Genomic DNA, 70,148 nt, shown 5'->3' on the forward strand with positions numbered 1-70,148 from the left:
ATAGCATTTAGTAATTTAATAAATATAGTTGTTTAATGTCATTTTACTGAGTTCACTTGTATTTTTCTTTTTTCCACCTTAGACCTAGTGGTGATGAAAGTGGAGAGTCAAGAACTGTATGAAATGGAGGAAGAAGATCCATACGATAAACACCACATAGAAAAGCTTGAAAAGGAGCCCTCACAAAAAAAGCCTCGAAAGAAAAGTTTTAAAAACTGTTACATCTGCCCTCAATGTGGCAGGAATTTCACTTATGAAAAAAGCCTTAAAAAACACGAGTTAATGCACAGTGTGCAGTGCCCCTTCACCTGCCAACAGTGTGGGAACGTTTTCACTACGAACGGAAGCCTTAAAAACCACATGAGAATTCACACCGGAGAGAAGCCTTTCAAATGCGATCAGTGCGGAAAGAGTTACACTCGAAGCAAGACCTTAAAGGATCACATGAGGATTCACACGGGGGAAAGGCCTTTCAAGTGCGATCAGTGCGGAAAGAGTTACATACGAAGCAAGACCTTAAAGGATCACATGAGAATCCACACGGGGGAAAGGCCTTTCAAGTGCGATCAGTGCGGAAAGAGTTTCATACATAAAGTAACCCTTAATTTGCACAAGAGAATTCACTTAAGAGAGAGCCATTTTATCTGCCACCAGTGTGGAAAAAGTTTCAAAGACATAGAACGCCTCAACAGGCATGTGATAATTCACACCGGAGAGAAGCCCTTCAAGTGCCAGCAATGTGGAAAGGGTTTCCAGATAAAAAACAACCTAAAGGCGCACATGAGATGTCACATCGAGGAGAAGCCTTTCAAGTGCCACCAGTGTGGGAAGTGTCTAAAACACGAAACGTCCCTCAATTACCACATGAGGCTTCACACCGGAGAAAGGCCTTTCACCTGCCTTCAGTGCGGAAAGAGTTTCATTCTCGAAGGACAGCTCAGCCGCCACGTGAGGTACATTCACACCGAGGAGAAGCCTTTCGTGTGCCATTACTGTGGAAGGATTTGCGAGAGCAAATCAAACCTTAAGATTCACATACAAGTGCACACGGGGGAAAAACCGTTCTCTTGCCCGCAGTGTGGGAAGAGTTTCATACATAAAGGACTCCTGAATTATCACATGAGGCTTCACACGGGAGAGAAGCCCTTCAGCTGCCATCACTGTGGAATGAGTTTCAGATATAAAGGACTTCTTAATGGTCACATGAGAAGCGTTCACACCAATGAGAAGCCTTTTACGTGCCATCACTGTGGGAGGATTTGCGAGAGCAAATCTAAACTCCAGATTCACATGCGGATTCACACCGGAGAAAAGCCGTTCTCCTGTCCTTGTGGCAAAAGCTTCGCACTTAAAGGAAACCTTACGGCTCACATGAGGCTTCACACCGGAGACCGGCCTTACATGTGCGTTCAGTGTGAGAAGAGTTTCGCCTATCTAAGACAGCTGAAAAGTCACTTGCAGACTCATTTTGGAGAGAAATCCCAGTGTTCTGAATGTGGCAAGAAGTTCGCGAAAACGAGCAATTTCAAAAATCATCTGCGCATTCACTCGGGGCTAAGGCCGTTTGATTGTTATCGTTGTAATAAAAAATTCGCTTCGCCATCGCACTTAGAGATACACCTGAAAAGTCACGCAGACAAGAGACCTTATTTGTGTTCTCTGTGTAAAAAAAGATTTAAATGGCTGTGCAATTTAAGATCGCACAAGAGATTTCATAGCCGTAAACCTATTTCCAAAGCAGCCATATTGAAACGAAAGCAAGAAATACATACTGGAGAAAAATCTGATACTGTAAAAGGTGGTGGTCATGTGATGGCGTCTCAGTTGTGATAAGGTTACTGCTCTTGATCAGTTTTAAGTCATGTTTTGGACATGGCTAGACATTTCTGATACTGTTGTGGGGTTATGAGTGGGGATGAAGAAGATACTGTATCATTTTTTTCCAGCTTTACTCCTCTCTAGAGGCAATTCCTGGCCGAAACATTACTCCACTTGAAAACGAACCTTTTATGTAAGCATAATCAACCCTACATTTAACTCGGAAATGTATTTCAGTAGCATTTTGCAATTAATATCGTTCAAACCTTCCAGTGAGATAGATATATTAAAATCTCACATTTGACTTTTGAGTTTAGTCTGCATCAGTTTAGCAACTAGTAAACCAGCTCTTCTTTAACAGTGGGTGGGAGGCTTTAGTGAAAGTGTAAATCCTTTCGTTTAAATGTGCTTGCGTTAATAGGCTGTAAACCGTTCCGTTATGTTTTGTATTGACTTGACATGGCTTCGTTATCCTCTCGCCAATTCCCATAATTTTAAGTTAACCTTCAAACACATTTTATGCACAGGTGCACATAGCCTGTCCGTCAACATTACAGTGCCACCCTCAGGCTCAATTACACAAGGTCACTGTAGACCTCTTCCAAAAGTCTGTCTGCATGTCTTCCGTGATTGACTCGTACATTTTATAATGTAAGCTAACATTTACAACCCAGAATCTGGCCCGTGTCCGTTCATAGCTGCTATTGGTACTCACGAGTGAATTTCAAATACAAACTCTTAATATCATCCTACATTAAAACAAGTGTCCAAATTCATCTTCATGCCTTTTCCCAATTCACTGTAGCAAGCCTATAATACTCTTTTGAGTATTCTCATTTCCCACACTGTTTGTCTTCTCTATAAACACGTGTCCAGTTATTATGTGATGCATGTCGCTACAATAAATAGTGTTTGACTATAGCTAGGAAACTATATGTGAATGATGAAAAAACTGTTTCATGCATTTAATTCTGTCTAAAATAGGCCTAATAGTCTTTTACCATTCGAATGTTTTAGGTACTTTTGTATTTTTTACTATTTTATGCATACGTATGTCAGTGTTCATAATATTGTACCTTTTTTTCCAACGTGCTGCCTTTTCTACTTTACTTTGATAATTAATCAGAATATCCAAAACAGTGGGCTATGTATGGACTCATCTGACCAATCGGAAATGTCAAGTTTTAAATAAACGAGACTTGGAATCTCAGTCATAAACTTGCACAACTTTTCTACAGTGGTTAAAAATTAATCTTAATGGGAACTGCAAACGTGACCCAAGTGAGAACTGGTATTTGCGATGCGTGGTTAAAGTTAGTGACATAAAAATACATCGACCTAACTCTCAGCATGAATGGCTTTCGTGCCCCCAGCGGTCGACAGGAGTTACTAAAAGTCAGAAAAGGGGACAGTCCGAAGAGGCTCGGGAAAACACACGCTACTGTACACAAACAATAATGCTCGTTTATGTATATCTACTGTCACATTTATCAGTGGTTAGGGCAGGTAAGTCAGATTGCAGATGTCCTTTGTGCATTTGCGGATGTGTTTAACCCTTCAGTATTTTGAAAGCACGCTGCACGATATACAGGCTCCGTGGTACGTTACAGGCTAAGTGAACTCTTAAAAGTAGAAAACCTTTAGAAGCATTTAATCGCGATATTGTGCAGCTTGTGCAACGATAACTACGAGGTGTGTTTTAATCGTGGCTTCATTTTGACGTTTTATTCAGACAAAAGAGCCTCTTTGAAAGTGAAACTATAAGCAAAAGATGCTTGCCTAGTGCGTTCTCTCGTTCGTCTCAAATAATCTCGTTTATCATGTTACACGTGACACCATGTTACACTTTTCCAAAGGTGCTCACTCACTGATGGCCTTCGCCACCTATATAATCGGACAGACACCGTTTCCAGAGTTCAGTGCCGTGGTGATGCTGGACGATCTTCAAGTGATGTATTACGACTCCATCACACGGAAAGCTGTCCATCGCTCCAATGAAGACTCACAAAACTACGACGAAGAGAAAAGTGATGCTGGTGTCATATTTCGTGATATGTACAACGACATGAAAGATCGAGCCTTTCATCTTAAGGAGCAGCTAAATCACACAGACGGTGAGAGTATTAATGCATTTTGATATGAGTCACTTTTATTAATACCAGTATGCATGCTATCCTTATTAGCGTCTAAAGAACTGACTGTAGACGTCTAATAGGTGTTGTGGACTGTGTTGTCTTCCTTTTAAAGGTGTGCATGTTCACCAGAGACTTGCCGGGTGTGAATTACTGAATGATGATAAACCAGGTCCACTTCAGACGTGGGATGCTTTTGATCAAAAAAATAAAGAGGAGTTCATTTTCAACGAGGAGAAAAATCATTTCCAGATTGAACTGCCATGGATTACGTGGGACAATTTACAGTTTGCTCATATGAAATTTTTGTACAAAAATGTATATCATCCTGTTTGCATTAAAGTTTTGCAGAGTTACCTGCAAATGAAAAAGAACAACGTGATGAGAAAAGGTGAGAGAGCCTGCAAGCTGGTCTTTATGCGCAAAGCTGTAGCATAAAGCTGTGTATTTATTCTCTGCAGTTAAACCCAGAGTCAGGCTCATGAAGAAGACGCTCTCAGACTCTGGTGGTCTTCAGATCAGCTGTCTGGCCACTGGTTTTTACCCGCGTCACATTAACCTGACCCTGTTCAGAGACGGTCAGCCTGTGGATGATGATCAGATCACAGGAGGAGAGATTCTGCCCAACGGAGACGGGACTTACCAGATGAGGAAGACTTTGGTGATCGCTGAAGAAGAGCTACGTGAGGAACATAAATACAACTGTTCAATGAAGCGCCTCAGTCTGGACAACAAACTGGATATTACTTTTGGTAAAAAACTGCAAATTTAAAGTAGATGTAACAAAACTGGTTCTGTGTGCATTTTTGCTTATTTATTTATTTATAATTCACCCACAGTTTCAGATGTGGCTGAATCTGACCCAGGATCATCCACTCAGTCTGTAGTGTTCAGTGTGCTGGCGTTCATGTTTGTGGCTGTTCTCATCATAACTGCTCTCATCGTATGGAGGAAGAGACGAGCTGCTGGTAAATGATCTTTTAAGTTCACTTAATTACGTCTAATGCTCAGTTATAGGAACCTATAGGCACATTACTTATTTTACTTCATTTCAAACACCATATTCAGTTTCATGTTGTTATACTGGTTTAACTTCCTCGTTCTTATGCAGGACAAGGCTCTGAAGTGTTAAAGTGTCAATACTCCTCTCCCTCATGTGAGTATGCTGTGTTTTATCACGTCATAGATGCATCGTCATTTTAAGGTTAATTTTGCGCATTGATAACCAAAAAATGACTTGCTTTATTTCAGCTCCCATGCAAGATGAAACATGAAAATGTCGGTTATTTGCAAAACCTTAATTCACTTGGATGCCATTTAGATTTGACAAGGCCATTACATTTCAACAAGAGGAGAAGGTGTTCCTGGACACATTCACAGAGTATGAAAATATGGGCCAAATTGTTCAACATTTCATCTTTAACTAATCCTGATTTTTATGAGACTGATTGCAGCCCTGGAAGAGATGCAGACCATTTCCCAGAGACAGGGACAATGCTGGTCCAAATTACAAAGTATATTACTCACAGTATTTTGTCCTCTATAAAATTGATCACCTCATCTGAATGGAGGACTTTTATTGAAGTCTCTGGTGAGACATTTGCAAAAAGGACAAACTGTATTCTATCATGAAGAATATCTGTTGTACATTTCTATACATCAAGGTGTAGATGACTTGGAAAATAATTGTCTTGAATGTTTTTTTTTATATGATTTGCATGGTAATATGCATAACAATGTTAATGTATTTGTGTGTTAAAGCATAGATCTGCTGTGCTGCTGCTGTGAGACTTGCTATTGCCAATACATTTGTTATCCATGTAAGAAATATTGCTGTATATCGCCAAGACATATGTACTGCTGCTGCTTTTTAAGAGCATGTGACTGCATGTATTCATTTATTATACATGTGCCTATGTTACTACGCCAACCAGTATAACAGTAGAGGCCACATGACTGTGTGAGCCTGTGCTATCTCTAATCAGAGGAACAAGGTTTATAATGTTCTCAAGAAAAATACTTATTTTATTTAATTCAGTCATTCATTCATTCATTTATTTATGTTGGGGGCAGTAGAAAAGACTTTAGTCCCTGCATAGCGGTTGCTACACCCTTCCGTCTGCCCTGGTTGCATATTATATTATTTATTTGTTTGTTTTATTTTTAATGCATAAATTGATGATAGGGTATCAAATGTTGATTCTTCAAAATACACCGCGAAGGGACAGTAATTAAACGAAGCTGTTTCCTCACCGAAACCTACCTATTGAAATCTATTTAAAATAAATGTTTTCAACCTCTAAGCAGCTCTTGTTATGAACAGCACCTCTGTGGCTCTCTCCGACCACCACCGGAGGGAGCCCTCACCCGAGTACTGATCGCTCTAGGACTCCATTTCCCATAATCCCGTGCCTTGGACTGATTAGCGCTGCCAGGTGTTCCTCATTCCCTTTTCCCTTTAAAAGATCTGCCCTGCCATCACTCTGTGCGAAGTCTTGTTTGTTTGTACAACAATTCCGAGCGTTTATCCCTGTATCTGTATTCCTGTTGCCGACCTTGTTCCTGTTTGATTCTACGATTGATTTCTGCCTGCCTACCGACCCTCTGCCTGTCTTTGTTTACGTCTCTTGGATTCCCCTGTATACTGTCGTTCGCTCCTGTTTTACCCTGCCTGTCTGACCACGATTAAAGTCTGTCGCAAATGGATCCACCTGTCTTCGACCAGTCATTACAGAAGACTTCGCCGCTACCGGATCCAGCGGATATGTATCAGGTGATGTCAGAAGTCTCGTCCCAAGCCGCCATACTCGCCACGCACCAGCATCAACTGCACAAGCTCACCACTTTAACTGAGGAACTGGTGAGATCGATCCACGCTTTAACCCTCGCTACCGGGAATCCAGGCCAACACGCCGCTCAAGCCGCTCAACCCGTTCAGCCTACCGTGACTCCGCCTCAATCTAACCTCAGTCCTCGTCTCAGTCTGCCCGACAAGTTCGACGGATCATCCGCAAAATGTAAGGGTTTTTTGTTGCAATGCGCTTTGTTTATTAGCCAACAACCCAGTTTATACCCCACTGAAGATAGCAAGGTTGCTTTGATCTGTTCTCTGCTCACCGGGAGAGCGCTCGATTGGGCCACAGCCACCTGGGAAGCACGTCGCATGTCTTTTCCCTCGTACAATGATTTTTTGCAAGAATTCAGGGGAGTCTTCGAACATGTAGCCGGAGGGAAAGATCCCGGAGAGCAACTGCTTACCCTCGCTCAAGGTACCAGCACTGCAGCGGATTATACTCTCACTTTTCGCACGCTTGCTGCCCAATCAGGTTGGGGTGAATCACCCCTCAAACTAATGTATCGTAGAGGCTTGAACACGGACCTTCAAAAGGAACTGGCTTGTCGCGATGAGGGCAGATCGCTTGAGGAGTACATGGAGATCGCAATCAAGCTGGATAATATTCTCAGAGCGCGCCACGACAAGTGTGAGAGTTTCCCCGTTCAAAGCCTTGCTCGATTAACGGCACCAGAGCCCATGCAGATCAGTTCAGCCCACTTAGACTCCAAGGAGCGGGATCGAAGAGTGCGTGAGCGCCTGTGTCTCTACTGTGGTCAGGCCGGGCACTTCCGAATGTCATGCCCCACACGTCCCCAGCGCCATCAAGCAGCATCGGTAAGACATCAAACTCATTCTGATTCTTTTGAGATTCATGTCCAGCTAAAGGTGAAACGGACTTGGATTACGGCCGTTGCCCTCATTGATTCGGGGGCGGCCGGCAATTTCATCGATCAATCTTTTGCTAAGTCTAATGGAATCTCTCTTGTCCCATGTGAACCTCACGTAGCAGTGGCGGCGCTAGATGGACGCCCTCTTGGACCTGGTAATGTTTCATCGGTCACGGAAACCTTAGTACTGCAAGTAAGCCCCCTTCATTCCGAATCTATTCGCCTGTTTGTAATTCAGTCTCCCAAACATCACATCGTCCTTGGACTACCCTGGCTCGAGATTCACAACCCCACCATATCCTGGGCCGACCACCAAATAACACATTGGTCATCAAACTGTCACAAGCACTGTCTGAACAATCCCGTACACCAATCTCCTTCCAAGCCATCTCCCTCTGAAGAGAAGTCATTTCCCTCCAAAGAGAAGGTCACCACTCCACCCGAACTTCCGGGGGAGTATCAAGATCTCGCCTTAGCATTCAGTGAAAGGGGTGCAACACAACTACCACCTCACCGTTCGTATGATTGTGCCATCGACCTCATGCCTGGACGCATTCCTCAACGAGGCCGTGTTTTCCCTCTCTCACAACCAGAATCAGAGGCAATGAAATCATACATCGAGGAAGAACTCGCCAAGGGATTCATTCGCCCATCTACTTCACCAGCATCCGCGGGGTTTTTCTTCGTCAAGAAGAAGGATGGTAGTCTTCGGCCCTGTATTGATTATCGCAGTCTGAACGAGGTTACAGTTAAATATCGCTATCCGCTGCCACTAGTACCAGCCTCCCTGGAACAACTTCGCAGAGCAAAATTCTTTACAAAACTAGATCTTCGTAACGCCTATAATTTGATCCGTATCAGAGAGGGAGACGAGTGGAAGACAGCCTTTTCAACAACCTCCGGGCACTATGAATACCTCGTTATGCCGTTCGGACTTGCAAACAGTCCGTCGGTCTTCCAAGCCTTCGTCAATGAGGTGTTTAGAGATATGCTAAATCAATTTCTCATCGTTTACATGGACGACATCCTTGTTTACTCAGATAACCTCGATGCCCATGTCACTCACGTCAGGTCAGTTCTCCAACGTTTAATAGATAATCAACTTTACGCCAAGCTCCAGAAATGCGAGTTCCACAAGACCCAAGTGGCTTACTTAGGATACATTATCAGTGCGGAGGGGGTAACGATGGATGAGCACAAAGTCAAAGCAGTCGTGGAGTGGCCACGCCCCTCCACTGTCAAGGAGTTACAACGATTTCTGGGCTTCTCGAATTTCTATCGAAGATTCATCCGTAATTTTAGTCTTGTTGCAGCTCCTCTCACTTCACTAGTCAAAGGGAATTCACATCGCCTATCGTGGTCACCCGACAGCATCCAAGCATTCAACCTACTCAAGGATAAGTTCACTTCCGCTCCGATACTCCATCACCCAGACCCCAACCGGGAGTTCATAGTCGAGGTGGATGCATCGAATATAGGCATCGGAGCCATTTTGTCTCAACGTCACGGGCACCCAGCAAAACTTTACCCCTGTGCCTACTATTCTCGTAAACTCAACTCAGCGGAACGCAACTATGATGTGGGAGATAGAGAGCTCCTCGCGATGAAATCCGCTCTTGAGGAGTGGCGGCACTGGCTGGAGGGGGCCAAATTCCCATTCACTATCCTGACTGACCACAGAAACCTTGAATACATCCAGTCCGCTAAACGCCTAAATTCACGGCAAGCTAGATGGTCTCTGTTTTTTTCCCGATTTGATTTTAAGGTTACCTATCGCCCAGGCTCTAAGAACACTAAGGCAGATGCCCTATCCAGGCAGTTCGAGAGCACCCCTGCGAATTCTCTATGGACCCCATTCTACCGTCGGCTCAGATTGTGGCTCCAGTTCAGTGGGACATCATGACGGAGATCTCTGAGGCACAACTTGATGAACCTGCCCCCAGCATGCCCACCCAATCGAACCTATGTGCCTCAAGCCTTGAGATCAAGAGTTCTCCATTGGATTCATGATAGCCCCAGCTCCGGTCATCCAGGTATCACTGCCACCCTTCACTTGGTCAACAACCGCTTTTGGTGGCCAACCATACGCTCGGACACTATCCAATTTGTTCAACAGTGCCAAATATGCAACATCACTAAAACCTCTCACCAACGCCCAGCAGGACTCCTACAACCGCTACCCATACCAGAAAGACCATGGTCTCACATTGCCATCGACTTCGTGACGGATCTGCCGGTCTCCAATTCCTTCACCACGGTGCTCACGGTTGTTGACCGGTTTTCTAAGTCTTGCAGGTTCATACCTCTGCCGAAATTACCCACAGCCTGGGAAACTGCCGAGGTGCTTTTACAGCAAGTGTTCCGTTTTTACGGCTTACCAGAGGACATTGTATCAGACCGTGGCCCACAGTTCACCTCTCGAGTCTGGCAAGCCTTCTGTTCCCAACTCAATATTAATGTAAGTCTAACGTCAGGTTATCACCCCCAATCCAACGGTCAAGCTGAACGTATGAATCAGGAACTGTCTCAATTTCTACGGAATTACTGCCACGACAATCAAAACGATTGGAGCCGCTATCTTGTCTGGGCTGAGTATGCGCAGAACTCGTTGAGAAAGCAATCTACCGGGCTGACTCCCTTCCAATGTGTCCTGGGCTTTCAACCTCCACTATTTCCCTGGTCTGGAGAACCCTCAGCACTACCCGCAATCAATTCGTGGCTACAGAGGAGTGAGGAAGTGTGGAATTCGGCTCACGTTCATCTCAGAGGAGCAGTCAGGAGGTTTCAAGAACAAGCCGACCGCCATCGCCGAGAGGGGCCGGAATATTCACCTGGCGACTGGGTCTGGCTATCGACCCGGGACCTACGACTTCGGTTACCCTGCAAGAAGCTAAGCCCAAGGTACGTGGGTCCTTTCAAGGTCATTGCACAAGTCTCACCAGTTTCTTACCGTCTAGATCTCCCTGCTAATTACCGTATTGCTTCTACATTCCATGTCTCATTGCTTAAACCCGCCGGTGGCCCGGGAGGAGAGAGGGACCAGGATGAGGTTGCTGCCGAGGACGCCCCTCCCCTAATCATCGATGGCGAGGAAGCCTACCAGGTTCGAGAAATCCTGGATTCACGACGCCGAGGCAGGGAACTGCAGTACCTAATCGACTGGGAGGGCTATGGACCTGAAGAAAGGTCCTGGATACCTGCTCGAGACATTCTCGATCCTTCACTCATCGCTACCTTCCACCAGGACCACCCCGACAAACCTGCTCCCAGACCCCGTGGAAGACCTCGGCGTCGAATCACCCCTCGCTTCCGGAGCCGCTCGCAGGGGGGGGGCTCTGTTATGAACAGCACCTCTGTGGCTCTCTCCGACCACCACCGGAGGGAGCCCTCACCCGAGTACTGATCGCTCTAGGACTCCATTTCCCATAATCCCGTGCCTTGGACTGATTAGCGCTGCCAGGTGTTCCTCATTCCCTTTTCCCTTTAAAAGATCTGCCCTGCCATCACTCTGTGCGAAGTCTTGTTTGTTTGTACAACAATTCCGAGCGTTTATCCCTGTATCTGTATTCCTGTTGCCGACCTTGTTCCTGTTTGATTCTACGATTGATTTCTGCCTGCCTACCGACCCTCTGCCTGTCTTTGTTTACGTCTCTTGGATTCCCCTGTATACTGTCGTTCGCTCCTGTTTTACCCTGCCTGTCTGACCACGATTAAAGTCTGTCGCAAATGGATCCACCTGTCTTCGACCAGTCATTACAGCTCTTAAGAAATATATTGTATGTTTACTTTTTTAAATTTACTTCATACGGATGATTAGGTGAGGTTTGCTCTCTTTCCATTAATAAATTGGTAAAAAATACCAAAACAGTGATATACTTTTCTTAATCTTAGTATACTAATAGCACACTTGAATAAACGTATTTTTCGTAACTGATGTCTTACTGTATTTACCTTTAAGTAAGATGTTGAGCTTAGGCTTAACTGACCCAATGTACATTTAATTTAGAATAAGTAATTAGATAGTTTAGCCATGTTACCTGTTAAGTTCGATCTTTTGTTGGACTCAAAAGGAGACGTTCAAGTTGTTAGTATCTATACACCCAAAGTACACCGACTGGGCGCTTCCAAGCTTCTCAGTGGATAGGATGTGACCCGATCATTGGATTTGGATGTGCTTTGTTTATTAATAAATAATAAAGCAAATGTTTAATAATAATAAACAGTTAAGAGAAGTGTCTGTTCTCCTGACCGTAGATATGGCAAAGGATTGTATGGTCGGAGTAGCTCAGACATATAGATGGTGACAAATTATTTAGAGATTTGACAACATAATGAAATGTTGTCAAAACATTTTGCAGAGACAACCAATTTTCTAATAATAACAAATGAGATGCACATAGTCCAAATAAGAGGTAATACAATTATGGATAGCGATCTCCAGGGTTTACACAACAAAAAATCGTTTAAACTTTGAACTAACTTAAAGCATTCATTCATTTGTCAAAGTTTAGGTTGTGATCACAAAACACATCTAAATTAAAAGCTTTTTGTTGTTGTTTTTAGACAATGACCTTGATCTTAGATTTAATAAAAAAAGAAGTAATTAAAAACCTTTTTTTCACTTTATCTAGAAAAGCGAAGAGAGATTTCACTGTGTTTTTTAACATTTGTAGGATGTTTGCAGTTTGTCCTTTCATTTTCATTGAGCTGTTCTGCATGCTGGTCTCAGAGAACATGTGGTGGCATGGCTCATGGCTTTGGTTTCAGCTTTTTAACTCTTGCATGGCTTTTTTGCCAATCAACAATATATGAACACATAAGAGTACATTCGAATACATTCGAGTCTTTTAGTGATCCAAACCTATCGATCTCTAACTGCTGCAATAGTATTAAGTAGGCTGTGTGTAACATTATAATTATGTAAAATGGACACATTTTAACGCAGAGTACAATTGCACAATCAAGTGTGCCTAGATTGCCTAACATACATTGTTTCTATTTCGAGGTAGATTTAGGGGAACAAACATACTGGTGTGTGTGCACATCATGAGAATGTGCTTTAAAATAGTTCTATTCATCTTGACGTTACTCCTCTGTCATCCACCTCCACACCTTGTTCTCGCTCTCACTCTCAGTGTGAAAAAAAGATTACAGAGTGAATAAAAGTTTGCACAGTCTCTTCCGTGTTGAGAATGTCAAAGATACTCTTTGACCTCCATTAAAGACTGAAAAGACACCTGCACCTGTTTTCTGAAGTACCTGGATTAATCATCTTATTTGAGAATGCTCATTCTTGTGTGTATTTTGTTATTCTGGAAAGTCGTTAACGCAGGTAAGTTAGCCTGCATTAGCTTCTGCTCTTCAAACCATACGTGCAGTCAGAAATCTGTTTTGAATATCTTTTTTGGACATTTATTGTCTATTCGTGTGTACCTAGTAAATCCTGCTGCAGTAGATCAGCTTACTTTTTGCTTGTTAGTTTTCTTGGTTTAAAAATAAATTAAATAATGAATCGTACAGCACTGTCACTCACTGTATGCAGCTCAACAATGAGGTTATTGTTAAAACTTGTTTATGGTTGCGTAACCTTTAGAATCGGCTGGGGACGGAGCTTGCACATAACTATGTTCATAGGGAATATCAGGCCATTTGCCATTTACATGGCCATACTAATAAAAACTAGTTATGTTTTTTTCATTTTGAAAATTCTGTAGTTGTATGGTTATAGTCTTGTGCAATGGTAGGCTAAAACTTCAGACGACTAATATTGGATGCTTTTCCAGGTGTATCCACAGGTTCTCACTCACTGATGGCTTTTGCAACTTACATAGATGGACAAACAGCTTTTCCTGAGTTCAGTGTTGTGCTGATGTTGGATGACGTACAAATAGCGTATTATGACTCAACCACGTGGAAAGTTGTTTATCGCTCTCACGGTGATTCACAGTACTATGATGAAGAGCAAAGTGATGGTGGTGTCATATTTCAGTATATATATAACAATCTGAAACAGCAAGCATTTTATCTCAAGGATCACCTAAATCACACATACCACACAGGTTAGTTTAAGCAACAAATTGATAACAACACACAATACATATTAATTATATAATTTTTACGCACACTGTAAAAACATAAAAATGTATATAGAAGAATGTACTAGAGACAGTAATGATAAAACAAGTATTATTTTTCATGCAGTATTCATAATTTTTTTTACATTTCTTTCCTTTTATTTAGGTGTACATGTTCATCAGAGACTTGTTGGTTGTGAATTACTGAACAATGATAAACCGGGTCTACTTAAGTCATGGGATGCTTTTGATCAGTTAAATACTGAAGAGTTTGCCTTCAGTGCAGAAAAAAACGATATGCAAGTGACAAAGCCATGGATGTCATGGAGCCAACAAGAATGGCATAATAAAAAGTTCCTCCATGAATATATTTATCAACCTATTTGCATTAAAACCTTGCGGAGGTACCTGAATATGGAAAAGAACAATGTCATGAGGAAAGGTGCATCAACCTGATTAACTTCATTATTAAGATCAATATTGTTACATGGGCAGCGGTGCTGAATGAAATCTGCTTTTGAATGTTTTATAAATCACAGCTGTTGTTAAACTCTTCATTGCACACGTCTCGTCCTAATCTGTAGTGAAACCCAGAGTCAGGCTCATGAAGAAGACGCTCTCAGACTCTGGTGGGCTTCAGATCAGCTGTCTGGCCACTGGTTTTTACCCGCGTCACATTAACCTGACCCTGTTCAGAGACGGTCAGCCTGTGGATGATGATCAGATCACAGGAGGAGAGATTCTGCCCAACGGAGACGGGACTTACCAGATGAGGAAGACTTTGGTGATCGCTGAAGAAGAGCTACGTGAGGAACATAAATACAACTGTTCAATGAAGCACCTCAGTCTGGACAACAAACTGGACATTACTTTTGGTAAAGAAAGACTAGCAATTAATTAAATTTAATAAAATGCCCCTTTGTAAATCCACAAACATTATGTTTAATAACAACAACAAAACTAATCTGTCTGTAGCTTACTGATCCATTTTATTGATTTATTTTTTCTAATTTCAGATGAGACTGAATCTGGCCCAGGATCATCTACTCAGTCTGTAGTTTACAGTGTTTTGTCTGTGGCTGTTCTCATCATAACTGCACTTATCATATGGAGAAAAAGACATGCTGCTGGTAAATAATTTGTAAACTCAAAAAAAAAAAAAAAAAGTTTCAGTTTTTGTAGGGACGCTCTCTCACAGTTTACCTTATGTAGTTTTATATTTAAATAGTGCTATTGTTTATTCATCCTGGTTTTATTTTTTATTCTCATTCAGGACGAGGATCAGAGACGTCAAAGAGTGATTATTCCCTTAATCCATGTAAGTAACTGTGTTTTAAGGAGTAATATTAATCAACATTTTAATTCCAGGCTTAATTTGGGACGACAAATGATTTTTTTTCTTTCAGCTTCCGTGCAAGATGAAACATAAAAAGTGAGTCTACACGGGCTTACATTATATTCAAGATAATGCATAGCCTTACCATTTGCTTGTTGGATTTTATTTGTGTTACAATAATAGTTATAGAGGACTGAAGTTGAGAATCACTGGCGTGTAGTATGGAAAAATGGGCTGAAGTCCTAACATTTAAGAACTTTGTTTCTTGCTGTATTGTATAATACTGAATTATTTTGCTCACTTTTATTCTCTTGGATGGTTGTACCTTCGTATAGTATCATAGACATTACATGTTTTTAGAAGTAATTTGTCATGTTGAATAAAAAACTTGAGTCATTATGCATGAATGAGTCATCTGCTTTGTGTCTTTTATGGTATGAACAATGTAACGGTAGATTGTGCCCTACATGCAGGACACCTGACAAGTTTAGTGCTATATGACACTACGTTTTCACTTTCCTTTTTGAAACGACACACACCTAGCATGGAAAAGTCAAAGACGTTTGTCTTGTAAATCAGTAATGTATGAAAATAAGTTTAGATTAGTGACATTTACAGGTACAAAAAAGGTGAGCTGATTTCAAAGAAGCTGTCATCACTTTATATTTTAGATTCATTACATCTAAACTAAAACATAAAAAAAAAGTTGTAATTTGGATGATTAGAGCTCATAAAAGTCAAAGTACTGTATTTATATTTGAGTTTCATTAAGTGACCATCCCTACAATAGAAATCTCTTTGATGCCAATAGCAGGGAAGACTGCTAGTTTGACAGAAGACAATCACTGACATCCTCCACAAAGAATATTAAACTACAGAAGGTCACGACTGAAAGTGGCCGTTCAAAGAGTGCCGTATCAAAGCATATTAGATGCAAAGTTTACTGGAAGGAAGAAATTGGGTAGGAAATGGTTTTCAAGCAACAGGGATGACCACAAGCTTGAGAATACTGTCTTGCAAAGCCATTCCTCACTGACGCTGGAGTTTGTGCTAAAGGAGCCCCGACCAAGTATTGAGTGCAGAAATTAACATTGAAAAACATGAAATTCTGGTTTACAAATAATTTTTTGATTGATTTTAGGAAATATTCTAATATTTTGGAAAAATGGATTTGGACTTTTATGAGCTGTAAGCTCTAATCATCAAAATTAAAAAAAAAAACAAGTTTAGTTTTGTATAGTTTAATAGACATTTTTTTTTTTTTTTTTCTGAGTAAGTCATCAGGCATGCACAAATTACTTTGTGTCTTTCTGTTAGGAAGGATTTTCCTTTCAGTGTTATGGGAGATTCTGCCCTAGAGCAACAGGAGACTCGATGTAGTTTGATATATTGTTTAGGACTTATGCTTAGGATATTTTTGAAGTTTATTGTTCTACTTTCCTTTTGAGATGACACACATGTTATTAGAACGATACCAACAAAGACCTTTTTCCTGTTTGTCCTGTTAGTGTACTTAGTGTAGTAGTGCACAGTTACTTTATGCCATTATACAGGTATACATGGAACAAGATACTAACATAGTATCCAAATACCATCCGAATGTCGCAGCAGAAATCGAGACTCATCAGACCAGGCAACATTTTTCCAGTCTTCTATTGTCCAATTTTGGTGAGCCTGTGCGAATTGTGGCCTCATTTTCCTGTTCTTAGCCGCCCATCCGCATCAAGGTTGGACGTGTTGTGCGTTCAGAGATGCTCTTCTGCATACCTCGGTTGTAACGTGTGGTTATTTGAGTTACTGCTGCCTTTCTATCAGCTCAAACCAGTCTGGCCATTCTCCTCTGACCTCTGGCATCAACAAAGAACACAGAACTGCCGCTCACTAGATATTTTTCTCTTTTTCTAACCATTCTCTGTAAACCCTAGAGATGGTTGTGCATGAAAATACCAGGAGATCAGCAGTTTCTGATATACTCAGACCAGCCTGTCTGGCACCAACAACCAACAACCATCAACCTAAACCATCTTAAAGCCTCTACCATTGAGTAGAGTTTTGTAATCGATCATGTACGTCAACACAGCAATAACTAGCAATGAGATCCAGCCTTGGTCTGAAGCAGGGAGCAAGTCATTTGTAATTTAACCAGCGCAGTTTCTGTGCTATGATGGGGCCTGAAACATGACTGACACTTACATATGCTGGTAGGATTTTGCTGGGTTCCAGCCCATGTAAACATAGCCGGAAATGAAAACAAATATATAAATACCTGAATTACAAGGAAATGGTAGATATAGAGCAAATAAGAAATTGATGTTAAATAAACCGTCCATAACAAGGTGGCGATGTGGACACAGAATGCAATACATCCAACCTAAGTAAAAGAAAAAGAAGAAGAGTAAAAGTAAAAGTAGAAGAAGGAAGTATGGAGGATATCGGGTCCAACACAAGATTATTTATTAAAGAAACGTTTGTGCTTGTGTATTTGCTGTCATGCTTGACATTCGTCAGAGCAGGTAGGATAGTGTACTGTCTGATACCTTACACAGTTTCTGCTGTTTGAGCTTTATGGCTACAGATGGTTTTGAATGTCTTCATATTGAATCGTATTGAAAGCTTAGGCCAGCACAGATTTTCACGTATTAAGAAAAAACTTCTACAATTAAAACTCTTGCATGTATCACTGTAGAAGGTACTCAGCTATTACGCGTGAATCCAGAAATACAAGCCACAGATGCACATATCAGTCTCATTAGTCTCAATCAGTTTTTTAAATCTATACATATTTATTGTATTTCTGTTTAGCCACTTTTTTGATCAGGAATGTACGAAACTTTAATTTGAGGTCATACTAATATTGAATGCTTGTTCTTGTGTATCCACAGGTTCTCACTCTCTGATGGCTCTGGCAACGTATATAACCGGACAGACAGCACTTCCTGAGTTCAGTGTTGTGCTGATGTTGGATGACGTACAAATAGCGTATTATGACTCAGTCACGTGGAAACCTGTCTATCGCTCTCACAGTGAATCAAGATATTTTGATGAAGAGCAAAGAGATGCTGGTGTTGTATTTCAGTATATATATAATAACCTAAAAAATTGGGAATTACAATGTAAGGATCGATTAAATGGCACGGATCGCACAGGTAAGTCTGAGCAACAATTAATTAATACCACAAAAAACATTATCACTTCATTTTAAATTATGCTATGTCAGTAAAGGCCAGTATTTTCTTTCCATTAACATACAGGTGTACATGTTACTCAGAGACTTGTTGGATGTGAATTACTGAACAATGATACACCAGGTATATTTAAGTCTTGGGATGCTTTTGATGGACAAAACATCGGGGATCTCACATTTGACATGGAAAAAAATGAAATCCAGAATACAATGCGATGGGGAATAGCGTGGGAGCAAGGAAAACAGCTTCATGTAAAGTTTGTTCTTCAAAATGTTTATCAACCTATTTGCATTAAAACCTTGCGGAGGTACCTGAACATTGAAAAGAACAATGTCATGAGAAAAGGTGAGTGACTTATTAAACTCATGGACCAAATAACTTTGCCTTAGAATGGTTCATGAAACATGATAATAATGCAATAAAGCACAGTTTTACGACAGTAACACTTCTCTGTAGTGAAACCCAGAGTCAGGCTCATGAAGAAGACGCTCTCAGACTCTGGTGGGCTTCAGATCAGCTGTCTGGCCACTGGTTTTTACCCGCGTCACATTAACCTGACCCTGTTCAGAGACGGTCAGCCTGTGGATGATGATCAGATCACAGGAGGAGAGATTCTGCCCAACGGAGACGGGACTTACCAGATGAGGAAGACTTTGGTGATCGCTGAAGAAGAGCTACGTGAGGAACATAAATACAACTGTTCAATGAAGCGCCTCAGTCTGGACAACAAACTGGATATTATTTCTGGTAAAGGAAAACAATCAAAAAAAGCAATTTTTGAATGCATAAACACCAAATCAAACATTATATTTAGTAATACAAAACAATGAATAAAAACAGGTATACTCTAAATAAGGTAAAATCATCTTTATATACTATTTTATGCTCCAGTTCCATTTATCTTACCTTAATTTCAGATGTGGCTGAATCTGACCCAGGATCATCCACTCAGTCTGTAGTGTTCAGTGTGCTGGGGTTCATGTTTGTGGCTGTTCTCATCATAACTGCTCTCATCGTATGGAGGAAGAGACGAGCTGCTGGTAAATGATCTGTGTTTAAAGCATTTACAGTTAAAAGTGTACAAGTAATAAGCATTCAGCAACATGTTCAGTTTTATTTGAGAAACTTGTAACTAAAGGATTAATTAAAAAAAATGTTTAGCTTCTTCCTAAAGTATCTTAGCATTTCCTTTTGGATTCCATTTGAGTTGTATGATGATGACGATGATGACGATGAGTGAAAAGGTGGAAAATGAAGGAATGCAATAGGTACACAACAATAACAGATTGTTGAAGCTGTATTCCTTGCTGGTACAAGGTAATCCGTTTTTGTCTTTAGAAATGTCTTTATTATGTTTGTTTGTTTGTTATAAAAAATGTATCTGATATTACTTTGGAAATATGATTCAAATACCATAATGTAACCTGAATGTAATGTATATTTCACAATGTGCAGAACCACCGCACTATACTTTTGAAGCATCCGAGGATCCTCAAATGCAAACTGTGTGTCTCTTCAAGAGAGCAATGATACATTTGTGTTTGCTTTCTTTCTTTCTTTCTTTCTTTCTTTCTTTCTTTCTTTCTTTCTTTCTTTCTTTCTTTCTTTCTTTCTTTCTTTCTTTCTTTTATATTAATTTATTCTTCATTTATTTATTTATTTATTTATTAATTCATAATTATTTATGATTTGTGCATTTAATCATACAATCATTAATAATAATCTTTAGATTTTGATCATTTAATTTTAAACAAATGTTGTCCATTATTATTTATTTATATTATATTATATTATATTATATTATATTATATTATATTATATTATATTATATTGTTGCTTTTATTTTCCCTTTATTGTTTGATTGTTTGTTTCAAGGGCTGTTTGTCTTCATGAATAAGAGATAAGAGGGAATGCTCATATAAATTCAAGGTCAGATGAAATCTAAGCATTGAGAAATATGCAACTAATCATTAAACCTTTTATCTTTTGCTTCTGCTCTTCACTCAGTCAACTTCTTGTGGGTAGAACACTGTGTTTTGCTTATTTTGGGAACCAGACAAGTCTTTTGGTTATCAGACATTATTTTATTTATTTATTTTTTTTTTACGTCAATTAGTTTCCTGCCTCCTGTCTTTATTTGCTCTCTTGTCTTAGGCTGATCAAAGAAAATGTATTATCTGAATGCAAAATCTGCCTATAATAATCACATTGGCTTCACACTTGCAAAATGGCAAACCATGTGTATTAAAATGGCACAGAAGAGAAAAAGAAAGATCCACCAGTTGAGGTAAATATATACATATACTGTACATATTTATAGATATCACTGCACGCACACCGACAGATGGCAGTAACTGTCTTGTTACACACCAAAAACGAAGAAGAAAAACAACAAACTGTTGATAACGGAGAGTCACTATAACAATGTACTTTTAAGCGTGCACCTCGCCTGGACTGTTTTCTGGCCCTGAGATTTGAGAGCATGCTCACTCTTGTGTGTATGTTGTCATTTTGGCCAGTGGTGAACGCAGGTGAGTTATTATTGCCGCTATCCTCTATATTTCAACCATATGGTTAGCGCGCTTATTTGATTTTTTTTTTTTTTTTTTTGCTGGTCGGTTTTGTAATTTTTATGAAAAACTGGTTTTGGTTGTTTAATGACCACGAGCAATTATTTTCTGACATTATTTCTGAAAAAATAAATAAAAATAAAGTCACTCGAACAAGTTTTGCCTCATTATTTGAGCAGTCTGTGACTTTTAGTATATGCATTTCGTATTTTAGTATCTGTTGAAGTAAAACATGGCACGCAATGAGCACACATTTTATTGGACCGTTTACTTTATTTGTGCTTTAACTTGACAGACCGATGAAGTGCTCTTCTGCCGCTGTCAAAATAAAAGTTAGCATAATAGCTCTGACACTTAGCGCTTTACAACTATATCATGCTATATTTAGAAAATGTAGATTTGTTGTGATGTGAGAGAAAGGTTCTTCGTCTTTTTTGTACCTGCCATTGCCTAAACATGCTGTTTTTTTTTGCTTGAATCTTTTTTGTGTGTTTAGCTGCTATTTATAATTAGCGTTAATGAGAGACAATAGCCTATTTGCACTTCAGTGTATTGTAGTACATTATAAAACAGTATTAGCCTAATAACATAATCTGTGTATGATACATTTTATTAACATAATACAATTGATATTACAGTGTAGGTACCTTATTTGTCCCTATCAAAAATTTGTGAACACCCTTTGACCTACAATACACAACCTGTGGATCAGTAAAGGTATTCTTTAAGGTCCAAGAAGGGAGACATGTTTTTTTGGAGTATTCAATATGAGCTAAATGCCTTGCAGTCAATAGCATTGCAGTTCATGTAAACAGTCTTTCCATGGCCTTTGGCTTTTCTAACAAAACAAATAAAAATAACTCGAGGGTTTCTGACCTCAGTGCCCCTTTCTGTAGACTAGAGGTTTGCAGGAATGCAAACTTGCATCTACAATAATGATCTAATTTTACATTGCACTAATGCTTGTTCTTGTGTATCCACAGGTTCTCACTCACTGATGGCTCTGGCAACATATATAGTCGGACAGACTGCATTTCCTGAGTTCAGTGTTGTGCTGATGTTGGATGACGTACAAATAGCGTATTATGACTCAACCACGTGGAAACCTGTCTATCGCTCTCACAGTGAATCAAGATATTTTGATGAGGAGCAAAGTGATGCCGGTGTTGTATTTCGTGATATGTATTATGACATGAAAGATAGAGCCTTTTATCTTAAGGAGCACCAAAATCACACAGATGGTGAGAGCTGCAGTCTACATACCATTATCATCACAAAAAAATAACACGTGTAGCTTTTATTATTATTATTTCCTTAAAATCAGTAAAAAAAAATGTAATCATTGTACTCTTTAGTGCATGTAGCATTTTTGATTCTACATCAATTTTTTGTTTCCCCCACATTTTAGATTGTTCTGTTTCATTGAAGAATAATACATCTTATCTTTTTTCATTCTTTTAAAGGTGTACATGTTCATCAGAGACTTGTTGGATGTCAACTCTTGAACAGCAATAAACCAGGTCAACTTCATTACTGGGATGCTTTCGGTGGACAAAATATGGAGGAGTTTGTTTTTGATGTAGGAAAACAGGCTATCCAGATTAAAATGCCATGGGTGATAACATGGGACCATCTAAAACGGGTTCATGAAAACTTCATGTATGAAAATGTTTATCATCCTATTTGCATGAAGACTTTGAGAAGGTACCTGAATATGGAGAAGAACAGTGTGCTCAGAAAAGGTAAGAGGAACAGCCTCTATTAGCATAATTAAGAAAGAAAAGCATGATAAAAAATAATCCTGACAGTTGACAGAGAATGTGCCTTTGAATACTATGATGAACATGCTTATGAGAAATGAACTGATGCAGTGGACGTAACAGTTTATCAGCAGTAACCCTCATCTTTCTCTGCAGTGAAACCCAGAGTCAGGCTCATGAAGAAGACGCTCTCAGACTCTGGTGGTCTTCAGATCAGCTGTCTGGCCACTGGTTTTTACCCGCGTCACATTAACCTGACCCTGTTCAGAGACGGTCAGCCTGTGGATGATGATCAGATCACAGGAGGAGAGATTCTGCCCAACGGAGACGGGACTTACCAGATGAGGAAGACTTTGGTGATCGCTGAAGAAGAGCTACGTGAGGAACATAAATACAACTGTTCAATGAAGCACCTCAGTCTGGACAACAAACTGGACATTACTTTTGGTAAAGAAATACTTACAATTAAAATTCTGTCATTAATTACTCAGCTTCATGTTTTAAAATCTGTAAGGCCTTCAGAACATGTTAAGGTAATTTTGATGGCATCTGAGAGCTCTCTGACCCTCTCATAGACAGCAATGGAATTAAAACGATCAGCATCTAGAAACATAGCAAGGAGATCAGTTAAGATATTCCATGTGATATCATGTACATAAAGAAAAATCATTATATTACTACTTTAAGAAAGATACCTTTTAGAAAAAAATCTAATTTGACATTAGGTTTAATAACACTTTACGTGTAATAATGACTTTACGTGGCTGTAGCTTACTGATATCTAATTTTGTATTGGTTTTTTTTTCGTTTTTTTTAAATCACTTTAGATGTGGCTGAATCTGACCCAGGATCATCCACTCAGTCTGTAGTGTTCAGTGTTTTGTTCATGTTTGTGGCTATTCTCATCATAACTGCTCTCATCGTATGGAGGAAGATACGAGTTTCTGGTAAGTAGAAAGGCCCCAAAGATCAGTTTATCTGATGTTTAAGTAAACTGGTGAAGCAATAAAAAATACTTTGTTCGTTAGTGAAAAATTAATTAATCTGTCTTAAGTGTAGTTTAGTGATGCTTTGAACTTTATTATGGTGTGTATCTTCTTCATTCTCATTTAGGTTCAGTTCCCAAGACAACACAGAGCCATTACACCCGGACTCCAAGTAAACACTATTATTTATTTTTTAATACTTTAAAATATATCAAATTATACAAAAGTGCCTTTTTCTTTGTTCTGCTTTAGTGCAAGATGCAACATGAAAAACTAGCCTTTATGGACTCAATTTGATGAGGTAATATACACACAGTATTGGTCTCATTTGTTTCCTGTGGATGTCTGGAGCCTCTTTTTGGAGACTCTGATGAGACGCTGGAAAGTTGCAACAAGGTGAACACTCATCAGATTCTTATGAAGAATGCACCTGAGTATTACACCCTGCTTAAAAACAAGACTGATTGAACCACAATGATGCAAGTGTTTTGAAACATTATTTATTATTATGCTACAGTGTAATAAAGATACACTTTTTTCATTCTTTTTCTGTTATGTGGCAAAGACATTGATTTTAATAAAATGGTGCTACCTTGAACACCTGACACGCCTTATTGCTCAATAATGTAAGAAACGAAACCGAAAACCTGCCATGCAATAAAACTAATCTGAGAAGGGATCTCCAAAGGAACAAAAGGACTTCAAGTAGAGAGCAAACAACACTTCTCTCACTGTTGTTTTACGACATCCTCTTCACCTCTGCTCTTCATGCCTACCCTCCTTCTGAAAGACTTGGTTTAAAGTTCTACCCAATAAAATAACACCAACAGACTGAACCCAGCAACAATAGCGCAGCATTTTTCCATACTACTGAAAGCTGTTTAATATGACCCAAACAAGCAGAAAATCCCTCTGCTAATCTAAAATAACAGTCTGTAGCTTTAATGAGAAGACATTTCTTACTTGAATGCTGCTTTTAAATGCTCTAGCATGAATATAAACATAGGAATTAATATAGTGTGTGGATCACTCAGGGTGGGGGCTCAGATAATACAGCAGTGTCCGTCAATAGTTGTGGGAGAGTATGTAAAATGTGATGTCTGCTTATGTTTTCTCAAGGAGGATCAAGGAGCTAAATATTTGCCATTATTTTGTCCTTACGTGTAAAGTGTCCCTGTCGAATCATATTGCCTCAACAATTAAAAAATACAATCAGTTAAGCTGGATACATCCACTGAACTTAGACATCTAGTTGGTCCAGTTCTAAAATGGTTCCTAGAGTTTTCCTTGACAGTGAAATAAAAGCAACCACACAGAAAAACAGAAAGGGTACAGTCCACAGGCCAAAGACTGCTGTTATACAGTGATTTTTCAAAGGGCTAAGACTTTTTGTGTATGCACCTTTATATATATATATATATATTCTATTTTGTTTCTGATATTGTTCATGAATGTAGGTAGTATGTATGGTGTTTGAGAGCATTTTACTCACCATGCTGGTGCAGGATGCCCAATGCCAACACATGCATTGCAAAGCAAAGCAATAAAGTGTATGTTAAAAGAGCAGTTAACTCATTTATTGAGAAAAGGGATTCAGTGTTACATATCTGTTGTAAAAAGTATGCAAACCTTTGCTTTCAGTACTATCTAGTATGACCCCCATATTGCTGAAAACTATTATATTTTATATTATATTTTCTATCGAGCTTTACAAATTTGGAATTCTAGCAATGAGCATATTGTTTCCAACGCACTATACGTAGTAGACCCATAAAACACACTGGGCCATCTAACCAATCAGAGCAGAGAGGGCTCACAGAAACATTCATGGATCCTTGGAACGGCTGGAAGAATGAGAATAGTTTGGGAATTGGAAAACAAGGTGATATTAAATGCATATTCTGAGAAAAGGAAAAGCCTTGACCTTGATGCATGAAAACGTCTAGTGGAAGACCACCAAAAATGGAGTGATGGAGGCACTTTAAACAACATGATTTCAGGCCATATGGGCTCATTTTTACATTGCAAAGTTTTGCATTTTGTCTTGGCTTTAATGTAGGACCATAGACTCACTTAGCATGGTTAATCATTGGTGGAAGCTGAAATAAAAAAAGGTAGTTATTTCCAGAAAGTTTTCAAAATTAACCAAATAATTAACATGCCACATTGATGTTACTTTATAAAAAAGGTTACTCACATGCAGTAAGAGAATAATCACTTTGTGACTTCTTGAATGCTTGTTCTGAATAAGAAAGACAGTTAAAAAAATGAATACAGAGTAACACTGAAGAAACTTTGAAAGAGGTCTCCAAAAGAATGAACTGGTCTGTATAGTTCATTTACCAGCAGCTCGTCTCTTCCTCCATACGATGAGAGCAGTTATGATGAGAACAGCCACAAACATGAACACCATCACACTGAAAACTACAGACTGAGTGGATGATCCTGGGTCAGATTCAGCCACATCTGACAATGTGATGGATTTAAAAAGTAAGAAAAAAAAAGTCTAAGATAATGTACATTAAACCTGTTTCATTTTTGATTGCTTATTATTTTTTCTTTACCAGAAATAATATCCAGTTTGTTGTCCAGACTGAGGCGCTTCATTGAACAGTTGTATTTATGTTCCTCACGTAGCTCTTCTTCAGCGATCACCAAAGTCTTCCTCATCTGGTAAGTCCCGTCTCCGTTGGGCAGAATCTCTCCTCCTGTGATCTGATCATCATCCACAGGCTGACCGTCTCTGAACAGGGTCAGGTTAATGTGACGCGGGTAAAAACCAGTGGCCAGACAGCTGATCTGAAGACCACCAGAGTCTGAGAGCGTCTTCTTCATGAGTCTGACTCTGGGTTTAACTGTACAGATAAAAATGAGAAGTATTACTGTTTATGTATTAATTGCTGGGTTCATTGCATGAGTAAGTAATTGTACTGATGTTAATCGGGTTGATTCTCTTACCTTTTCTCATTACACTATTCTTTTTTACGTACAAGTACCTACGCAAAACTTTAATGCAAATTGGTTGATAAATATTTTCACACAGAAACCTCATATGAAGTCTTGTTAGTTGACCCCATGGCCCCCATATTATTTTTGTCTGGACATTTTTTTCTGTGTCAAAGGTGTATTCTCCGATTTCTTGTCCATTAAAGGCATCCCATCTCTGCAATGGTCCTGGCTTATCATTATCCAACAGTTCGCATCCAGCGATTCTCTGTTGAACATGTAAACCTTTAAATGAACGGAAAGAAAATGTGTTTCTTAAAAGACTTATTGTCTTCACTGACAATATTCATACAAGATGTAGACTGAAAAGTATAAATATATAAATTGTAATTTAAACGTACAAACTGCATTTCTTATCAAAGTTATGTGATATATAATCAGTGTGTTGGACAGCAGTCACCATTTGTGTGATTTATATGCTCCTTAAAATAAACTTCTCGCTCTTTCATGGTGTTATACATATTAAGAAATACTATATCAGCATCACTTTTCTCTTCATTTTGGTACTTTGAATCTCTTGGAGTGCGGTGCATAACACTCCACGTGACCGAGTCATAATATCCTATTTGTACGTCATCCAACATCAGCACAGCACTGAACTCAGGAAATGGTGTTTGTCCAACTATATACGTTGCCAAAGCCATCAGTGAGTGAGAACCTGTGAATAAAAAAAAAAAAAAAGTAATGGAGTAAATGGACATGGAATGACATACACATGGACTTTTTTACAAATGACAGGTGCACGCTTTATTATTTGATGAGAATTGTATCATGTTGGGAAAGCCATCTGATTGAATTGGGTCACCATTGACACCATTGAAAAAATACTATGGAAGTCAATGGTGAGCCAAAACTGCGTGGTTACAAGCTTTTCGAAATATCTTTCTTTGTGTTCAGCAGAACAAAGAAATTCAGACAGGTTTGGCTCTAAACGATGACCGTCAGGCTGTAGGAGCTGGAAGGAACACTCAACGAGGAATATGCTCTTTAATGATCCACAATTGAAAGCAAAGCAGGCAAACAGTAATCACACGCATACAAAGACAAGACCAGACAATCTGATGAGGCACAGACAGGAATTACTTAATTAACAAGACACACCTGAACACAATGATACAATTAACTGAGGACAGGAAGTAGGGCACACACAGAGCATGTGGGGCATGGCAAACAACAACCAGACAGTCCTAGCACATGACAATGACAGACCTTTTGGTAAAATATTTCTATAAGTAATAATGTGGAAATTTCAGCTTTGCTTCACTGGAATTTATTATATTTTAAAGTATATAAAAAAAGTGGTTATTTTAAATTCCATCACTTAGTTACATCAAGGCTCAAATATAGCACAAAGTTCAAAGTTGCAAAAAGTTATTTTTGTGTTGTGAGCATTTGCAGCACATGTTCTGTCAAAAAAATGTATTTGTTTTCTTAACTTGCTGCTGCTTTTTCTATTTGCATTTCTTTTCTGAAGTTGCTTAACATAACTTCCTAAAGAACTAACACATGTGAGATTTTTTTTCAAACTTGTTTATAATTGTTCAGAAAACAATAATCATACTAAATAATCCTACAGTTGAAATCATATTTCTTGTATTGTTCCTTAAAAAACCTTAATAATTGTATAATTATGTGATGTATATTAGATGTTCTAAAGGAAAATTATTGTAATTCTTACCTGCTTTGGTGACTGTGAAGCATGTCAACATACACACAAAAAAAGCATTCACTGAGTAAATTAATCCCTTTTTCCCATGTAAGGATTGCATATTTTCATACAGCAAGGCTTGTCTATTTTTCTAACACTTTATATTGTTTTTAAAGAAACCAAATATGCCTGCTCAGTTTCATGTTTTTTCATTGTGGTACTTCCCCAAACCATTTTATGACACCTTGCCCTGAAGTCTATCATTTATTAACTCAATGCCTCCAACTCACAACATTTAGGCTTATTATTCTCTTTAAAAGAATGTGTTGAACCACACAATTTGTGTCATATTTTGTGTCATATAATTTGTGTTTTAATTATTCATTTATGTATTTTGCTACATTTACACAAAAAGTCAAAGTCCAAAAAAGTAAACAATCAAAATACAGTAGGCTAACTTTAATATTAACAATGTTTGAGTGAAAAGTGGAGGGTTTGAATGGTTAATCAAATTTGCACTTTGAATTAAAAGTTGAATTTTTCTTGTTTTGCCATGAAAGAGGTTATTTTACTATAAAACATCCTTTACTTTTCAGAGCTCATAACTTGTTAAAACAGCTTTTATTGAAACCAAGCTCAGAAAACAAACTGATTCAGGTTTTGTCACATCAGCTCAAAGCCTTCTTCTATAACATTCATTGCAATGTCAGAGAAACATGTTTGTTTGGATTTTCTTGTCTTCTTTGCGTTGCAAAGGCAAATGTGTGTGTGTGTGTGTGTGTGTGTTTCACATTTAGTGTTATTTGACACCTTAGCGTTGAACAAAAAAACGTTTTATTGAGCCGTTTTCGCTATTCCCTTAAAATAAAGGATATCACACAAAAGTCAATTTGCAGTTCACTGGGTTTGTGAGATGCTGGAAAATCTGCAAGATGTATATCTATGTCTCATGTTAACATCAACATCAATCTGAATTTTAATTGACTGCATTCTTTAATATTTCGTCCCAACCTGATCCACTTAAATGTCTAAAAGAGATGTTTAGCTGGGCCTAATTCATTTTTGTGAATAATTTTTGTTGAAATTAGCTGAAAATGAGCATGAGAGTGATCGTGCCTTTCACGAGACTTTAAGGGAAGGGTAAACTGTGTGGAAATTAAGCAATTTTTGATGTCTTCTGGAGCAAGGCGAAGAAGAATGGTTTAAATGTATCACTCTGTAGAGTACATAAGTACATGAGTACATAGAGTACATCTTTTGTTACAGAACGTTGAAAATCAAGGGTATATTACTGTGGTGAAGCATGTTTACTGGGCAATGAAAATATTAGCCAAGTAAGTGTCATCCTTGTATTTGCTGCCAAGAACATCTGTTAAATTTGCATTTAGCAAACCAGTGTGTCCTACTGCTGGCTTTTGGTGGACTTCCGTTGAGTTATTTGATTGATATCATTTGCTTTATTTAGGTCGGATCACTGTCAACAATTTAATTAGGCTGAGCTATTGTTTGCAGAGCTTTATTGCTGAGCTTTTTATCTTATCTTGCTAGATGCTGCATTGTCTGTTCTGTCTCGCACCCTGTTGTCTGTTTTCATCAAGAAGGTGAAAAACACTCAACTTTATTCCACTATGAAAATGCGACGAATGAACTTTGAATTGCTGCTGAGGAACAATAGGCAATAGTGTTAAGAGAGAACATCTGTGCACCAGAGTTAAATAACTGAAATAATGTTTCTACTTATAGTCAAAGATTTAAAATACCACAATGAAGAGCAAAATTATGATGATGCAATATTTAAAGATAGCAAAAACAGCATAAAAAATATAGCATTTTGTCTTAAGGGACACTTTTAGAGGTTCAACCTCTATAACAACATTAACACGCAAAACATTTAATAACAGTTGTAGCTGTACAAAAACCCTGCAATATCATAAAGTTATTTTACGTATTATGAGCATGTGCGTTCTCGGGTTTCGGTCTCATATGTGCAATATCACGTCTCATTATAAAATGCAATACTCTACAAATCAAATATACGAAACAACAGTGCAGATAAAAACAGTGTAAGGGCGGCACATGCTTTCATGAGTCATATTTCAGGGATTTGTGTAAACGACCTACACGACATATTGGTTGGAGGTCACTCTAAATACACATTCAGTGATGGACGTAAAGCAGCTTCCTACAAATACAGTGGTTGCAAAAATGTGACATGCACTGTTCAGATTTGAAGTCTTTGAGATGAATGAATGTGACAAAAAACCTTGTCACATTTAAAGTGATATCCATGTCTGGATATCTCTGGAACTGTGATCAAATACTTCCAGTCAAATGCTAATTGAGATTGTTGCTGTAATAGCATAACCCACTTACAAGACCTGCACGAATGGGTCGCATTTTATAAGATTCCAATTTCGGGCTATAAATCTTTCATGTTGTTTCTTGTTCTGAAGCTAAAAAGAGAAACAATTTAAAATTCAGGTATAATTAATTTTGCTGTTAAATGCAAAAAATTACATTACATTTATATATTTCTGTTAAACGTTAAGAAACTTACTTGAAGTAGGTGAATATCCACTTTGTTGTGAAGTACTGGAGCCTGGTTCTAAAGAAGAGTTACACCATAAAGGTTAACTTTTTTAATTTATCTTATATATGATTTTTTTCTCAGATGCAATAAACTTTAACTTGTTTTATTTTCTCTAAACTCATTAAGAATGAAAACTTTCTACGGTTAATTTACCGGCAGCTCGTCTCATCCTCCAATTGATGAGTGCGATTATGACGAAAACAGCCACAAATATTAACACCAGCACACTGATAATTATAGACAGAGCAGAGGATCCGAAGTCAGATTTTTCTAGATCCTCATCTATGTAAAAAAATAAATAAAAATCAGTCAGAACACAAATGTTCTTTTAAGATTTAGATTTTGACTTAGATGCAGAAACAGCTGGAACAAAATTAGTTGCTATGGTTTAAATATAATCTGAGGACCTTGGATGATAACAACATTGAACCAAACATTTAATCATTGCTGTTAATAGTGTTCAATTAATAGCGTTTCAATGCGTGTCAGTAACTTGCTGCGTGATTTTGACTGTACATTTCTGCAATATTGACAACCAACTTAACATAGCACCAATAAGCTATAATGTAGAGACTACTATTTTCTGTGAAGTTGCTTTGCAAAACATTGTACTGTGAAAAGCACTATACAAATAAATGTGAATTGAACATGATGCTTATGTATTTAAAAATTATGTTGTAATGCTTGTTTTGCTAGTTGTCTTTACCAAAAGCAATGTCCAGTTTGTTGTCCAGGTTTAAGTAGTTTGCTGTGCATTTGTAATATGCGTCATTTAGCTCTTCTTCAGCGATCACCAAAGTCTTCCTCATCTGGTAAGTCCCGTCTCCGTTGGGCAGAATCTCTCCTCCTGTGATCTGATCCTCATCCACAGGCTGACCGTCTCTGAACAGGGTCAGGTTAATGTGACGCGGGTAAAAACCAGTGGCCAGACAGCTGATCTGAAGCCCACCAGAGTCTGAGAGCGTCTTCTTCATGAGCCTGACTCTGGGTTTCACTTTAGAAAGGGTTAGAAACAGTGAACAGCAATGTATGCTGCAAAGTAAGTGCCTTAATTATTTATGTACGGTAATTTAAGTCTTTGTAAAACATCCCAAACATTTACACTTTACTGTCAGTCATGCTTTTTGATTTACTATGTTCATATTTTTGAGTAGCCTATGTGTTAAATAGTTAAACATGTTACAGCCCTTCAAGCTCTAATAAAGACAAACAAAAGCATTCGTACAATAGGTGAATAGGTGATAGGTGAACTATTATGATTAAACTAAAGCTAACTTACATTTTCGAGTCACTGTGTTCTTCTCTTTTTCCAGGAATGCCCGTAAAGTTTTTATGCAAATGGGATGATACACATGTTCATACAGAAACTTCACATGAAGCCATTCCATCTGACCCATGCCTTTTATTCTCATCCATGGTAAATTCATTTGCATCGTTCTTTTTACCACATCAAAGGTGAACTCCTCAGTATTTTGTCCGTTAAAAGCATCCCATGAAAGAAACAACCCTGGCTGATCATTGTCAAGCAATTCACATCCAACACGTTTCTGATAAACATGCAAACCTTAAAATGGATGGAAATCATAAAAAAAAGATTGTTTTATGATTATTTAATAGCAAATTTGTGATTTAATGAGATAAATGTTACCAATTTTTATACCAAAATTTACAAGGTTGCACTTACCATCTGTGCAGTTTTGGTGGTCCTTAAGATAAAATGTTCGATCTTTCATGAGGTCATATATATCCCCGAATATACTACCTGCGACATTGTCATCACTTGAATTACTCTGACTGCGATAGACAGCTTTCAGCGATGCCGAGTCGTAGTATATCACTTCCACGTCATCTAACATCAGCACAAGAGTGAACTCAGGAAACTCTGTCTGTCCAGCAATGTATGTGGCAAAAACCATGAGCGAGTGAGAACCTGCAAGGATAACATTTTCTGACTAAGCAGAGACATTATGACTTTGCTAAATTATACATTAAAACAAATAAATACACCGGTTGATTATAACTGCTCATGTCAGTTCTTTATAGTGTGAAAAAGTGAAAAGAGGTATGGAGGCTTGCATACGAGTAAGAGTGTTGTGGTAAAGTGAAAACTACGCAGCTATGCCATTGTTGTTGAGATCTTTGCCTTATTTCTTAGAGACTTCCAATATGCATTATGCATCTTAATATCATACAACAATAATTTAAAGAGTTAAACTAAAATCAGCCTGTGTTTTTATTACGATCTTCATTCAGACGAATCCAAAGGAGGCCTTTATGTGAGAAACGCCTGATGACTGCAACGATCCAGCTTGGGATTGCAATAGTAAATTTTTATTATAACTCCGATATGATACGTCTGAAAGAAGAAATCATCACCTAGGGTGCGTAAAACACAGGTGAATTTTCATTTATGGGTAATAAATGCTGCATTATTGTATTGCTATATCTTCTCCACCAGATTTTCTCAGCGATCACCAAATTGAGTTACATGCAAACACAGGCTGATTTGTCTGCTGGATACCTGTGATGCCATTACACGTCAATATACCCATGATGCCCATCCAAAACCTGTTTGATTCCGTCTGTCTCCCTTTGCTATAAATAAATCAATAATAAAAAATACAAATCTGCTCCCACAAGAAATAATGTACAGTGGCATAATACAACATGTAATTATTTTCTAACAGTAACAGATTTTACAACACTGTAAAACGTTAAGTTCCCCCTTTTATATCCCCTTTTTGATGCATATAAAATAAAACGTTTAGCTTTTTGTCTGTAAACTGACCACATTTAGATTAAATACACGTGAAACTTGTTAAAGCAATGTATGCAATAAAGAAAACACTGAAACGTTCACTTGATTTACACGTTATTTTATAGAAACTTCCGGACAGAGATAATAAAACTAAAAAATACCCACAAGAATAGCTATAAATTAACTTACCAGCTTTAACAGCTGTCAAATACGACAAAAGACAAACAAGAGACCGCATTCTCTTAGCAAACGAATCTCAGTACTTTAGTGTACGGTCGTGTTGTTGAGTGTTACAGCCTACAAATTAAAGAAGTGACTTCAGCTAACGTTTGGAATTTTTTGCTGGTCTTACCGGTCTTTCCAGTCTCTGTTACAAAAGTGAGATAAGCTCAATATCTCACAGCAGTTCATTTGTAATCATAATTTTTATTATGATAAAAAAATGATAATCCTTTATCGTTAATCTTTTTATATATTTGTAATGCAGATTACTATTACGACTATGTATAGGGTAGTCTCAACCTCAGATACGTAAAAATACTAAAGTTTTATTTAAGCTTTACTTGTTCAGCACAAGAAAACAGCACTGTGACTGACATGAAGAAAAAAAAAGTTTAGCCATTTTTTTTCTGGCAACCATCACCTCAGGGGCATTTCCCAAAGCCATCATTAGCAAACTATGGTTTACACTTCTACACTTATTTACACTTTATTTTCATTTTTAAAGCACACTTTTTATACAAACATATATGGTTTGAATGGTTATATGAATGTGTATGTGACAAATAAAATGGAAAAACAGATTATGAAAAACAGATTATGCACAATAACAATCAAAATCAGAAAGCGTTTAATTGCCAAGTGTGCTTCTACACATGAGGAATTTACCTGTGCACAGATGGGAAAGATTTTTATTATGACAAACAAGTGAAAACAATACACAATATTGGATGTGTAGATGTGCAATATAGAAATAATGCAAAGGAATTCGGATGGATATGTTGAATAAATAAAAATAAATATAAAGTATTTACAGTGTATATAATAATTAGTCCTATAGTACAGCATTTTTATGATTATAGCCTACACAGTAAAACTTTTTGCTCTAACACACAGATATGAAGACATGATTTTGTCACACATCAAGAATCTGCAATGCAATAAATCAACTCAAAATATTTCTGCACCAGTTGTGGGAATAGGTACATTTTAATAAAACTCTATAAATGCCAGATTTGATATTAACTGCAATATTTAATGTTCAGTTATATTTTTTTTTACAATTTTTGCAACAGTTTTTATTATTTCAAATATCTGAGGCACTGGAATAATGCAAAGACAGACAACCCTTTGCATTTTAATGTTGCTTATGGTTTTAGCAGCACCATATAGTGCTTATATAGTGGTCTAAAAACAAACTTTCAAACATTTTTTTAAAGCTTTCCTGGGTCTGCTCTAAACAGAAGGACCATATCTCTCAATTCTTACTTAAGCCCACCCCTAAACAAAACCCCATCAATGTCTAACAATCTAAATCTATTTTATTAAAAAATATGCTTATTTGTAATAAAATTGATGTTAACAGTTAAGATATAAACATGAAAAATGCCAGACAAGCTACCCTTACAGCTTATATAAAACATAAAAACATAAAAAATACATTCAAAATCACGGAACTGTTGTTTCTCAGTACAAGAAAGCAAAAAAGAGAAAAAAAAAATGCATTATGGTGGCTTATATTTTCAGTTTGTGCTAGCAACTCGTTCTGTTGGCAGGTCTTTCAGTTTCAAAGACTGTGCATAACATCATATTAAAGTTCAATCTATTATAGGTTAAAATATTATATGCACATTCCTAAATATGATGGGAGAGCTGACAGTTCAAAAACAAGAATAACTTTATTAAGGCCTCATCCAGATTCTGAACACAAGACGATTACATAGGTTAACATATGTATCATGTTCTAATAACCTTTATTTAACAATTACAATTTTACAATTATAGTCTTAACTTATCTGTAACTTCAATTATAATAGCATTTGCTCCGAACAGCCATTTCTAATGTGACTGTGTGAAGAAGCGGGAAGCGTTGCTGCTGCTTGTTTTGTGATGTCACGATATATTCATCTCACCAATGACCATATTTAGACTTCCTCCTTCATCTGCGGTCACTGGGCAAAACTCCAGTATTTCCAGCCAGCAGCTCAAGTGAAACTGAAAGAAAAAAAAACACCTTGTTTATACGAAAAGGTCTATGCTCATGCCATTGTTATTAACCAAAGTGTTTATCCTTATTCATTTATTATATATCAAAAGACAGCAAAATAGGCAAGAGCATGGATATTAAGACACTTACTGGCTGCCCTGTAGGAATGGAAAGATATGTGGGACTTCGTTCAGCGTCTTCTCGTCTGAGATTACTCCCGTGAGCAATGCCAACGTCCTTATGTTTGCAAAAGCTCTCTTGTGAAAGAAGTTTGTTACACACAAACATTGTCGATGTGTCAGGAGCTGATGGCCGAGCCACCGCCTGCAGCCACAATCTAGCTCTGTCAGCATCTCGGGGGAACCAGTGCAAACCTGTCAAAATCTTACCCCGAGCCAAAAAACACCCGCAAACCATTCTGAGTCCAGAGCCAGCCTGGCACCGACGTTTTTAATAGAGAAAGGTCACATGACAGAAACACATGACATTTGCGGGGCATAAACAAATGAAAGAAATCAGATAATGAGAGAACGGAATCTGTAACCTTAAAAAAAAATAAAATAAAATAAAAAAAACCCCCCGCACATTTATTGTTTTTGTCAAACTGGTGGCTTTTCCTATTTTTTTTATACTTCACAAAAAAGCTTCAAATGCATTAAGTATCATAACCTAACAATAAAATATTGCAATATTTCTCTACTTCCTTTGCAGCAGCAGAAATAACACCAGAGACAGCAGCATAGACTAAGTACATTAACAATTTAGTACATGTTACGCCGAGCCAGCAGAGGGAGCCCTCACCTCTGGGTGAACTGTGCTGCTACTTCCTGTTTTGGGGACTATAAATAGTGAAGCAGGCCTCTCACCTGCATGTAGCATCATTGTTAACATATTCCTTGTTCATTCTTGCCTTGTTATTATTCTTTGCATTCGATCCCGCCTGTTTTGATCGTGTGCTGCCTGACCCGACCTCGGCCTGTTTTGGGGTTTTGCTGTTGCCTCGCCTCTTATATTCCCGTTTGCTGTGTTTCGACGTCTGCCTGCTTTGACCCTGCCTTTGCTAAATAAAAGCCTGCACACGAGTCCGCACGCCTCGGACCCCTCATTCGTAACAGCGCCATGCCAAATTCTCAACAGAAATACACTAGTTGAGCGGTCGCGGTTTTCTACATGGTGCAGATGATATAGCCAGTGATCTTGCTGCTTGGCATTTAGGATTTGCTACAGCGGTTGCAGCACAAATCAAACTAGGGAGTTTTGAACACGCACCCAGAGCCGTGCTGCCGGACACGCGGCTTAATGGCAGCTTAGGTGCCGCATGCGGATATGAAGAGTGCTGTACATTCAGTCCCCGACTACACAGTCTGCGTCTAAATCACCGCAGTCTTTACCTGATTTCAAGAAAACAAATGCACACAAAACAGCATTATACGCCTCAGATCATAAACTCGATGTGTATAGCTCAGCAGGTTTACTGGCAACAGGCGTGATCTTCTCATAACCCTGCAGACGATTTCAATGGTCAGTTTAAACACACAGTCGCCCGACAAGCGAATAAACAAGTTAACAAATAGAAAACAAACAAACAATACAGCTGCGGTGCATATTTCAGTTATGAATTGGTCGGAGTTTATTGAAACTCTCTGAGATTTACATTTGCATGATCAAAATAGTGTAATGATTTTTTTTTTTTATCTCGTTATACGTCCTTTGAACCTTAACGTCTGTAATTATTCTCCACGTTGATGTAGCAGGCAGGTAATTAGAGTTTTGTTGCTGGTGGTTCAACTGGAGTACCATCTAGTGGTCAACAAATGAACTAATCCAAAAGCTACCGCATTGTCTTCAACTCAGGCTCTACTTCCCGTGGAGACTATTAGGTCACAGAATGACTGCACAACCTATTGGACGAAGCAAGTGATTTTTTTTTTTTTTTTTTTTTTTTTTTAATGAAAAGCTGCTGATTCGGGCGGCATTTTCATTGACACGCGCTACTGGAATGGAAGGAGTCTTAAGAATTATTCTCATCGGTGTCTGCGTGCTTTACATTAACGCCCAAAGTAAGTAGTCTATACATTCATAAAACGATTTTTTATTCTTTACCAACAGAGTCACCTACTTACATGGAAAAAATTATAATACCTATTTTTTATTTGTTTTATGGTATGTGAAGAGAATGCATGACATGTTTTACAGACTATGTATACTAGGTTTTATACAGCATCTACATTACCATAGGCTTATAAGTGTAGTTGTTAACTGTATGTATGTTTTTTATTATTTAAATAGCTGCAGTTACTTCCTCATATACCTATTTAAAAAGTAATATGCATCTTCATTAGCCAAATAATATATTATCTATATTAAAAAAATATCTCCGTAAATGGATCCTAAATTATGTTAATATAATCATGTCTCTGTCCATGTGTGCATTGAATTATACAGTATACCCAAAACATGTTAGTAATAATAATCTTACTTGCGAAATTGTTTTAGATTATCACGAATTCGGGGTGATTGAAGCATGCAGTGACTCGGATCAGGAAGATTTCATTGTCAAATTTGATGATGAGCTCATGGCACATGTAGACTTGGAAGAGCAGAAAGAAATCATGACATTACCTGACTTTGCTGGTCAAATCCAGTTTCCTTCGCTGTACGAGGACGCTAAAAAAGCAGTATCTATTTGCAAAAACTTCATTGACATACTTAAAGAGGTGTACGCCAATTCATCTGAACCACTAGGTAAGAGATTAACGGGCATTACAAATGTTTTAGTGAAATGTTTAAAATGTCGCGTTATGATCGGTGGTTTCTATCTTTTCCAGAACCCCCCAGGAGCTCAGTTTATCCCAAAAGTGATCCACAGTTGAATGTCCAGAACAGCCTGATCTGTCATGTGACTGGTTTCTTTCCTCCACCGGTCAGAGTCTCATGGACCAAGAACAACGTGAACGTGACAGAGGAATCAACTCTCAGCAGATATTACCCCAACAAAGACGGGACAATGAATGTGTTTTCTCGGCTGAGCTTCATTCCAGAGGAAGGAGACATTTACAGCTGTTCTGTGGAGCACAGAGCCCTTCATCAACCTCAAACCAGAGTATGGGGTGGGTTTATATTGTATCTATCAATCACTTTTAATCCTTAAACAACATGATATATCTGTGATATATTGATAATATGTGTGTGTGCAGATGTGGAGATAACGGAGCCCAGCATGGGTCCATCAGTGTTCTCCGGAGTCGGTCTGGCTCTTGGGCTGCTGGGTCTCGCCACTGGAGTCTTTTTTATTTCTAAAGGAAACTGAAACAATAACGCTGACAACCCTAGATATTGTCTTCTTTTAGTTCTCATGTTCAGTTGCATATGTAAAGTTGCAACAGAATTTAATTCAGTGTAAATGTAGCTAATTTAAGCTTTCGGGAGTCAGCATTGATATATACGGTGGGGACATGTGACACCCGTCATAGTCTCATGAAGCCAGACCTTCAGACTGATGGCCTGACCTCTGAGGCTGAGACTACACCTGCCCTGATGGACAATAGCTGTTAGTCTTCATAAGACATCATATAATGTTCTAGTGCTGCATATAGTGTGGTGGCTATTTGATCCTATACAGCAGCTGCATTATGTCATGGAAAACTGCTGTTTTTTGTGTTGTAATAAATGTTTGTCGTTTAGATTACAATTTTAATATCTCAATTTGTAAAGGGACACGTGACATGTCAATCTCGTATATTTTTATATTCAAATACTATTTTATTTTCTCAAATAAAAGGAAATTGAGTTAATAATGCAAATAAAACAATTTGTATGTTTTTTCCCCGCAGTGTTGACAGATTATTAATGGGTATTAATATATTAATGGTGTCAAAATTAAAAAAAAAAAAAACATTAATATTTGGTGGGATTACTCGTGAATAATTGCTATTGATTTCAGAAAAAGTGTGATCAGTTAGTTATTTTTTTAATCAATAATTTAATTTATATTTAAAGTGAGTGAAATTGGCATTGTAACAGCACGGTAATAAAGACAAGACAAAATAATTTAAAGCAGTGTCACAATAGGTGACAGTTGAAATGAAACGTTACATAAGATCTAAGCCTTTTTATCACTGCTTGATTTACTATGCAGTGCATAAGAAGAACAGTTTAGAGGTTTCTCTGAGTAATTTGTTGTAGATCTAGTGTCTAAGGACTAGACAAACATTACATGGTACAGTACGTGGTAGATCACTTGGTGGTATTGGAAAATTAGAGAGTATCATATGCAGAGTATATTATCCTGAATGACTACATTTAAATGTAATAGAGTAATGCATATTTATTGCAATCAAAAAATAATATATTATTTTGATGTAATATGTTCGTGGTTGATGAATGGACTTCAAGAATGGAAATTTACCAGTCTTGATGATAACAAGTTTTTCAAAAAAAGAAAAGAAACTCCTCATCACTAAACAAAGGTTCTAAAGTTCTGGAGTAAGAACAGAAACATTCCACGTTTTATGGGACGAGTGTAGCCTGATAAATCCTGTGTGTCCTAAATTGGAAAATCCCAAATTACAATGATTTCTTTATAAGCGTCAATCATTTGCCACCAAATGCCCACAGACCTTTTCACTTCAGTTTTTTTCAGTTCATCTTTTGTGAAAAATGTCCCAGTGTAAGATACATAATCACATGTTGTTTCGTGGATTAGTGACCGGCTTGATTTTCCAGTTTGATGAGTTGTGATGGCAAAGTGGGCTGGCATTAGATGAGACATTTACTGTAACTACAGCCAGGCTTATTTCATCTCTGTGCCACTAAAATAACACTGAATGAACCATGCGCTATGATTGTGTGATTTACCTGGCTTTGTTATCGCCTGCTTTGTTTGAGACAGGTAAGATATAGTCTTTTTAATAACGGTGAAATAGTCCTACATTGCATTTGTAGTCACACTTTATTTTGTGATTCTTTTATTTTTCTTTTATTAAGTTCAACAGGCTGTGTCAGAACATGGTAATCATTGAACTGTTTGTTGGCTGCTTGTTTTTTCAGTTCTTGGTCATTATGGATTCGGCCTTGCTCTCTGCCGTGTGCTTGGCTCTTTAAAAAGTATTGAGATTATTTACTCAGTCCATTATGACAAAACTGAGTTGCTGAGATTTAACAGTACCGAGAACAAAGTAGTTGCTTACACTGAATATGCAATGAAATGGGCAGACGACCTGAATAAAAAACCTGAGTGGCTACATATGGAGGCAGAAAAAAACATTAGAGACTGCAAGCGGTTTGGACAGCTATTCCTCCCTATGATAGAAGAAACAGGTGAAATGCATTGAACCAAACATATCAGTGAAAACCAAACACATCAGTGAAAACACAGTATTAACCTCATTATTTCAACAGTAAAACCAGAAGTCGTTATCCGGTCAGTAAGGCAAGCCAGTGGTCAGAGTCCAGCAATGCTGATCTGCAGTGCCTATGACTTCTACCCCAAACCCATCAAACTGACGTGGATGAGAGATGATAAAGAGGTGACAGCTGATGTGACGTCCACTGAGGAGCTGGCTGATGGAGACTGGTACTATCAGATCCACTCCCACCTGGAATACTTCCCTAAACCCGGAGAGAAGATCTCTTGTGTGGTGGAGCACGCCAGCTCCAACAGACCCATGATCTATCACTGGGGTGAGAAGAGAGCTGATATTGCAAAATATATAGAGAAACCAAACTAGTTTCGACTGTCTACTTGTTCCCTTGTTTTCATATTAAAAATAGCTAAATTCACACAGAAAATGCAAAGATTTTGGAAACAAACTTTGATTCTTAAATAAAAGTTAATACAGAAGTTACACAGAATGAGATATATCATTGGTGCTTTTGAACATATATTTTTGAACATGTAATTTCTACAGATCATGATAAAACCACATAAATGCATGCATATATGTAACAACATAAATAAGTAAATACATAAAGAGTTTATTAGGCATTCCCATTTTTTATTATGTTTCCAAGTAACTCATTTAGTGAATTATGTGCACTGCATAACAAACCTTGGGATATTAAAGCACAGATTTATTTTGCAGATCCGTCTTTGTCAGAGTCTGACAGGAATAAGTTTATAACAGGTGCTGCAGGGTTGGTGTTGGGAGTGATTATGGCAGCAGGAGGATTGATCTACTATAAAATAAAACACAAAGGTTAGTGTGCAAACACACATATACACACACACACACACAAATAACTAAATGTTTTTTAAATTGTTTAAATGTAGCTAAAATGAATTCTTTGCAACTACTTACAAACAAACAAAGTCTATTTTTTCAGTGCACAAAAAAGGCATTAGAAATCTTATGGTTTCGACATTTTACATATAAAATACTTATGATTTTATTCTATTTACAGCACGTTTTCCATCAGCTGGAAGTCAAGACATCAGATGCTCTGAACCTCTGCATACACTGAGTGGCACTGAGTGATAGAAATACACTGCCTGGCCAGGTTGGCATTTAGATGTAAATAAGCAAATACTGAATTTTGTAAGGGGTGCAATGCAATATTGGAGTGTGCATTTTTTTAGTACAGACAGAGAAAGTTTAACTCCAGCATATTCCAAAAATACTTAATGGAGCTATGATCAGGACTTTCAGGTGATTTTTTTTCTTTCAACATGGCTACTCAAGAAATGGAAAGCTATGCATTGCATCAGGATTAAAAAAAATTGACAAAGGTGACATGCTTGAAACTTATTAATCGTTTAACACCAATGTGTAAATGTAATAACTGTGTTATTGAGTTTTTAAACTTTCTTATTAGTCTAAAAAGAGCTTGTACTGAAGGCAATATGCCAAAACAACACATAATAGTGTGGCTAAAAAATAAAAATGATTGTTAATTTTACAGTAAAATGTTGTTAATTGTACAGTTTTTAGAAGCAAGTGAAACATGTAAACCATTTAAGTGTTGGCTGCTGCTTTCCATGAATAAAAAAAAAAGCATCATCAGTAGTCAAGAAGTTTGTTTACCAGAGAATATCATTGTAGTTGAATATCTAATGTTGGTACAGCGCTCCTAGAGGTAAACAGTTTGAAGTCCCTCGACTGAAAGGCGTTCTGATTCATCTGTGGATCACCAAAAAACTAATTTAACAAAAACATCTGTGAGCATATTAATACCAGTATATGTAGCCTATATATATAATATGATTTTGTAGTTATAGTCACAAATATATATATCATAATACTTTATATTATATAGAGCACCATTGCATTGTATTCACCCTCAGGAGTGCAGAAGGGACTATATAGGTTGAAGTTACAGTTATTTTTGAGTTCTGTATTGTATTAGATGTTACATCATTGCACTACTGTTGGTTTATGTTTAGCTTCAGTATGCTCGCAGGCTCCGGTGTGGATGGTTGTAGTCAAATCCATCAGAACTGGGCAAGAGCATAAACCCCCGCTGTTGTAAAGTTCTTGCAATAATTCACTTTTGTTGAGCACTTCTCTTCACGCCTCCATGGACACTGATAAATAGAGCTACAGACAAAAGTACAACAATAATGTAATAGTTTGGGGAGAGATAAAAAAAAAAAAGAATGTACACCCTGTTTATTTTCCTTATTTTGCGAGAGCACACTCTTTTGTTGTTATTGTGAGTGTACATAATTAGAATGGTGTATAACACTTATTTGTTTGACCAAAATCAACTGAGTATTTTTAGTGTCTTTCGCACTGATCTTTAAAAAAGTATGCTGGTCACGCCGGCGACCCTTTTTTTTTGTTTTTATTATTCTGGCAACCACAGCTGCCGAATATTTTTTTAACAGTTTGGGGGAGGTTCAAAGGTGGCCAATGTCACAGTCTTGTGACCAAACCCCCCCCCTACTATACAGTATCATCTTTGCACACTTTTTTGCTGGATAAACCTATTAAAATGCGACATGCAACTAAAAAGACTGTACCTCAAGCTCTAATGCCTTCCTTTTTTGCCACTTCCTTTATAATGTGCATCATAATTAATGGGCTAATAGTTGTCATCGTCATACAGTCCACGCATGTCGTAGCCAAGTTTATTAGCTCCATACAATGTGACATACAATGATCTTATAGGATTGCTAAAAATGCGCAGTGTCTCTGGCTTTAGATCAACACCTGCTTCTTCCTCGTTTCCTCACCACCTGTTTAGCCCCGCCTACCAATTAACACAGGCAGTTCATGACCTCTTTGAGACACAATAACAAAATAGCTAAATATGTGCTGGGAAAAACATTAAAGAAGTTTGACAGTACAAATTAGTGCCACGCATATCTTTTTTTCACATTTTGATCGCCAAAGCAAGAAAAAAATGAGGAACTAAAATTAAAACGAGACAGAGAAACAGCACAGAATAGTAATGAAGTAATGACAGGTTTGTTAGTGCATGGTTGGAACTGGACTGATCTTTATAACTGTTTCACAGAAGCGCAAGTTGATCAGTAAGCTGATCAGTAGATAGTGACAAGGTCCTGCATGAAACTGGATGCTTAGTCGCTTCATATTATCAAATAGGATTTTATTGGTCAACTTAATCATGCAGTCATCTGCTAAATAAATTAAAAATAAATGAATTCAAATAAATTAAAATCTGCAGCCATCATTTCCTATGCTCTCACATTGGGCCCACTGATCTGCGATGCAAACAAGTTCTCCTTGTGGATTGGTTTTGGAGTGAGTTTTAATGGAATTCTTTGAGAAGACCAGTGAAAGATAAGATGTTTTAATGTTGAACCAGTCTAAATAGTTGGAATGTAAACACTTATTAAAGGAGTACCATAAATATTCAGGACAGGTCAAAAAGTGGTTTGGAAAACTGATTTGTGGTGTACTTATGTATTATAATACACATAATGTACATAAATACACAATACACATAATGTATATAATGCAAATCTTAATAACACCAAATAAAAAAATATAAATAAATAAATAAAACCTCTTTATCATCAAAGGTTGTAAAGTTTTGTAGTAAGAACAGAAACATTCCACATTTTAGAGGCTGAGAGGGTGACCTGATAACTCCTCACTCCCACTGGGGTCAAATGAATGAACAATTACTTTATAAGCATCAATCATTTGCCACCAAATGCCCACAGACCTTTTCACTTCAGTTTTTTTCAGTTCATCTTTTGTGAAAAATGTCCCAGTGTAAGATACATGATCACATGTTGTTTTGTGGATTAGTGACCGGCTTGATTTTCCAGTTTGATGAGTTGCGATGGCAAAGTGGGCTGGCATTAGATGAGACATTTACTGTAACTACAGCCAGGCTTGTTTCATCTCTGTGCCACTAAAATAACACTGAATGAACCATGCGCTATGATTGTGTGATTTACACTGAAGAGCATTATGATGCAAAACATCTCCCACATGGATCATAAACCAGCGTTTCCGAGGGTCTCCACAAGGTGAGACAACAGACTGTGACGCAACAGACTGTGAAGTCTCAGCTTTAAAAGTGTTTAAAACTTTTAAAGGTCTTTAGACAAACTGATTCTTGCTTATACCGTAAAATGAGTGAACTGCTAAATTACATCACAATGCAAAGTGTCAGATTATAGCTCAATATGGTTTGTTGGAATAGTTCACCCAAAAATTACAACTCTGTCAACATTTACTTAACCTTGAGTATTTCCAAACCTGTATGAATTTCCTCGTTCTGTGGAGCACAAAGGAAGATATTTTAAAGAAAGGTCGCTATTGACTTCCATAGTACGAAAAAATGACTGTGGAAGTCAACGGTGACCCAAGACAGCCTTTAAGTACAGTATCACAGGTCACAGTATCACAACTTCGTTTGGATATTTCAGTTCAAAAGTACAGAGTCTCTAAGGTTTTGAAATATTTTGGGTAAAATATAGTCTCACACTCGCAAAGGCTGTATTTATTTGATTAAAATGCAATACTGGTGTCCAACATTTCCATTAACATTGAAAAAAGTGTCTTTAATTATCACAATTTACGCTAGACTGTCATCAGATTGTTTTGATGTTGAGCCAAAAGCAGACAAATCTAGGCTAAGGAGGGCTTTAAAAAAATTTATGATGCTTATGATAAGTTTGCTTTTCTCTCCTTCTGTCCATCAAAAGTTTTCTCCCACCGCCCTGGGACTGGTGGCATTGGCCTTTGATTTTAATACTGAGAGCATAATTTATGTAAGATGTTTGAATAGCTTTTTGATTGCAGCTAGATTAAAGGGAATGTAATGGAACAAAAAAAGCAGAGAAGGAGGGAGAGTTTTGAAAAACACCATCATTGTATATGTTTTTATTTTTTCTGTGCGTCTATTTTGCTTTCTTTGCTTGACACTCCCACTCAGTGAAATCAACGTCTTTATCATTACATTATATCACTTTTTTTAAGTTAGGATGAGAGGACTGTGACATTTTGAGCATAATGTTTTGTATATTTCACTACATATCATTACAAGAAGCCTTTGTTGTGCAGCAGATCAGTTTAATTTTCATACGATGCATAAGCATAAGTCTGCAAATTATTTAGTTATCCTCGTGCTGATGCAACTACAGTGGTTTACAACATGCTTCTTTCTTCAAGTTTTTCAGTTTAATAATTAAAATATTCTGAGTAGCAGACGAAGGTGTGTGTATTGTAATGGCATCACAGATTGTCATAAGCAGGTAATGTTACTGTGGCCACGCTGCTATGCAAAAATACAGTACAAGCTTGTAGAAGTGTTTTTGTCTGCTTTATTTGAAACAAGTAGGATGATAGGATAGTACTATCAGATCCATACTTCCCTAAACCTGGAGAGAAGATCTCTTGTGTGGTGGAGCACGCCAGCTCCAACAGACCCATGATCTATCACTGGGGTGAGAAGACTTCTAGTTTGTTTACTTCCAATGGAAACAATGAACGGGACTGAAGAGCAATGAGCTGGAGCATCTGGGACTGCACCATCTCTCTATATTACCATTTTAGAGCACTGTTTATTGAAGACTTTACCACACTGCAGTGGGGAGCGATATATGACTTTTTTTCCATAAAACTTCTATAATATTATAATAAAATGTTATTTATGTTATATAAATGTTATTTGTCATTATAAATTATCTAAACAGATATATTCTCGTCTCAACTTTTTGATTTTAAAGACTCCCCTGTTCTAGTGGTCTGTTCCAACATTAGTTTTAGTCCAGTGTTGTTTTAAGTATATTTGTTTTGTTTTTGTTTTTTTACCTGTGAACGCTTGTACACCATTTATTTTACTCATCAATCTGTTTTCATCAGTGCTTTGAGACTGATGTACCACAACCAAGTGCACACTCATTATAATTCATTTCTTGTAGCCTACCTATTAGGTTTGTTTTTTAGGCCTGTTACTCATACATGAAAAAGCACAAAAGAAAGAAAAAAAATAGTCAATAAACTTTAAAAACACTACTTTCAAAGCACAATGAATAAATAAAACAAATAAACTACACATAGGAAATTAATAACACATGTTTACTTGATCTAACTGTCGGTCTGTGAAGCAGATCTTTATATATAGGGTTTACAATATAAACTTGTATAGGATCTGTGCAAGACAGCAACAAATGTCATATTGTTTATTTGTTTGCCTATGCTGGGCTTCTCTACATTTGCACAGATACTATAATTTGTGACATTTAATAAGAGATTAGATGTAAATATTAAATATAAACCCACCTCATTCCTGTTCGTACCTGAAAGATTTCAGAATTTAGATGTTACCTAAGCCTATCAACTGAATGGGGTTATATTATACAGTAAAGATGACAACACAAGCTTCATCGGAAAAATATCATTTAAAAACATTTGCTGAGCAGCCTACACTTTTCCGCACCTTTCGTGAACCTTTGCGCCCGTCACGTGACAACAAGTGACTCGGGGGGGTCATCGTCCTCAGTAAATGATATTTGGATGCATTACAGTGATTTTGTAATTCAGAATACGACCAAGACTTCTTCTGTGGATGTTTTCGGTATTCAGGCTGTCAAATGTATAATATTTAATGGCATTTTAATGTACCGAATGATTCAAAGATTCGTTCTTTACGAGCGAGTCAGTAAAGTGATCCGAACTTCCATCCCTATTGCAGAAGTTAACCACCAGATGTCACTGTCGACTATATTTTGACGGTGCCTTACTTATCATACTGACATTAATTGTTTTACTTACCATGCAGTATAACTACCATTGCTCTTTTCAGTCTATTTACTGGTCTATACCTGAAGAAAGCTATGGTAAGCATTCAATATTGGTACTTTTTTCTTATCTATTCTTGTTGCTGTTTGTATACTTACACATGCATTACACCACTTGTATTAGCCTACTTGTTTTGTCTCTGACAAAGATGAAGCTAAGACTAGTAGGCCTAGTACAGTGATATATGTATTGCAGCAGTGACAATGAGGTTTTGTCAAATTGTTTTATCTCGAAGACACCAGACTGACATTTTGCAGTCAAGAGTTTGTCTTTTAGTAGTGCGTATTATTGTGATGTTTTTTTTATCAGCTGTTTGGACTCCACCGGTGAGCAGGGGACGTAATCATATTTTTTCTCCAAATCCGTTCTGATTTAGAAACAAACTCATAAGCATTTTTGTATTCTCAATATTTCATGTCTTCTTATTTGTGCATGTTTTATGTATGTTTTTCTTTCTGCAGTAAAACCAGAAGTCATTATCTGTTCGGGCAGGGAATCAGAAAAGGGAATGAGAAAGCTGTTCTGGTTTGCAGTGCCTATGACTTCTAGCCCGAATCCATCAAACTGATGTGGATGAGAGATGATACAAAGATGAAAGCTGATGTGACATCCGCTGAGGAGCTGGCTGATGGAGACTGGTAGGCTACTACCAGATCCACTCCCACCTGGAATAACTCCCCAAACCTAGAGAGAAGATCTGCTGTGTCATCTAGTGGAGCTCCCATAAACCCATGATCTGTTATTGGGCTGAGATCAGTGTTAAGAGCAAGTTACTATTAAACTTAACTGAAATGGGAAGAATGCGTTTAATTTAGATCTTTCTCTGAAGGACTTTGACAGGAATAAACTCATTACTGTGTGTTGGGGGTGGTTACTGCAGATGTAGGTTTGATCTACTACTAAAACAAAACACACACACACACACACGTTAGTGTTTTGTACTGTTATAATGAAACATCATTCTTTTTGGTTCAGTAAGATTGTTTACTGCTGGTGAGATGCTTTTACCGACAGCCTGTTTTCTACTTCTGCAAGCAATGAGCAGCACTGAGATGTTGTGCATTGCCAAATCTTCTCGCACATGAATCCTAAGTGTTTCCAGGGGTCTCCTCAAGGTGGACGTCGAACTATTGACTGCAAGATTTTAGCATTGAGAGAGAAAATATGCTTAAAACTTTTAAAGATCTTCAGACAAACTATGGGTTGTTTACTACAGTGAAAATAATCAGTGATAGTCAGCTACTGAATCACGTCAGAATGCAATTGAACAGTCACATATCGACAGATCAAAGTTCAAAATGATTAGCTGTATTAAGTTTGTGGTCACTATTTCAAAGCTTTTTTCCCTACTGTTCAGAAGATTGAAGTCTCTAAGATAATTTTTTTTAAGAAGTCTGTTATGCGCACTGTGTTTACTTGGAAAAAAATAAAATAAAACAGAATAATAATATAAAAAATTATTACAATTAAAAAATGTACTGTTTTCTGTTTGGATATGTTTTTAAAATGTAATTTGTTCCTGTGATGCAAATAAGAATTTTCAGCATAATTAATCCAGCCTTCAGTGTTGTATCATCTTTCAGAAATCATTTAAATATGCTGACTTTCTGCTCAAGAAGTGCCTATAGTTAAACAAGTATAGTTTTTTATTTGAATTTTAGGGTTTTTTTGTGGAAAATGTGATGTATTTTCTCCAAGAAGGATACAAGGTTCAAATGAACTAAAATAAAATAATAAAATAATAAATACATTTTACTGACCTCAAACTTTTGAACAGTGGTGGAATAAGATCATGTTTCGAGTTTTTTTATCATAAAATACAGATGTTTTAATGGCGTTTCTATTTTATAATCTTTGTGAGTAGACGACCCTTAAGTTTTCAGCTGAACATAATGGTAATAACTCGTCTTTGATTAAACCAGGTCATGTCCAGAATGCTGTACTGTACATTTTGCTTAGCTCTTTGATCAGTACACCTTCAAAACAGAAATACTGATGAATAACATTTCCATTAACAGACAAAAAGAGTGTCATTAATTATTGCCATTCAAGAGTATAAGCTAGACTGGAATCATCAGATTGTTTTGATGTTGAGTTGATAGCAGAAAAATCTAGGCTCGGTGAGGCTTTAGAAAAAAGTATGACATATGCTTATCATAAGTTTGCCTTTCTCTCCTTCTGTCCATCAAAAGTTTTCTCCCACCGCCCTGGGACTGGTGGCGTTGGCCTTTGATTTTAATACTGAGAGCATAATTTATGTAAGATGTTTGAATAGCTTTTTGACTGCGGCTAGATTAAAGAGAGTTCCGTGTAATGGAACAAAAAAAAAGCATCTGCAGATTTTATTTAAATATATTTCAAACCTCCAATGAATTGGATAGAGTTGACAAAGGCAGAGAGGGAGGAAGAGTTTTGGAAAACACTATTAATTCATTGTACGTGTGTGTGTGTGTGTGTGTTTTCAGTTCCTGTTTGCTTTGTTTCTGTAACACGTTCGCTCACTGAAATTGCACTTTCATCCGTTTCTCCATCTTTAAATTGACGTTACTCCTTTAGAGTTATCATGAGAGAACTGCGAGGATTTGTGTAACGTATGTTGTGTGTATGCGCTATACCGCGCATCATTACAGCCATCACGTCTGTCTTTGTTCTATGAGGCAGATCAGTTTAGCTTTCGTTTCATTGATGCGTGAGACAGATTGTTAGCAGTCAATATTTGCCAGTGAGTCTGCAAGTTGTGCAACTTCTTTGTTATCCTCGTGCTGATGCAACAAGATGTGTTTGCCCTATATATACGCTGGGTTTGCAACATAGTGTGAAACAAAATCTTTCTTCACATTTCTAAGTTTAATCCTTTAAAGATAAATATTGGCGATCCGTCGTTTGCACTTCAGCTTCATGTCTGTGCAGTTGTATCTTGCGATAGTAAAACAATCGTGAATGCGGTAACTTAGACGGACTGTTATTTTCTGTGGATCTTTTTACTATCACTAGTCTTGCAGGAAACCGTGTGGTGGAAAAAAACAGGCCCCTGCCCTCCGTGCCTGGATGTGGGAGTCTTTATAAGCACTTTAGCGTGCTTATTCTGAAAGTCGTTTATTTTAAAAAGAATATAATTAGGCCTAGGTGTGAACTGAATGGCACTTAAAGGGTTACTCCACCTCGAAATGAACATTTCGTCATTAATGTTGCTCCAAACCTGTAAAAGCTTTGTTTGTCTTTGTTGTCTTTGTGTTTGTTTCTGTGCAATTAATTACATTGTTTGGCGGAGGCATGCTGTTTTTATTAATATCACTATACTTTATTTGCTCTGTCTTATTTTGCGAAACCTAACTATGTATATGGAATAAGCATTTTATAAAAGCAATAAGCCCTGTGAATTTATAACCGTTTTGCGTCATGGCTAACAACGTCCCTTAGTTGTTATAAATTGACTGTAAACCACTACTTCTCGGGGGTTATTGCTTTTTTTAAGTCCACTACAAATGCACATTCAATATAATTAAGCTTACTTCTTTTTTTAGGGGTAGATGTCAATTATCGGGTCATCTGGGCTTCTCTTCATATTTTAAGTATGTGTCTGTGGTCATAAGAGAAGTTTGAATATAGTCTGTTTTGGTAACTAACCCTTTTGAGTCAGGTTTTGTCAATTATTTGTGGATCCAGTTCATGTGCATGAATCAGTTCAGTTCCTGAGTTCATCTTACTGATTTGGACACAGTGGTCAACATCTTACTAGAGAGATGGTTAGCACTAAATAAAACTTATGTGGTTGCAGAAGCCTTAAAAATGTTGCAACTGACGACTTTAATGATTATTTTTTGTTCTTTTTGCACTTATAAAACTAATCTTTGTTCATTGTAATTGCATGGGAAAAAATGACTGACACATCATTTAAAATATCTCATTTTAAGTATTAAAAGAAAAGATGTCATAGTGGTCTAAAACTTTTAATTTATGGTCTAACTGTGTGCTGCTCTCCGAAGTTTCTCCGTGGTACTAATATACATAAAGACACATGCACACAGAATGGAGCAGGTGGAGGGCTAATCTAATATATCTGTTTTTTTTTTCATTAGGTTGAGCTCTTTTGAATCAGCTCATTTGTAGCCTGTTCATTGAGCTGCTATACCTCCAAGTGTGAAGTGTCCAACTGTGGGGACCGAATGAAAGAGACACTATGAAGAGCGAAAGGGGGGGGTGACAGAGAGAGAAACGTTGAGAAAGTTGGAACGAGGTAGAGTTCAGAAAGAGCGAGTTGAAGGGAAAGTAAAAGACTGAATGACTGATAAAGGGAGAAAGAGTTACACCAAGCGTTCGCATGTGCCCGTATGTACGCGTATGACGGAGAGAAAGAGCGAGCGCTGAGAGCGGTATGCTATGATGGTATTGTTTTTGTGACAGAGATCAGTGGCTGGCTGAATGTGCTTTATTTGCAGTGGGGCTGCTCTCCCAGGCTAATAAAATGTGAAGCTCCCGCTGCCTGCAGTGGCATGCTGTGCACAGCGGGAGGTAGGGCTTTTTTGTGTTCCCCTGCCCAAATTATGGAACCGTCAATACCCTCCCTGGATCCCGTCAATAGAACCACGCTTTGTGACTGATGGGAGACCAACTTCAAGGCTATCCTGAAAAAACGGAGAAAGGGAAAACAAGCGAGAGAGTGGGAGAAGAAAAACTTGACCTGCTTTTTCCCAAATATGGTCTATATGCTTCGGCAGTCTGACATAGAAGGTTGTTTTTAGGTTCGTCTGAGTCTTTGTGAAGACTGAGGCGCTCAATAGAGCAACAAACCATCGCTATCGTTTCACTTTCTAAACCATGTGGGAGGGAACGCACTGCCATCATCGCTGTTGTTGATTCGCCTTGATCTGAATGGTGACATACCCTCAGGGTGAAGTCTGAGACATTAGACGCACTGTTGCTGTGTTAGCGTTAGCATGTATTCCTTATGAAACCTGAAAGGGATTTTCCAGCGCGTTCGTAGACTCAGGGTTTTATCGTTTTGATGGAGGGGGGTGGCCATGGGGGCTATTTGTTGTGAATGGTAAGCCTCATTAGCAATAAGCAGGCATTTGCTTGTGATAATGATCCACAATTGTACAAGTACATGTAAACTTAAAAGGTTAGGCGATTCAAAACGTCCTTTGATTTAAAAATTCGTGCAAATTAGCAGTTTTGGTATGATGCCATAATTAAGTTTTGCAAGTAAATCTAAATATTCTAATATATGTGTGTGTGTGTGTGTGTGTGTGTGTGTGCAGTCAGCATTTGAAGTCAGCAACCTTTCATCAAAGTTGTCCTAAAACCAAATTGCATTCTTGTTTTAGGATAATATCATATAACAGTAGCAGTGTGATATGAGATATTTGCATTCTTTGCATTGAGTCAGCAGGTCGATCTTTTACGTTTTGAATCTCCTCCGATCAAATTTTCCATATATAAGGTCAGAGTTCACCAGACTCCAACTTTTGCACATTCCCCCCTCTCTCGCATTCAATATAATTAGGAGTCCTGTGAGCTTATAGACAACTGGTTCGGTAGAAGTCAATCAAACAGCGAGTTTAACCCTTTGGTGACTGTTCAGAGGGAAAATCTGTCTGTTCTTCTGGATCCCTCACCCCAAAGAATTCTGTAGAGCGGGAGAAACATCACAGTGAATTATTAAACATCAAGTACAGAAAAAAAACAAGTAAATTCGTCTGTCCTCTCTCTCTATATCCAAAAAAAAGAAGAAAAAGTGAAACTTTTTCTCTTTCTTTCTCCCTTCAGTTTGGAGTTGGAACTTCAAGTCATTTTTGTGGCTGTTCAAACGGTCGGGAACACGGAGCGTTTGCTGGATTCCTGTGTGCGCATTCAAAAGCCGCCTCCCTCAGAAGTGCCACCTAGCAGCGTGCTAGCGCGGGAACCTCGTGCAGCGCGAGGATTCAGATATGCTAATTGATCAGCGGGGTAGCTCTGAGCATCGCTGCAACCTGCTTTAAATAGACAGCTGCTTCCCTCTGTATTCCCCCAACCTCCTTTCCTTCTTCTCTACTTTTCTCCTTCGTCCTCCCCTCTTTAGAAATCTCCTCCTCCTCTCTCACACTCGCCCATCTCCCTACTTTCTCTTGCTTTCAGTTTAGCATCGGAGCAAACAGCAGTAAATTAACACGAAGTGGTGATGAATTGACTTTTGGGCAAAGCGAATAGGAAGAGAGCTGAGGGAGAAGGACAATAAAAATGCAGAGGCTGTTCGTGTGAGAGCGAGAAAGGGCCTCCGCCGGTTCTTTATGGCAGCTATGGCCGCATTAGCGCTAAGTCCCGCGCACTTCTTTTTTTTTCCTCCTTGTCCGGGGCTCATGCTGAGCAGGAACCTGAGCTGATTGGGTTTCATTCACAGGTCTCTGAGTCGGCAGTAAATTCGGCCGGGGGTTCCCCGAGGGGCCCCCTCGACACCTCATCTCCAGCTGGCTGAGCGCGATTGTTGAGGAGCTGAGGAGTCACGTCGGGGTCATTCACTATGGTACTACTAAGCTAACTCGCCTCGCTCCTTTCTCTGTCTCTTTCTTCCTCTTCTCTTTCCTCGCTCCCCTCCCGCAGGTTGCTAGGGCCTGGTATTTGCTCTCCGTGGCCGGGCTGTAATGACAGCCGTGGTGCCCCTGCTGGCTCTCGGCTAGCGTTTCTCTTTGTGCTGCTTGTGGTTATTGGGAGTGAGAGGGCACGAAAGGGTGATGGCTTACAAACACACACATAATTGCACATTCACACACACTCCGCATTCACAGCTTTTGGACCAGTTATATGGAAGGAGATACATACACGTTGATATTATTTTAGTTAGGCTATTCATCTAATAAAAACACAGTTTGGAGGCTTCAGTCATTGAACTCTCGTATTTTTTGCAATTGAATATTAATTAGTATTTTAATTCATGTGTTAATATGACCTCAAAATTGTATAATTAATAATGTCCATGCCAACTTATTAGGGTTATTATAGTTAAATAAATCAACAACTACAAAAACATTAAAACAAACACTGTTATTTACATGAAATAATTGAAAACATTACTCAATTCTGTTTTGTTTATTTATTATGAATATATAAAGACACATACATACAGCATATATATCTTATTTATATGTAATATAATGTATATAGTTATATTCGTATAAATTATATAGTATATAAACAAATAATTTCCTTAAGTATATACATGCATGTGTGCATTTATATATACCTAATAAATATACACAGCACACACACACACACATATAATATGTTGACAAAAATGTATTTTGAATGTGATTAAGCGTGAGCACTAGTTTTATTGTGTTAGTCAGGAATTATAAGGTTCTATCTGACATTTTTGTCAAAATGGGAGTTCACATATTCAACATTATGTGATGTTTCTTTTGCAAGTTTATGTACACTTTTGACCTTTTTTTAGAAAACAAAAAGGGTTGTAAATACAATCTGTATTTTTAACTTTTTAAACTAATCAAAATAACCCAACTGCAGTTTGACTGAGAATATTTGGAAGGCACACTAAAAAAGCATAATTGAAAAATCTGTTCTTGCAAAAAAAAATAAAAATAAATAAATAAATAAATATATATATATATATATATATATATATATATATATATATATATATATATATATATATATATATATATATATATATATATATATATATATATATCACTATAAACTCAAATCAATATTTCATGTACATATATTTATTTTTTGGTAAGTCACCCACAGAGGTTTTGTGTCATCCTGTACCGTTTTAATTTGCAGTAATAACTGACTGAATCCCTTTCATCACTTTTTATGTAACTATTTGATGAGTTTAAAATGTAATTTTTATTGACAGGCTGTTTTTAGACTGCTCCTTTCTCTTCAGGGGATCTCTACCCTAAAGGCAAATACAGTGTATATGTTCCCTTTGGGAGAAGGCCTAAGTGTTTATGGGGCTCAGAGGGACAGATGCTCATTCAAAAAAGCTCAATCAACACAGACATCATATCACACCTCCTCTAAATACAGCCGCTCTTAAAAAGGGGCAAACACCAGTTATAAAACCCCTAATGACAACACTAATAAAACTACAAAGACATGAAAGAGCCGGCCAAAGCCAGCAGTGAACGGCTGGACAAAACTTCCTTCCTGCTTCTGTGTCTACTGAGGACGGAAGGAGGAAAGAGAGAGCGAAGGAGACCGGACAAATGTGTGTGTGAGAAACTTTTTATCTGCCGTCTACTTTCTGACTGCCTGAATAGTTGTTTCAGCATGAACACATCAGTCTGCCAATTGTTAATGTACTATGAACAGTGGATCACAGCCCCCACAACTTCATTTAACCCTTCAGAAGCTGGTAGCTTCGTGTATTTGATCCAAAAGAAGCTAAAATGTTTATACATTTCTTTCTCGAACTGAGAAATTAAACGTATGCGTTTCTACTGGGGAAAAAAATCAAAATGTCAAAGCAATTTTAAGATAAGCACCTTTTACGTGACGTTATTTTATTGAAAAGCTACTGTACATCATAGAATGCTAATTTTATGAACATTTATGTGCTTTGCAGTGTGATCATAAGTAGTTGTACCAGATGCTTACACAATGATTTAATAGCATCAAAGCAATATATGAATTTCCACTTTATCTGTTTTACAGTTCGTTCACACAGAAGAGGCGTCTTTCGCACCATCTCTATTGTCCATGGCATAATTTCCTCCCTCCTTTGTGAAAAATAAGAATACAAAGAACATAACAGATGCCTTGTTGGTCTCCGCAGTGACTTTCCCCTAGCGAGTCTTTAACAAGGCTCCAGATATTAAAAAAGAGTGCAGTTTTTCTTGACTAGGGCCAAGTCTTTTTGTGTGCATGGCAAAGAGCCACAGAAGCTGTGCTTTGTTCCATGAGAGCGGGACAAAATTATGTGTGTCTTTGTGTGTGTGCGTGTCTGCTCCATGCTTTCTCAGAAAACATTTGCATGCCTGATAAACAGCAGCATTTAGAAACTTTCTTGCCTTTGTTGTAGAAAAAAGGAGAAATAAATATCATTTCTTTAAACTAAACAGAATTTCATTCACTTTGAGTTTTAATCCTCTGATGTGAGTCATTGGGGACAGTGAGACAAAAACCTCAAAACACACCATAATTACAATATGCAAAAATTTTCCCCATTAGAAGCTAAACTTGACACCAATTAGATATGAAATTTGAGAAAATCTCTTATCGTTATAATATGCTTTTGATAAAGGCCCACTAAACAATGAAACTAATCCCATGGTGGCTCAAAAAGGACCGATTACTGGCAAATTGTTCAATTGTTTTCCTTTCTGAGCTGAGTTTACATCCATACTGGTGCTCTGAGGAAAGCATTTAGTTTTCTACTGACTCAGGACGTGAGAAAATTATCTGCTGTTTTGTGCTCAAACACATTTATGCTTCTTATCATGTCTCCAAAGTATTTTTCTTTTATGCAAAGTCAAACATTCAAAATAACACAGCAAAGGACTCTAAACAGCTTAATCAGCTTGAAGAGCCTCAATGGCCGGCAGCACTGAAGCTTTTAAATGTATTTGTGCGTGTGTGTGTGTGTGTGTGTGTGTGTGTGATATTGTTAATGATGCACTTAAGATATCAGAAGAACAATAGATGTATGGGATACACAAAACTGAAAGGTGATAACGGAAACCGCTCAACCATTTAAAGATGCGTCACTGCTTTAAAGATACAGCTGTGTGGAAAGCACACATTTTGTCCAGCTGGCTTATTTACATATAATAAACTAATATGAGGTGTTTGATTTGAGCACTTATATAATATTGTGGCACCAAAACGTGTATGCACAGCACCAACATATTTTACAAGCAAATCATTTGCCAAAAAGTACTTTTTAATTGATAAAGGTCATAAGTTTAAAGAAAGTATGAATTATAAAACATACTATTCAGAATAACATGACATTTCTGTTCCTGTTTGTAAAATTTTGCCCATAGCTGATGTGATGAGCAACTTGCGATTACCGTTGCTAAAACATCTGTGTGTGGTTTTACTGGTTAGCATGACACTTAAACTACACCATTTGGATGCAAATCTAATAGGTTCCTCAGAACTGAAACTGAATTTGAAGTTCACAAATTAAATTGTTATGTTCATCAGTCGTCATTATTTGCCTGAAGTTTTTTGCATATCAGAGCAGGGAACCATTCAAAAAAGTTATTGGTTTGAATCAATCTTTGAAAGTTGAATAAATACGTTTCCCGTTGATTTAAAGTTTGTTATGATGGGACAATATTTGGCTGATGCAGTTATTTTAAACAATATAAAAATATTGAGAAAATCTCCTTTAAAGATGTCCAAATTAAGTTCTTAGCGATGCATATTAATATAAAAAAAATTACGTTTTGATATATTTTCATATGCAATGTCTTCTCTAAATAGTTCAGCATTCTTCTAATATTTCATTTAAAAAACTTTGTGGTGGGTTTCAAATGTATTTACATGAAGTGTGTCCTAGCATTAAAAAAAGTTTGTGTTCTCTTGCACTAAATGTGTAATAATGGCTAAGTGAAGTTATTTTTGAGAAAAAAATCAATCAATCAGCAAAGCCTTTTTTCCAGAGTTTGTTTGATATTTTGTATCATAAGACGATTCGTGCATTTTAAAACCTGCTTTAAAAAACATTTGTGTACAGACGTGTTTTAGTGACAATTGCACTCACTTAAGACTAATAGTTGGAAGACAAAGCTGATAAAAAAAAATGCAGTAAAATTGGGACCAATAGTTGCTAGACTTGATAAGAAAGGGCTTCTCTTTTATAGCCTCGCTTTGTCTGGACTACAGTCTGCTGAGCACTTGCTGTTTGAACAGTCCCGGAGAAGCAGTAAAAAGTATCGTTCCGCTCACCCGTGTGAGCAAATGCGGCTTCATTAAAGAGCCTGAACCCTCGCCAAACACAGACCATGTGAAAGAAAGCGACACCAAGGTCGTTGTCCCTCACCTTGGCACAAACATGTGTCATCTAGCTCTCTGCTGTGAAGGATCGCTATACTTCTCTCCATTCAGCCGTATTTGATGTGGCACTCACCTGTCACGCTCTCCGGACAGATGAGAAGAGAATCTCTCCTCGCGAAGGCCCGCCAATCAAAGCACCTGACACTGGCCTCAAAGAGGGTTTGACGGAGGGCCTGTTGACACCCCTCAGCCGGCGCCCCTCTTCTTTTAAGCCCCACTTCTGCCTAACATCTGCAGCAAGATGAAACAGAATCATAATTGGGTGCAATCACGCAAGAGGCAAAGCCAGAGCGCTTCTTTTACAGACGTGCTAACATTACAACATGCCTAGCGCCCTTTATCCTCAAGAAAACGTGGTATAAAAGAGCCGTATTATCTTTTATGTAAACAAGACTTAGATGTTTACTACTGAAGTATTATGGTTTTTGAAGGGGAGTGAAATGTTTCCTATAACTAATCTAGATATATTAAACAAATGGATGGATGGATTGATTGATAGATAGATAGATAGATAGATAGATAGATTACATCTGAAAATATATTAAAATATACACTTGTTGTCAAATGCAGTCATATGTAGTCAGACCAAAAATGAGCTTTTAAAGTGCATGCGTGTCTCTCTGCAGAGTATGCACACTTATATAGATAAAGACAATATACATAAAAGACACTCAAAAAAGGACAGCGGATACAAACACTCCAAAAGTCACAAAGTCTCTATTTTTTCTCTCTCTCTCGCTCTCTTCATTCTTCTTTCGCTGCATTTGTATATCGATTGCACCCACCTCTCCTTTCATTCAAGTCAGTGGCTTGACTAGAAAGCTCAAACACTTCAATGTGACACTCAAAGGGCCCCTACAAAAGGTGTTTGTGTGTCAGGCACAAGAATGTTCCCTCTAATCACTTTCGCAGTGAGAGGAGGGGATGCGAGAGAAAAAGAGGGCAAAAGAAAGAGGATTAAAACAGCGGAGTGTGTGTTTTCTCCGCACTATGTTTAATCAAATACTTTTGAGAGCAGCATTTCCCAAAAGATCAGTGTGTCTCAAAGAGACTGCGTTTGAAAGATGTACCTGACCCTGTTTTCTGACGTATGTCAGCGTGTGATGCGCTGACGTTAGAGCACAAACAGAGAGGAAGAGGGGTGTTGTCTGACTCTGTTCTCACTTCAAACTATATCATATAATTTTTTTTATATATATATCAAGTCTGTAGAATATTTTGGGACCGCCCGCTTTTGACTGCCTCAGAGCGGGATTCAGCCCTGACTGCTGACTGCTGATTTATATAGCTCGGAGAGACTTCTAACGGAGACTTTTAAGTTGGTTTCATTTAGGTAGGCCTATCAAGTTCTCTTAAAAAATAAATTACAGAATGGACCATCTGGGTAAACTCTATAAGTAGACATTTTATGTGCATCAGCTTCATTGACAAAATGATATGGTTTCGTAATCTATATTTGGATAGAACTGAATGTCATACATTGCAAGCTGAAAAAAGAGCAAGAAAAAAGTCGCATCAACCACATATTCGTTAATGTTATTGGCTTCACAGACTCGCCAATACTCAGGTATTCAGCTTGAAATGAATCTCTCTTTTTTTAAGCTTCTATTCTACTATTTTATTTTGTATCATTCATTTGTTTATTGATTGATTGATTGAATGACTGATCGATTAGCTTACGTATGACATATTTTAATGTTAGGGTACTTTTTTTATTATTGGTGACCCAGAAGACCCATAAGAAATGTAAGTCTGTCCTGCACTGCCTTTTTTTAATGGACTGATTGATTTCATGGATCCTTTTTGTTTTGTTTTTGAAACAATTCATTGAAGAATGTTTGATTTATTTGTAAATAACGACAATGTACGGTCGGTATGATATAACTGGGGTCTTTTTCTCTGGATACATTAAATAATGTCTCCGTTTCCTCTCTTGTCAAGGAGTAATACGAATGAAATAATACATATACCTGATCTAATTCTATCATATGTGTACTTACCGAATGAAGGAGGTCTTTGATTTGACAAGCCTGTGCATTACTTAGTGTTCGGAAATAGTTTAAATGTCTGGGCCCCGTGCTGTCATGATTTGAGGGCCTTTTCTTTCTCAAGGAATGGGAAAAGGGCCACAGGCTTTTCCTACTGTGTGTGTGTGTGTGTGTGAGAGAGTGGCAGGTGATTTGAGGCTGTTTTGATATAAGAGCTGGAGGAATGTGCATGGGTACAGTAATCTTTGCGTGCAGGAGAGTGTCAGAAGGGGGTCGGATAGGCAAAGATGAGGTAAGTGCTCACAGCTATGAAACCATATCTTGGACAGATTAAAAGGCATTTTCCTCTGTTCCTTTCAGCTTGTCCAGGTGTTAAGTCCTTGACATGTTCCTCCATGTGTAAGGTTTCTTAATGTGTGCGTGCACGCTCTCTTTGAGACTTGAGGCAAGCACTTTTACTGTAAACGAAGCCTTTGAACTGTAATTTAGTTACAGTGCTGATTTTCTGGAGAAACTGCTGAACCACATTGTGAATTGTTTGTTACCAAATTAAAGATGTTGCTTATTAGTGAAATAAATAAATAAAGAAAACAAAAGAAAAAACAGGTGGTTGCTGAATGCGCGAAAAATTGTGATACAAATGTTCTACGCCGTTATTTTTCACGTACAAATTACAGACTGAAAAGAATAGGTGTATGTTTAGAAGTCTTTCTGTGACAAATGGAGCTGCAGAAATGCAGATAAACACTGAGTTTTCCCAGACGCAACCACTGATTAGCATTGAACACTTGACTGTTCCGGCTTGTCCTCATACCTGTGCAGGTGATGCTGTCCAAGACGCTCTCGAACACACACACCGAAATCCCGCTCTCAGTCTGTGGTGTGATCTAAACCTAATTGCACATAAGTGCCCATTTCATTTGATGAAAGAGCTTTTTGCGTCTGTTTTGTCTTTTCCTGGAAGATAAGCTGCCTTCTGGGTAGTATTTATTTTTAATTTTCAATCACACGTAAAGGGATAATTCACCAAATAGTTACATTTCTTTGATCATTTACTCACCTTCGTGTCGTTCCAGACCTGCATGACTTTCTTCTGTGGAACCCAAAAGAAGATGTTTTGTTATTCTTGTTCTTTCCCACAATTAGTTTCGCATAATATCAGAAAATAGCTCCATATGGCTTGTGTGCTTTAATTCAAGGCATGCGACAGATCTGTGTAGTGAACAGACCAGTTTTTGTCAACGTTTACTGATCATTTTCCATTCATTAAACATGTTATCTTAAGACCTACTGTGACTGGGTCCTTGAGCTTGAGAACTGAATCAGAACAATTTGTGAACAAATCAATCAGACCATTTGTGTGAACCTCTACAACCAAAGGATTTGACTCGTTCGTGAATCAGACATCATTACTTCCTACTGGGCGAGCGAGGTAAGTGAGCTAGAATGGATGTCAAGATGGATGTCAAGATCCAGTGATTAACAGCTTATATTTCAGCCTGTTCCTCACACAAAGATATTGTATGACTTCAGAAGGCTTGAAAATGTAGAGCATGAGTCATATGGACCACTTTTATGATACTTTATGCTGCTCTTACATCCTTTTGGAAGCTCGAAAGCTCCAGTCCCATTCATTGTAATTGCACAGAAAAGAGCAGCCTGTACATCATTCAAAATATCCTTTCATGTTTCACTGAATGAAAGTAAATGTATATATCGACTTTTGCACACACATATATATATATATATATGTTTTTAGACCTATGTCATGACTCGTTTTCTGTTTTCCCTCTTTTTGTCTTTTTACACCCCGCACCCATGATGACTCCAATGCTCATGTCATTTATTTTTTGTTCCATTCTTTTCCTCTCTTGGTGTGTGTGGAATTGTTTAATTTCTGTGAGAGTTCCAGGGAAAATGCGCGAGTTCCCTTCCTCCTGTCCTGCCTAATCTAAACACAACTTCAGAGGAAGAGACGCTCCACATGTGGCTGCATGAAAGGAAACGCCGAACCTCGGGTGAAAAGACAACACATGAATGAAAATATCACGTCCCCTCATCTTATCCCACACAGTTCCTCTGAAAAAAAATCTCTTTGAGTTAAAATAAGACTGTTATATTTAAACGCCCGAGGATCGCGGATCCTCAATATACTTCCACAAAATTAATTTACAGTTTAGCCTATCACAATATTTTTGGACACATTATTGCAGAATTTGACATATACTAGCCAAGGCCATTCAGATTTGAGATTTCAGGTTTGTTTGTTCGTTCTGAAGATTCTTGTTAATGGAGTTTAACAGGTGATGGACAGATAAAGCCATTTACAATAAAAGTGAGTTGTTTCTTTAGCATTGCCTTTGGTTTTTCTTCAATTCTCCCTAGCCGTTTATATATAGATTGCTCTTCCTATAGTTTCTGATGCATGTGGCACACTAAATTGGAAACACATTCGCAAAATCATGAGTCGAGATCTGATTGGCTGACTTTTAGAGGCTTTTCAGGAGGCTAGTTTGTTGTGGTCTTTAATGGTCGACAAAGACTGTGTTCATGAAAGTTGTGGCAAAGAATGCATGACAAAAGCAGCTAAATGCTGGATTTGCTTTAAGTTGCTTTAAATGCTTTAAGTTGTGAAGGTCACTGGTAGATAAGAATTTAGTTACAACTTTTACATGTTTATCTAGGATATCGAAAAAAGTATATTTTTCCAAGCTTGGCCAATCCATTGCAAAAGGATTCTCAAGTGATACCATTTTGTTGTATGTCCTACACATCTATCAGTGAAGATCAGGTGAGGTACCTTCACTAAATGGTGAATATGTGCGGCATATGCCAGTCATTGAAGTTTATCATTTAAGTTTATTGTGTGTCGTTCATTTTTAATCGTACTATTGTGGCGCTTTGTCTCGGCTGAACTTTTAGGGGTTTTGTTGTGTTTGTTCAGTCATGTCAGCACTCTGCTGCAGGACTTCTTAAAGCCTCTCCCTCTTAGAAGGAAGTCCCAAGGATCACGGGAGAAGGGGAGCGCTAGAACGAAGGAGAAAGTGAAGGAGGAAGAAATCAATGGAGAAAATTTTGCTGCAGGCTCGCTTAGTTTTATCTGCCTTTGAACGAGTCAGCTTTAATTTGACTTTGATCTCAATTTGCTGCCGCATGAATTGGCTTCCATGTGCTATAATGAATGGAGAGGAAAGTTTTCTGGAGGATTTTCCTTTTCCAAAGCTCTCTCGCTCTCTCTCTTTCATCATCTCTCTTTTCCCTCCCTCTGTCTCTCATACTCGGGCCCAAAAATAAACCCTCCGAAAGTGCCCTTTCTATTTGTAATTTCCTCAGATGGATCGAGACGGCTCTAAATCATCAAATTAAGTCGACTGAAGAGTCATATTAGATATTTTAACCAAGCTAAAACTCTCCTTGAAGCCAGTGATTAAATTTGTTTATGCGTAAGTGCTACAAACCCGAGTGAAGTTTGAGTCCTCTGCTGAAAGTTTCCCAGAATGCCTTTAGTAATAGTACAGAACGTCTTACTTAGGACATAAGAGAATAAATGAAAGCTGCTTAGCGCTCGAAGCTTAAGGGAAAGGACTTCTTTTTAATCTATCTTTTCACTCACTCGCACTCTCTCTTTCATCAGACTTTAAAGGCAGTCGGTTCACAGGTCTGCGGGATGAAACAGCCACAGACTTTGTTGAGATAGTCATAATTCACTGGTCTTTTCACAGCTCCCTGCATACAGAGGCTTCTACGGACCTGGGCAATTAAACATAGTCCTAGTTTGGGAATCGCTTCCTTACGAGCACTGCTTTCTTGGCGCTTTCATTCTAAAGGCTATGACATGATGCTTAGGATCAGCCTTTGGCTTTTGTTAGTCAAAACACGCGTAGACGCTCTCGCTCTCTCTCAGGAGCATGTACATTAATCTTTGCTGAGGCCCACTACAAACACCCAGTTGTAAATGCATTAGCGAGAGGTTTCATGGCTGAATAGGGTGAAGAATGAGAGACAAAGTGTGGTGATGGCAGTAATAAAGAGATTGCTCTCAGATTCTCTCATACACACACACAGACGCCTCACTTCCTTTCTCAAGGGAAGTAACAGGTTGACACAATGAACAGCTGGACGGATTCTCACTGACACCCCTCCCTTTAAACACACACACACACACTGCTCTAGACCTTTTTTGCACACTAGTTCAATCACTGTTGAGAAATAAAAGCAACCGTGTTTCATTATCAGCAGTCCTTTCTAATGACATGAAATAGTTCACACAAAAATTTTAATTCTCTCATCATTTATTCACTTTCTTCTGTGGAACATAAAATAACTTTTGGTTTTGTTCTGTAGTTTGTTTTGTTTGTTTGGTCAACAAAACACGATTAACATTTATTAAACATATATTTTGTGCTCCAAAACGACAGTATGCTGTAAATTTTGGTTTATTTACACATGTAATGCCATACTATACCTAACTATGAAATGTTAGAGATCATTTTTAACCATGATATAATAAGTATTTTTCTATTAACTCAGTGATTCAATTCAAATCAGTCTCTTTTAATTACAACCATTACTTCTGATATTTAGTATATGTGTAGTTTTATTTTTCTAATAAGCAGTAATATTTAGTGTTGCACAAACAACTTATTACCCCATGATAACATATAGCTGGTTCAACCCAGAATATCAAACAGGCATAGGTTCAATAAGTAACCACATACAACAGTCTGAGGTCTATAATACACTGCACGGCCATATATATATTTATTTATTCATTTATATATATAAATGCTTAGTACTTTTCACTTGTCATGTGTCTTCTAACAATAAAGTGCCTGTTTCTGCATGAGTTTGTTGTGTTCGGGAAGACTTGGAAGTAGTGTGTGATCTTCAGTTATTTAATGTATTATGCCCAGTTTTTCTCTGTAACCGTTTACAAAGGCATCAAAGATGCCTAGTGTTTTAAAATCTGTTCAGAAGCTGTGTAGTGTATTCCAGCCTTTACCAAAACCCAGAACACCTTAGCCATCACTATGATAAAATAATAATAGTATAATGATATTGTCTTGTGTGTCTACAAAGTGAGAAATATAGTCTTTGTCTGTATGTGCTGGTGTTAGGAGATCTGGCTTATCCGAACGGCGAGTCGGGGGTCAATTGCAATGAAAAGGCCAGCATTTTAGTATAGGGATAAAGAAGAGGACTCTAATCTAATTTGACTGGAGTGTGTGTCTGTGTGTGCGTCTTCTCAGTAAGAGAGTACTGTGGGAATAACCCAAGAAGGCCTTCTGTGTGAATGGTTCCTCCTGAGCCAAAACCAGTGGGGTGTCCCCATATCCTCTTTTTTCCATCCCTCTCTCTTTCCATCACCCCTCCTCATTCTTAACCCCCAAGACTGCTGATTCCAGCCTGGCCACTCAGACAGAGACAGATTAGACGACAAAAAGAGGGCAAGAGCAAGAAACATAGAGTCCCTCCTGATTAGTGACTGACACTCAAGTGCCCCAACAAGAACTCTGGGTACTTTTCAGTCACTTCATTATGTCAAAAGTACTTTGCAGACTTAAATACCGTTCTAAAATCTGAATATTGAAGAAGCATCCAATTCTCTGCTGATTTATTGCAGCGTTACTTCACACGGGACAGTTTCAGCGTTGACGATTTAATGCCTTCGCATTTAAAACCATGATTCTCACATATATACCAACCCACATTTAAAGGTTTAATCTTTAATAAGCACATTTGCAATTAAGTGACACAGACAAATCATTTCGCAAGCACTGGGGTTGTAAAAGATGTCATTTCAGTGTTTGGCCTGCCCGTCTGGGGTTTGTGTGAACACTCGACGTGACTAAGTTCAGTTAAAAGATGGCCACTTGAAAGCTGAATGAGGTCAGAGCGAAGAGCAGCTCTGAAGAAGGGCTCTGAAAGTGAGCTTCTGACACTTCTATTACTAACACAACACATGAAGTCATCCGTGTTTACAACACACATCAGAGCTCTCCATCAGCCCGAGCTCGCAAATCAACCCGACCGCAAGAGCTGCAATGTTTTGATGTTGTTTCAGAGGCCTTTGTTTATTGATTATCTCTGATGTGATCCAGTTTTGGGTTGCGAAAAACAAGCTTATAATGTGGATTATAATGCGTCATAAATTAAAACAAACTAAGCCAAATTTGTTAATGCCCAATGAAGTTTTTTTTTTTTTTTGCGTGGTAAATGTTATAAAAATATAAATGTGTCATACATCAAGAAAAAAAAAAAAACTGTTTACTATTCAGAATTTACTTTTTGAAGTTTTTTTAATGCAATGCTTTTCAGCTGTCAGTGCTAATTCTTACAACAGTGGAAAATCTATTCATGTTTTTAAAGTGAGCCTGGATGATTATATGTCTGATATATAAAGGGACACATTAAGATTCATTAATAAATTATATGTTATTGAACCATTAAAACCATATGTGCATAAAACACAGCAGGCTTTGAAGTAGTCAAGCACTTAAATTATTAATCGAAGAGCTCACAAGCCTTTCCTCAAATCATCTGACCCTTTAGAGAAGTGAGGCGAGTTTTTAAACAGCCTTTTGCATTTTGAAAATGAGGGGGATCTATGCAATGAGGGGATTAATTTTGTAGTCTGTGATTCTGAATTCTTACTCAGATAGACATGTCTGCACCGCTGTATAACTTTCATCCTTTGCTGGTTTGTCAAGAATGAATGAATTTCGCACATGCTCGTGCAATCACAGAGAGATCTGACTTAAAATTAATACTTCTGGGTAGAGAGTATAGATGCAGAATATTAATAGCAGGCTCTTCTTTTAAAGAGCTGTCTACTTAAATAAATACACGGCACAGTATATTTAATATAAGACTGGTTGCAAAAAATAAAATTGCATGCATATATATATATATATATATATATATATATATATATATATATATATATATATATATATATATATATATATATATATCCTTATTCTCTTATATTGTTAAATATTATTATAATTCAAAACAAGTGTATTTTTTCTTTATACATTTAAAAAAATAATGCATTCCTCTTGTGAGGTGGAATTTTTTAGCAGCCAGTCCCCCTTTAATGTTGAGATGTGAAGTTTTCAGAAGTTCCCTTCTGAAATTGTCTTTTAAAATAAGTAATTTATCAGGATCCTATATTTATTTTTGGTTATTGTGCTTTTTATTATTTTGCATAGAAAAGCTCCTATACATTGCCATTTGAGTAAAATAATTTTTTTAAAAAAACTTTATATATAAAAAATTCTGCTGACACTTTTGCATCTGAAATTTATCATTTATTATTAGCATAATATTGTTGAAAGCTGTGATATTTTTAAGATTCTTTGATCAATAGAAAGTTAAAAAGAATAGTGTTTATTTGAAACAGAAATCTTTTGCATTATAAATATTATTACTGTCACTTTTATATTATGTTTATATATTAAATATATAAAGTACAAAATCTAATATTATAAATGTATATGCATGTACATATTTTCAAAATATATACTGTATGTTGTATTGATATATACATAATAAATATTCAGAGCACACATACATGTCAATAAAAACATATGCGATTAATCGTGTGATAGCACTAGTATAAAATGTGTATTTTCTTTGTTGTACATATTTAGGTTTTGACAGTATTGCATAAATTTACCAGTCACGCCTTTCAAGTATAAGAAGTATAAAAAGTATACAGAAATATATAATCTTTATACAAATACACTTGATAAGTATGCAAACTGATTCAAAGTACAGAGAACAGAGACATGGTAAGCAGATTAAGACAGAGGTCCTCCTGTATCTTTAGCCAACACGGCCTTCAGGTCCTAAATCCACCAGCAGCTCCCACTCTTTAAACCACACGCATGCTGCAATATAAAAATAAGCCGTACGAATTCAAGCTGATACTTGCTTTTTCCCCCAACGCACTGTTTGAAGTGTGCAAAGATTCACTTTGACTTTTGCGGCTGACGACTGTAGGAGGATCAGTGAGGAAAAAAGGTGTTTTGTTAAGGAGGATGAGGACGACCTTCGTGTCCACCTCGTCTCAGATGTAGGCCTCTCCTGTTGTACCACATTCTCGGCATGTAAAACGTCACCAAAAACATAAGCTTTGACTCTTAGGGGAAAAAAAAAGCTAATAAGATTTCCATTCATTTAAACTTATCAAAATTCCCACTAGAGCCCGGGGAGCTTTCTTTCTCGCAACCCTCTTTTCTTTCATCCATGGTTAAATATGTAAATAAAATGTCTAAAGTCATTCTTCAAAGGGGAACAAAAGAAAAAAGGGGGGCTGAGAGAGGGGGGAGGCAGCCCTAAAATGCCTTCCTTTCTCCATAACATTAGCCAGAGGGGGGCCAGCTTCTAGGCAGAGAGGAACAGCAGGGGAGCGCACAGGCTCCATAGAATCACACATCTCCCCAATCCCTCACACACAAAAAACATGAAATATCTTTTCAGTCTGAGCCATCAAAGGGCCTCCCTTCTCTTTATTAGTTACAGAATTATCTCACACTTTCTGATTTCCACCAAGATGGAACCCAGCGAGCTGCTGCTGCTGCTGTGCTTTGGAAGAGATAAAGTTCATGTGTGTGTGTGTGCGCGCGTTTGTGAGTGGGTGGGTGTGTGGGTATAAAGGATAACTGTAGAACGGACCGAGTATGAAACGGTGAGGGTGGTGGATGCTAGACGCAGAAATAAACAAACACAAAACATGAAAGGGAAAGGAGCTGCCAAGGCTGCTGATGATAAAGATTGAATGGTCATGATTCGCCGCTCTGTTCTTCTGCCATTCTTCAAAGCGATATCCTCGTGGACTGCAAAACAATCACAGAGCAGAAACGTGTAAAATAAACCGGGAACAAATCAGCTGAGGCTGAATGCGCTACGGCACGGGTATCCCGTTAAGATTCTGTCTCGCTATTATATGTATGTTTTAGAAGCGTCAATCAGCGAGCTAATGAGGCCATCTGTGAGCTTCATACGGCGCTCTGATATGTTACACATCCTGAAAGGCTTCATTAATAGCAAAAGCGATGAAAAGATGTTTATATATCAAAGCGAAGGGAAATGATGATATGTATGTACATGTGATCATTGTTATTAACAACACA

At 37.8% G+C, this 70,148-nt stretch overlaps 7 protein-coding genes and 1 long non-coding RNA gene across 9 annotated transcripts in view; 6 read left to right on the plus strand and 2 right to left on the minus strand.

Annotated features, from left to right (window-relative positions):
* The window catches only part of LOC122350089 (gastrula zinc finger protein XlCGF57.1-like), a 6,617-nt gene extending 3,585 nt beyond the window's left edge, over positions 1-3,032 (plus strand). The window contains exon 3 of the mRNA XM_043246288.1: positions 83-3,032. Coding sequence (XP_043102223.1) covers positions 83-1,830 — 1,748 coding nt within the window. The 3' untranslated portion in view covers positions 1,831-3,032. The remainder of the gene's footprint in view (positions 1-82) is intronic.
* A 107-nt stretch (positions 3,033-3,139) lies between these two features.
* Positions 3,140-6,355, plus strand: LOC122350091 (major histocompatibility complex class I-related gene protein-like). 2 transcript variants are annotated; one of them, XM_043246291.1, is made up of 7 exons: positions 3,140-3,324; positions 3,675-3,932; positions 4,066-4,341; positions 4,412-4,702; positions 4,790-4,918; positions 5,062-5,106; positions 5,202-6,355. In XM_043246291.1, exons 1-7 carry the CDS (start codon positions 3,276-3,278, stop codon positions 5,222-5,224), a joined length of 1,071 nt encoding a protein of 356 aa, XP_043102226.1. In that variant the 5' UTR covers positions 3,140-3,275; the 3' UTR covers positions 5,225-6,355. The 2 variants fall into 2 exon arrangements, with proteins under 2 accessions (XP_043102226.1, XP_043102227.1); XM_043246292.1 differs by having other exon boundaries at positions 4,796-4,918.
* A 6,437-nt stretch (positions 6,356-12,792) lies between these two features.
* Positions 12,793-15,486, plus strand: LOC122350090 (major histocompatibility complex class I-related gene protein-like). The gene is made up of 7 exons (XM_043246289.1): positions 12,793-13,005; positions 13,457-13,732; positions 13,914-14,189; positions 14,332-14,622; positions 14,764-14,877; positions 15,021-15,065; positions 15,154-15,486. The coding sequence occupies exons 1-7, from the start codon at positions 12,957-12,959 to the stop codon at positions 15,174-15,176; spliced, it is 1,074 nt and encodes a 357-aa protein (XP_043102224.1). The 5' UTR covers positions 12,793-12,956; the 3' UTR covers positions 15,177-15,486.
* Positions 15,487-17,482: 1,996 nt separating this feature from the next.
* LOC122350715 lies at positions 17,483-24,189 on the plus strand. Its single transcript, XM_043247400.1, has 12 exons — positions 17,483-17,596; positions 17,966-18,229; positions 18,335-18,613; positions 18,725-19,015; positions 19,186-19,314; positions 20,788-20,799; positions 21,822-22,079; positions 22,302-22,580; positions 22,755-23,045; positions 23,426-23,545; positions 23,712-23,756; positions 23,837-24,189. The coding sequence occupies exons 1-12, from the start codon at positions 17,506-17,508 to the stop codon at positions 23,851-23,853; spliced, it is 2,076 nt and encodes a 691-aa protein (XP_043103335.1). The 5' UTR covers positions 17,483-17,505; the 3' UTR covers positions 23,854-24,189.
* A 946-nt stretch (positions 24,190-25,135) lies between these two features.
* Positions 25,136-33,958, minus strand: LOC122350716. Its single transcript, XM_043247401.1, has 12 exons — positions 33,776-33,958; positions 32,513-32,758; positions 32,108-32,392; positions 31,535-31,822; positions 30,982-31,110; positions 30,796-30,843; positions 26,991-27,248; positions 26,543-26,815; positions 26,149-26,439; positions 25,928-26,050; positions 25,782-25,826; positions 25,136-25,683 (listed from the first exon to the last, which is right to left on the minus strand). Exons 1-12 carry the CDS (start codon positions 33,822-33,824, stop codon positions 25,667-25,669), a joined length of 2,052 nt encoding a protein of 683 aa, XP_043103336.1. The 5' UTR covers positions 33,825-33,958; the 3' UTR covers positions 25,136-25,666.
* A 455-nt stretch (positions 33,959-34,413) lies between these two features.
* Positions 34,414-36,256, minus strand: LOC122350093. Its single transcript, XR_006251563.1, has 2 exons — positions 35,943-36,256; positions 34,414-35,800 (listed from the first exon to the last, which is right to left on the minus strand). It is a non-coding gene; the product is annotated as an uncharacterized LOC122350093 (long non-coding RNA).
* A 1,500-nt stretch (positions 36,257-37,756) lies between these two features.
* Positions 37,757-39,605, plus strand: LOC122350092 (H-2 class II histocompatibility antigen, A-K alpha chain-like). The gene is made up of 4 exons (XM_043246293.1): positions 37,757-37,852; positions 38,289-38,537; positions 38,621-38,902; positions 38,990-39,605. The coding sequence occupies exons 1-4, from the start codon at positions 37,792-37,794 to the stop codon at positions 39,100-39,102; spliced, it is 705 nt and encodes a 234-aa protein (XP_043102228.1). The 5' UTR covers positions 37,757-37,791; the 3' UTR covers positions 39,103-39,605.
* Positions 39,606-40,539: 934 nt separating this feature from the next.
* LOC122351115 (rano class II histocompatibility antigen, A beta chain-like) lies at positions 40,540-42,790 on the plus strand. Its single transcript, XM_043248000.1, has 5 exons — positions 40,540-40,683; positions 40,842-41,111; positions 41,193-41,474; positions 41,876-41,989; positions 42,195-42,790. The coding sequence occupies exons 1-5, from the start codon at positions 40,626-40,628 to the stop codon at positions 42,266-42,268; spliced, it is 798 nt and encodes a 265-aa protein (XP_043103935.1). The 5' UTR covers positions 40,540-40,625; the 3' UTR covers positions 42,269-42,790.
* Positions 42,791-70,148: the final 27,358 nt, after the last annotated feature.

This window comes from Puntigrus tetrazona, chromosome 8 (assembly GCF_018831695.1).
Source record: "Puntigrus tetrazona isolate hp1 chromosome 8, ASM1883169v1, whole genome shotgun sequence".
NCBI lineage: Eukaryota > Metazoa > Chordata > Actinopteri > Cypriniformes > Cyprinidae > Puntigrus > Puntigrus tetrazona.

What these genes read in the sequence shown, in the direction of transcription:
- LOC122350716 (XM_043247401.1), bottom strand. Translation starts at nt 33,824, where the DNA reads ATGCGGTCTCTTGTTTGTCTTTTGTCGTATTTGACAGCTGTTAAAGCT. An exon ending in GAATAGTGTAATGAGAAAAG is followed by an intron (nt 26,440 to 26,542) that starts GTAAGAGAATCA and finishes TTATCTGTACAG; the next exon opens with TTAAACCCAGAGTCAGACTC. An exon ending in CAAACTGGATATTATTTCTG is followed by an intron (nt 26,051 to 26,148) that starts GTAAAGAAAAAA and finishes TCACATTGTCAG; the next exon opens with ATGTGGCTGAATCTGACCCA.
- LOC122350092 (XM_043246293.1), top strand. Translation starts at nt 37,792, where the DNA reads ATGGAAGGAGTCTTAAGAATTATTCTCATCGGTGTCTGCGTGCTTTAC. An exon ending in CAATTCATCTGAACCACTAG is followed by an intron (nt 38,538 to 38,620) that starts GTAAGAGATTAA and finishes TATCTTTTCCAG; the next exon opens with AACCCCCCAGGAGCTCAGTT. An exon ending in ACCTCAAACCAGAGTATGGG is followed by an intron (nt 38,903 to 38,989) that starts GTGGGTTTATAT and finishes GTGTGTGTGCAG; the next exon opens with ATGTGGAGATAACGGAGCCC.
- LOC122350715 (XM_043247400.1), top strand. Translation starts at nt 17,506, where the DNA reads ATGGAGGATATCGGGTCCAACACAAGATTATTTATTAAAGAAACGTTT. An exon ending in GCACCAAAATCACACAGATG is followed by an intron (nt 22,080 to 22,301) that starts GTGAGAGCTGCA and finishes ATTCTTTTAAAG; the next exon opens with GTGTACATGTTCATCAGAGA. An exon ending in GAACAGTGTGCTCAGAAAAG is followed by an intron (nt 22,581 to 22,754) that starts GTAAGAGGAACA and finishes CTTTCTCTGCAG; the next exon opens with TGAAACCCAGAGTCAGGCTC.
- LOC122350090 (XM_043246289.1), top strand. Translation starts at nt 12,957, where the DNA reads ATGCTCATTCTTGTGTGTATTTTGTTATTCTGGAAAGTCGTTAACGCA. An exon ending in GAACAATGTCATGAGGAAAG is followed by an intron (nt 14,190 to 14,331) that starts GTGCATCAACCT and finishes CCTAATCTGTAG; the next exon opens with TGAAACCCAGAGTCAGGCTC. An exon ending in CAAACTGGACATTACTTTTG is followed by an intron (nt 14,623 to 14,763) that starts GTAAAGAAAGAC and finishes TTCTAATTTCAG; the next exon opens with ATGAGACTGAATCTGGCCCA.
- LOC122350091 (XM_043246291.1), top strand. Translation starts at nt 3,276, where the DNA reads ATGCTCGTTTATGTATATCTACTGTCACATTTATCAGTGGTTAGGGCA. An exon ending in TTTATCAGTGGTTAGGGCAG is followed by an intron (nt 3,325 to 3,674) that starts GTAAGTCAGATT and finishes ACTTTTCCAAAG; the next exon opens with GTGCTCACTCACTGATGGCC. An exon ending in GAACAACGTGATGAGAAAAG is followed by an intron (nt 4,342 to 4,411) that starts GTGAGAGAGCCT and finishes TATTCTCTGCAG; the next exon opens with TTAAACCCAGAGTCAGGCTC.
- LOC122351115 (XM_043248000.1), top strand. Translation starts at nt 40,626, where the DNA reads ATGCGCTATGATTGTGTGATTTACCTGGCTTTGTTATCGCCTGCTTTG. An exon ending in GCCTGCTTTGTTTGAGACAG is followed by an intron (nt 40,684 to 40,841) that starts GTAAGATATAGT and finishes TTGTTTTTTCAG; the next exon opens with TTCTTGGTCATTATGGATTC. An exon ending in ACCCATGATCTATCACTGGG is followed by an intron (nt 41,475 to 41,875) that starts GTGAGAAGAGAG and finishes TTTATTTTGCAG; the next exon opens with ATCCGTCTTTGTCAGAGTCT.